The sequence below is a fragment of the Lathyrus oleraceus genome, chromosome 6, assembly GCF_024323335.1.
Source record: "Lathyrus oleraceus cultivar Zhongwan6 chromosome 6, CAAS_Psat_ZW6_1.0, whole genome shotgun sequence".
Taxonomy (NCBI): Eukaryota; Viridiplantae; Streptophyta; class Magnoliopsida; order Fabales; family Fabaceae; genus Lathyrus; species Lathyrus oleraceus.
In genome coordinates this window covers 252,276,003-252,348,091 of record NC_066584.1, presented here as the reverse complement: position 1 = coordinate 252,348,091, position 72,089 = coordinate 252,276,003, and the positions used below count along the sequence as shown (strand labels likewise).

Below are 72,089 nucleotides of genomic sequence, written 5' to 3'. Positions count from 1 at the left end.
TGAGCTTTCCTCCCTGCAGAGCTTTGCTAGTAAATCTCCTCCAGAAGGAGTCTTTTTTAAAAATATTTCTCCTAACAGGCGAACATTTGAGATACTGCTTCATTTATCTGAAGAGTCTCATTAATCCATTTGAGATACTGCTTCATTTATCTGAAGAATCTCATTAATCTATTTGAGATACTGCTTCATTTATCTGAAGAATCTCATTAATCTGTTTGAGATACCGCTTCATTTATCTGAAGAATCTCATTTTGCAATTTGAGATGCTGCTTCATCTATATGAAGAGTCTCATTCATTTTTTAGAGACACTGTTCTGCTAATTATCAGAAAGTCTTAGATATAGTTGAGGTATCATTCCATTATTGGAATATTTCGATTATGACATCCAAGATACTGTTCTGACGGTTTCCAGAAAATCTTGATCATTTCATTTTACCTTCTAAAAACTTTTCTTACTGTATTTCTCACTGCATTTTCTTTCTGCATCCATTCCATTGCATTTCAAAGGACAAAATTTGGATCTTTTTGTATTTAATTACCTTCCACCACGAATGTATGAAGACTGTCGTCATTCTTACTTTCTAGTTCAAGATAATTAAATAGGGGCAACTGTCATACCCCAATTTTGTCCGGGCATATTTTTTTTTCATACAATCGATTTCATTTTATTTTTGCATCATATGCATAACATGACATACATTGCATCATGAATAATGCCTAGAACGTCAGTCGGAATGAATTTATTTGAGAATACGGACAAATCAGTTGAATCGTTAAAATTTAAGGAAACAGTGTATTTTTCAAATAATGTTTTTTGTCCTGACAATTTTAGTGTGACCGGTTTAATTTTCCAAATAAAATTTACATTCGATTTCTTTTTTAATTGGTCAATAATTTTTGGTTTAAGTTATGCAATTAAAACAATTAGAATTTAATATTCATTAGAATCTGTTTTATAATTCTTTTTTTAGATAAATAATAATCATAAAAAATGGTGCTTTGGATTCCTTCTTCAAATATAAAAAACAACAAGAAAAAAATAAAAAAAATAATGAGAATCCAACAGATTCACTCCACGTGGCCCTCCCTCTCACGTTTTCCCTAACGTCTCTCCCCACTCTGCCTACTTGATAACGAATCCACGCCTCACTCTCGTTGGACGCTCATTCACAGTTAACCCTCCTTCATCGTCTCTCTCAGTATCTCTCTCTCAACCCTAAATCAAAAAACCACAAAAACCACCCTCAAAAAACCTTCACACCTTCGCCCACGCACCCCAAACCACCATCCAGCTCCATCGCTCTCTTTCTCCCGCTCGAAATCGCACCACTATCCAACCCTCCATTTGCCGTCATCATCCTCAACCTTTCGTCTTCATCTCCAAATCTCCGCCACATAACCTCCGCGATCTACCCTTCAATCCAACACCTAAATCGCTCCACCGTCCACAATCCCCTTCGCCGCCACCATCTTCAACCCTCGTCTCCCTCACCGACGGATTCATCACCGTCAAACCCTTCACAACGCCCTAACCTTAACCTCAACACCACCAAGATCACAACCTCAAACGGCCGCCGTCCTTGCTTCTACCTCCAAACAACTCAAACCCCACCATCGACCAAACGATCTTCTACTCTCTCCGCCGCAGACCGATCCGTCACCATTGCTTCAGGATCCTTTCTATCATCGGTGGCCACATAATAGAATCCAACGACGCTTCAACATTTGGCTCAGATCTAGATTCTCAATAACCTAAGGACAACAACTCGTCATTGAGGATATTTGGGATTATCTGATTCGCAACAGTAGCTTGAGAAAGACGGCGTCACGGCTTATCTTCAAAAAAAGCTTAAGGTAAAGATTCGATTCGATATTGCTTCAATATTATTGAACTGGGATGTGATAAGGCTGGTGGATAATCACTTAAGAATTTTCTCATTATTAGTGAAAATCATCCTGTATATTTGAAGCATAAGAGCCGCATCCTATATGTTAATGTAGCAATTTTGTATGTTTGGAAGAACATTTTCTGGGATTTTGGTTTTGCATAGGGACCGTTTTCGGGTACTGTTGTGAAAAGTTCACATTTTGGTCATTGTTGCCGTCCAGATTTCTATTTGCTAGGTTTGTTCGTGTTTTGACCTGAATGTTATGATATTAAGGTTTTAATACTAATCGAAATTAGTTTATGTTGGAGCTGGCCATCATCTTATTTTATTGTGATATTGTGTGAGTCCAATTTTCATCAACGAATTCGATATTTTGTATGTCGCTATGTCGTTACGAGTTCTACACATTAATTCGGTATTTTTACCGCGTTTCGGTCTTTATGTGCGACGCTATGATTCTATGGTCGTTATATATAAACCGATTTCGAACACATTGTAATTTTTTGGGTTTAATCATTTTGTATTCATTTTGGGTCGTATATCCCAGTTTTATGTTCCAAATCAAGGTAATGGATTGATTAGCGGTTTTTAATAATATAAGCTTTAATCATTTTTTTTAATCAATTTAAACATTTGATTATATTAACTTTAATTAGATAATTATGATAATTATTAAGTTTGATTGAAATGATTAAATCAAAAGCTTAAATGATTTTGTTAAACAAATTTTGATTAAGTTTCTCTTCCACCATCTTTTCATAAATAAATTCAATTTCAATTCATCATCCAACACAAACCAATTTCAAAAAGCACAAATCATACAATTCTCGATTTAAATATCGAGCCCATTTTTAAAAACACTCTTGTAAGTCGATTGCTCTTTGCATCGCCATCAACCTCACATAGCTTACTCTTGGGCTTCCTTACAATGAAACCTACTTGGTTATTGATTAATCGAGTAGAGGAAATAATACACTAAACAAAATTCATTTCATTCATAAACACAAATTCAAATCATTTTTCAAAACCATTCAATTTCAAACATAAACTTGGGTTGAAAAGGAGATAGTAAGCGTACGCTTCACTATTTCTCAAGCACTCGAATAATTGGCGTACGCCATATTGCGCGAGTTCTTGTCACCCGATTAAATCTTAAATCACACAATTTCAAATCACTTTTCAAAATCAAATATAAATTCCAAATTCAAATTATCCAAACCATAACACTTAAAATCATAATATTTCAAATCATTTCTACAAATTCCAAATCCTTTTAATTCCATATTTCAGATGAAAAGAGGATAGGAGGCGTACGCCTCCCTATCTTTCGATTATTCGAATAATTGGCGTACGCCATATTGCTCGAATCTTCGTCATCAAATTAAAACACAATCGAATAAATTCAAATCACATTTTTTTAAAACAACTACAAATTCCAAATCCTTGTAATTCCATATTTCAGATGAAAAGAGGATAGGAGGCGTACGCCTCACTATCTTTCGATTATTCGAATAATTGGCGTACGCCATATTGCTCGAATCTTCGTCATCAATTCAAACCTACCAATTCAAATACGAACTATCTTCGTAAATCACATACAAACATCTAAACATATCTTTTACAATTTAAACCTCGGGTGATAAGAGATAGGAGGCGTACGCCTCACAATCCCTCGATTATTTGGATAATTGGCGTACGCCATATTGCACAAATTATCGACTTCCGATTAAAACACTTTAAATAAACTTGGATAAGGGAATAGGTGGCGTACGCCTCATTATTCCTTGAATAAGCAAGTAGGAGGCGTACGCCTCACTACCGTGCATATTCAACATCCACAAACAAAATTTCAAAATAATCTGAATGAAAAAGGAATAAAAGGCGGACGCCTTATTACTCCTCGAAGGAATTGAACGATTGGTGAACACCACATTGCTCAATCTTTCGTCGTTCTCCAGAAAATATCTCAAAACAAATCAAACTAACTTCTCGCCCCCCGAGCGATCGAAACCGAAACCAATCAAACCCAAACACATCAATTCAACTTGTCGCCCCCGCGTGACCAAAATCCTTTCAAAAAGAACACTGTCAATCCTTTCTAATGCGCATAACAAACCAGTGCTAGAGCCTCCCCCGAGAGTAGACATGCCAGCGTTTAGCCGTTAGAACGCCGACCTACACAGTCGTTCATCAAAACAAAACACACCAAATATTCGTAGTAGCCCGAACTACGAATGCTCTGATTTCCTTATTGCACCATAAGGATACGTAGGCACGAGATTGCGAGATCTTGGCGAGCACACTAATAAAAAACCTCCCATTTCCCCCTCCTGAGGTCTTCACCCATATCTATCATCAATTCTAATTACCCGAAGAAAAGCAAATAACATGTAATTAACATTCAAATAGCAAATTGGACTAAAAGGTTCCCGTTGAGTACAACGGACGTGAGGGGTGCTAATACCTTCCCCTTACGTAATCGACTCCCGAACCCGAATATGGTTGCGACGACCATTATTCTATTTTCTAAAAGGTTTTATCGATATTTTCCTATCCCTTTATTAGGATAAATAAAGTTCGGTGGCGACTCTGTTCGAACTAAATTTTTTCCGCGACCATCGCGAGGAATCACATTTTTCGAGATGCGACAGCAACAATCACACTCAAGGATCAAGCAAAGTACACCACACAACGGTCATGGATGGATCAAGTCATCCTTAATATCAATCATCCATTTTGGTGGATTATGGTTTTCACCTTATCAACACCCAAGTTCCATTGATATTAAGGATACACAAGAACAGATCAACCATGAATCAAGGGTTTGTTGCAAGTCACGAGCATGGAGTCTCGGTTAAGAACCACCCAAAGGAAGTGTACTAGGGTTTAAACCCGCCAAACATGTTCTACAAGAGGTTCCCATAGTCATCATCCCCTCTTTCGTATATTATCAGATAAACGACTACTCGTATTCCAAAAATATTCTCAAGAGAGACTCTTATGAGTGTAGTATCGCGTAACAATCGTATCAAATCTTACAGTTGAACGACCTTCGCACTACGTCCTAAAAAATAGGCCAAGATGGGTTTGGTAAACTAAGTTCCTTGGCTTCTAAGGTCTATATTAGAAAGAGTAATGCCTAACCATGACTACTCGTGTGACATTATTGATCCCAACATGACCTCCACCAAGTGAATGGGCTTGCAAGTCAACTTGCTAAGGAATAACTCCACACAAGTTGACAAGACTATGCTATTCTCCTATCCTAAGTGCACTCGAGTTCGGGTATAGAACTCATCTCACAAAGATCACCAAGCATACAAGGAATTAATATATCAAGCAATTCAATCATTACATACAATACAGTAATCCCAAATTGCACAAAAAATATGTCACAAAATAATATACAATACAATACAACAAATGTGAAAAGTAGGCAAAACCCACTAGGCAAATCTGTCCTCAGCAGAGTCGCCACTTTTCTGTAGCGGGGTATTCGTTACCTTTAGATTTATTGACTAAATCAAAAATAAATCATACAAATCGAGTCGCCGCCGCACTTCTATTTATCCAAAGGAAAGGTTAGAAAGAGAACAAAAACCGAGAAGTTTTATCGAATCAAAAACTAATAAAAATGTCAGAGATCTGGGTAAGGGGGTTGGTTATGCAATGGGAAGGTTTTAAGCACCCAAAACAACCTAGGTACTCCTAGGGAGCCCTTTTCACAATTTGTTGTAAGGTAGGTTGGTATTTTTGAAGATTATTTGCGCAAACATGATTGGGGGGATGAGAGAAGAATGTACAAATTATTTACAATTTTGGTGCTTGGATGGATAAACCCATTGCCTATGTACCATCTTAAAAAAGATTAGGATCAAAACCTCGTAGTTTAGGGTAAAAATCTCAAAATAAGTTGGTGAATTGATTGGTCCAAAAGCCTTAAGGTATTTTGTTATCCAAGGGAGAAAACTCAACCTAAAACCACAAATCCACCATGTGAGGATAGCTTCAACATGCTAGTGAGGGGTTAACCCTATAATAAGCATGGAAGACTCATTGTCCATCACTAAGGATATAGGTGAGTATTATATCAACCTCAAGGATAACTCAAACCTAAATGATAATGGTTATGAAAAGTTTTGATAATAAAGTGGCCATTGAAACCACAAGACATTTGAATGAGTTATATTTACCAATGAAAAGTATTTACAAAATATGGTCTAAGTTGACTTAAAGATTCAATTCAAAATAAGTGTTATGAAAAGAAAGTTTGAAAATCAAAAGCATTATGCTTAGGTTTCTAATGTTTTAAAACAAATGCTAATGTTTGCACAAAAGTTTTGGCTTGGGTTAGAGTGGAGGGAAGAAGAAGAATGGATAAGTCCTAAACATACAAAGGTGAAGGAAAAGAAGCAATACCACATATGGAGTTCCCTTTCTTGAGATCATAGTGATGATCCAAGTAGCTCCCCTCCTTTGGAATAAGCAAGCAAATAAGCCAATACTCAAGCAATCAATCAATAAAATAACCTCTTAGGAATCTTCTAATGGCTCTTGTATCTTTCACTTTAGATGCACAAGACAATGGTTCTTCAATTTGGCTCAAATAGGAATCCCTAGCGCAAAAGCAAACACATCAAAAAGTTCTATAATGCAAACCAAGAATAAACAAGAGTGAGTTTAGAGATTGAGTCCTTCCAATTCATCTTTAACATTGAGGCCTTTTTACTCCATTTTTGCATAGGGAAAGTCCTAAAGTCTAAGACCTTTTGTCCATTTGCATTTTGGTTCACAACAATCAAAACAAAACACAAGCACAATAGTATATACACAATTATATGCTCAAGTGAGCAAAAGGCAAATTGCATTAACATAAACATGTGCTCAAATGAGCAAAAGGCAAAAGCAAATGAATAATATGTACAAGAATATTAGATTGCATAAATGTAAAGTGCAAGAATTAAATGTTAATGGTCAATTGTTAGTGTTAGTGTGCCATAAGGCAATTTAGCGCTATGTTAAGCAATCGTAAGTGGACTAATGTAGTAGTCACACCTATTTGAGGCCGGTCAATAAAGATATAGGCAACAACGCAATTAGAGATCTTGATTAGTGAATCAAGCTCCGACAACTTGCCATGTCAAAAGAAGTTGAGAAATGATCTTGTATTGATTTAGGTTCTTTGCTTGATTAGGAAGTAACCTATCCTTAATGCAAAGCCATTCACTTGATCTATGATCAAGATGAATTAGATTTGAATCAAGGAAGGTTAAACCTCCCATACATCAAGGCTAACCACCAATATTTAACTCATTGATCAAAAAGAAAAAGATGAAGAAGGAGATGAATAAGAATGAACATTAATGGAAATTCAAATGAAGTAATCAACATACATTGACCAAAGATAGATGGAATCAAGGTCAAACAATAATAAACAGAAGCAAAATGAAGATTAGAAGTCAAGAAACAAATAAAATATTTTTGGTATTTTTCAAAATTAAAATAATACTTGAATTAAAATAATCAATTAAAGGTCAAACTTCAAATTCACTTCAAATCAACTTTGAAAAGTCCAAATGGATCATTCTAAGTTCAACAAGGTCAAACAAAGTTTGACAAAAAATTTCAGCATTTTTAGAAACCAGAAACTATTTTTAATCAATTAAAAATGCATAAAAATAACCTAATTGAATTAAAATCTCAAATAAATCTCAAATCAATTAATAAATTGATGAGAATATTTTTCATAGATCCATCATCATTCAAAGAGGTTGAGAAAATATTTTTGTATATTTTGAATATCAAAAACTATTTAAAATGAATTAAAAATAACCAGAAAAGAGAAAATTCATAAAAAATATCAAATGATAAAATAAAAAATATTAAAAATCATTTTTAGAAACTAGAAATTAAAAGAGAAATAATGCAATTGGTCTCACATTTTCTGGAATTAAAATGAATGAGATATGATTTTTTGAAATGAAATGGAATAAAAGAAATAAAATGGATATTCAAATCAGAAATAGAAAATGAGGAAAAACCACACACGTTGGATTCAATTCATTAATTGACTTGGCAGATCAAACGGTTGTGGCATGCGCGCGTATCATGGACCTAAGTCAACTGAGCAACATAAACAATTAAATAAAGTCATAAGATCCAAGAGCCCTGATTCAATCTGGGAATCATCATCAACGGCCTGGATCAAAACTTACAAACGGACGGTGGTGTACACCACCGTCTTCTCCTGCAAGACCAAAGATTCCGGCGAGAGTTGCAGAGATCAAAACCTAACCAAATGAGGCGATCTATATAGCAATGGAAAGCTGGGGTGATGTACATCACCCCTGTGCCATCTATTTTCACTCTAGACCTCCATGGAAAGAGAAATCAGAGATTGAAAATAATGGTGTTCATCTTGAACTTAATGGAATTTCAAAATTAAAGGTACAGTTCAGTTGCCTCTGATGAGAGGACTTCAGCCAAACCAAAAAATGCAAGAAACAGACAATAATCAAGGTGTTTCGAAGAAGAAAAGTTTGGATATCCACCTCTGAAATGTGGATCTAGAAATCACAAATCTCATTAGCTATTGGTTGCAGTGTGATCTAGAGATGAAGATGAAGCAAGGTCAAGGAATTATGAGTCTGAAAATCAACCAATGAAGTTGAAATTTAGATCTGAAAATTTGAGAAAAAAGTGAGAATTCCTTTAGGTATGGCTATGGAGGGAGTTGTGCAGCATAACGGACGCCTTCAGGTTATCCAATTATGAAGCCTAGCACACTTATTTATAGCAAATGGAAGCTGCAAGCATGAGCAAAGTGTGTGCAGGAATGAAGAGGGCCTTCATGCATGGGCTTGTACAAGCGCATGGAGAGCCCAAATCCTATTGCAAATGAATGATGATATCATCTTGAATTGAAATGGACGTGCAGAACTAATGCAATTGGCTTGTGCAATGAGTTTTCAACTAATTTCCAAAAATGCATCAAAATATCATCCTCTTCGAAAATGCCACCTCCAAAAATATAACATGGCCTTATGGTTAATGGTTGGAAAGCTCTTGAAATGAGGATCAATTGTTATGTTGAACAAAACTTCATTTGGAATTGGGAAATTGATGAAAATTGATCATAAAGTGCAAGGTGCAAAACACGTGTATGTGAAAATTTCCAAAATGGGGCAACTTCAAGCCCTTATGTTTCACTGATGCAAGCTCCAAATGACAAAACCTTCAACTTCAAAGTTGTACATATTTTCAAGACAATAAATTTGGACTTGAATTTTGCATCATTTGGATTTTTTATGAGAAAGTTATGGGCACTTGAAGTTGGACTTTTTCACATTTCAATGTCTTTGGTCCAAAGTGACCTATAATGTTTTGCATTATCACATGTGTTTATTTTAGGATTATGAAAATTTGTCCAACATAACAAATGAAGTAGACATCTTAAACTTTCCAATGCACTTGATCCCACCTCAAAATCTTGAAAAATGAATGAGTTATGTTCTTGGGAAGTTGACCTAAAATTAGGGTTTCAGTCAAAATGACCTATAATGTTTTGAAATGGATGATGACCTTCCAAGCTTCAAATAAATTTTTGATGAACATGAAAGGTGTTCATATGGTTCTTAAGAAAAATTTTAATCTTGTAGTCATCTCCATTTATCAAATATATTAAAAGTTAGGTCTCAGTGTACTTCAAAATAGTTAGATGAATTGACTGATCAACTTCTCAAGTCCATGCCTCAAATCTTGATGAATTGATGTTTTAGGATACTCAAATTAGCTCAAATATGCATGAAATTATGAATGGAATAACTTCCCTTGATTGTATTTGATCATGGGTTGAGGTTGCTTCATGGGCAAGGCACGGTTGATGAACAGATGAATTAGGGTTTCCTTGGGAAACAAGCCTCAAGCCCTTTGGTTTGCTTTGATCAAAATGATGAATTGAGATACTTGGGAGGCATATATGATGTATGAAGGCCTTGTGAACCATTGTCATGCTTGCTTTCCTCTTCACCTGGCCATATCAATGAGCATAGGGTCTCCTAGGGGCCTTGGATTTTATGATTGCTCAGGCTACAAAACAAGCAAAGTTAGTGACATATTTTTGTGCTTTTGGTTAGTAAACAAAATAAGAAAAGAAATAATATACAATTCAAGCATGCTTGGTGATCTCAAACCAACTCACAAATGTTCCCACCCAAAGGTTATGAGCCAAGATTCTATGATCCTTGAGGTAAGATGCAAATGCAATGTTATGATGCCATGAGGGATCTTAGGGTCAAAATTGGGGTCTTACAATTTGCAAATACATAATAATTGAAATGGAAATTGCAATAATTTGATATGACCAAAAATCTCTTTTTTATTTATATAAATTGGAAGGATTACACTGAGTACAATTTCAGAAACCAAATGAAAAATACAAGAGAAAAGGAGACTAGTCATCCTAAGGATCCCTAACAACAGTGTCAGAAGATCTGGATGAAGGCGCGTACTTCCTTCGAATGCGATGAATCTCGGTCTCAAAAGAAGCCTTCATCTGAGTCTTCTCGAGGACAAGCTGGTCAACAATCTTCTTCCAAGCAACGGAAGGTTGAGGCATGCTAGAAGATGAAACCTATGGCTCTCTCTGTCTCTTTGTCACTCGGTCTTCAAGTAGCTCAATCAGTGCATCTTTGTCCTTAGACTCCAACTGGAACTCTTCATGCTTCTTGCTCAAAGCATGGAAACACTCTTCCCACATGTCCCTCTCTTGCTTCATCTGGATGAGCGCGTCTTCCAACTCCTCTACATCTTGGTTAGGGAGAGTTAATGGCTCAACCACAACCATAGACATAGGTCTTCCAAAAGGATAAGGCATCTTCAACTCCAAAGCTCTCTTCTTCACCCAAAGAGTGTAAGCTTCCAAAGCTACACAATTGCGCGGAGCAAGCTCGAATCTTCCTTTCCTATGCACATTATGCCAGATGTGAATAATCTTCTGCTTCAAATGTTGGGGATCTTTACCCTCTTGATAGAAAATACCTTCTAACAACATGTTATTAGGTTTGTCTCTCAAGGGGAACCCAAGTTGTCGACGAGCCAAAGCAGGGTTGTAGTTAATTCCTCCTTGTGTACCAATGATAGGTGTAACACCCCGATAAAATATTATAATTATTTAAATTAAGTTTAATAGTATATTATGAAGATAATATGAATGAGAGGGTATTATTTTTCAAAATAAAAGATAAACCATTCATATATATTATTATTAGTATATTTATTAATTTAATTAAATAATTGGAATATTATTGGATTATTATTATTGGAATAATAAAGTTGGAAATTTTATGAATAATCGAGGGTAGAAGAGAGAAATCCAATTTAAGAATTTTGTTATTATAAGAGGAAGTGGAAAGGCTAGAGAGAGTTTTCTATCGGTACGTGAAAAAAGAGAAGAAACTGAGAAAGGGAGAAGAAGAGGCTAGGGCTCAGAGGAGAGTTCACGATTTTGAAGGTCAAAGAAGGATTCGCCGGATTAACTCAGGTAAGGGGGGTTTATCGTCGTTTAATGGGTATTATAGGTTAACATGTGATGGGTAGTAATAAGCCATTGAATCGACTCTAATTAGGTTTTGATAGATACCCTTGAAATTGTGATGAATGAATTACGTTAAAACTGTGAATGAACCTATAATTGGATGAGTCGTAATTTTCTAGACGTGTAGCCGTTTACGGAATCGAAATCGGAGGTCCGTAAGTCCTCCAACGGCGAAAAATGCGGGTAATTCTGCATTCTGTTCGTGTTAGCGCAGGAACAGCTTTCTGTCTTGCGTTAACCGGTTAACCCAGGGTGTTAACCGGTTAACACTGTTATGATATTAAAAAAATTAAAGTCTGTCTTGCGTTAACCGGTTAACCCAGGGTGTTAACCGATTAACACTGTTAAAAATTGCCAAGAAGCGCATTCTGTTTTGCGTTAACCGATTAACCCAGGGCGTTAACCGGTTAACACTGTTTGAAAAGGGAAAAATTGATATTTGGAAATGTGTGATATAATAGGGATCATTTCCCGTTGTTTTGAGCAGTATAGGTATTAGTAGAGTGTGCTAATACTGTGATTTATTATTTGGCATGACATGATATGATTCTGTGATAAATATGCTGATGGTGTATGATGGTATGCATAATGCTGTGAATATATCTATTATGTATGCAATTGTGGATGGACTGTTTATGGCCTTTATGGTGGTAGCTAATTCCCATGGTGAGGAATTAGTGAGTTGTTTATGGCTTAGAGTGTGAGCATATGTCCATTGTGGATTGTTGTTGATGTTTGCATGCTAGGTGATTTAGCGTGCATAGCATGGCCTTTATGGTGGTAGCTAATTCCCATGGTGAGGAATTAGTGAGTGAGTCACTAGGTCTCAAATGAGTGGGACTAGTGAGCTTGGTAGCCGTATCTGGGTTTGATCGGTGAGGTTGAACTATGTGTTCACGAATAGTCGGTACCGCATGCATGGAGTCTCATTACATAATGTATGTATGGCGTATAATATGAATGGATGTATTCCAATATTATACGTGCGTTTTGGTGTTTGTGTGGAGTATGATTATGAGTTGATGTTGCCGTTGCTGAATGTGTGATATGATTAGGGTGATGAAATGTGTTAATTTACTTAGCATTACATGATATTTTATAATGCTTATTATATCGATTGAGGAACTCACCCTTACAACTATGTTTCAGGTAACGAGCAGTGATTGAGTAGAAGCTAGTGCTCGGAGTCTAGTGTAGTTCCTTAGTGGGTCATGCTCTAGTATATGTAACATCGGGACGGGATGTTTTACTTTGTTTTCATTTTGGTTGTTGAACAACTTTACATGTAATGTGTTACATGGTTTGCATGTTGTTAGATTTCTATCCGCTGCGAATTGTGCAATGTTTTATTTTGATAAATAAATGAGCATGACAAGTTATTTTGGTGAATGGTGTGAAGTGTCAAGTGTGACACCCTGAAATTGCATATCTACTCTGATTAATATTTTGTTGTTTTAATTAATTATTGGGGTATTTTAGAAGGGTGTTACATTAGTGGTATCAGAGCATAGTCGGTCGAGTCGAGTCGTAATTATTCTGTTTCCCTGTACGTGATAGGTGTTGTGTAACCCTATCAGTACTTATTGTTTTAGCTTGTTGGGTTTTCAGAATAGAGATGGCTGGAAGGGGTAGAGACGATGCTGCGATTGCTGAGGCTCTGGGTATGCTAGCTGGAGTACTTTGAGGGAATCCGAATGTTGTGGGATTGGGAGCTGCTCGTCAACTGAGTGAGTTCCAGAAGAACAATCCTCCAATGTTCAAGGGGGCATACGATCCAGATGGTGCTCAGAAGTGGTTGAAGGAGATCGAGAGGATCTTCCGAGTGACTGAGTGTGCCGATAACCAGAAGGTCAGGTTCGGTACGCATATGCTGTCAGAGGAAGCAGATGATTGGTGGGTTGCTGCCCGCACTGAGTTGGAAGCTGCTGGGAGTGCTGAGATCACTTGGGCGGTGTTCAGAGAGAGATTCCTGAGGAAGTACTTTCCAGAGGATGTCAGAGGAAAGAAAGAGATAGAGTTCTTAGAATTGAAGCAGGGCAACCGGTCTGTTACTGAGTATGCTGCTAAGTTCACAGAGCTGTCGAAGTATTACACTCCCTATGATGAGGCTACTGGGGAATTTTCAAAATGTGTGAAGTTTGAGAACGGGTTACGTCCCGAGATCAAGCAGGCTATTGGGTATCAGCGGATTAGAGTGTTTTCTGACTTGGTTGACTGTTGCAGGATTTTTGAACAGGATACCAAGGCCAGAGCGGAGAGTTATCAGCAGAGGGTTGATAGGAAAGGCAAGAATCAGAATGATCGTGGGAAACCGTATGCAGCTGGCAAAGGTTTCCAGAGACAGAGTGGGATGAAGAGACCTAGTGGGGGAGACTCCAGTGCCCCTATTAAGTGTTACAGATGTGGTCAGGCTGGACATCGTATCCATGAGTGTACCAGTACTGAGAAGAAGTGTTTCAAGTGTGGCAAAGGTGGTCACTTGGCTGCAGAGTGCCGGTTGAAGACTATGACTTGTTTCAACTGTGGAGAGGTGGGTCATATCAGTCCACAGTGTCCTAAGCCGAAGAAAGAGAACCAGTCGGGAGGCAAGGTCTTTGCTTTATCGGGTTCTGAGACTTCTGCAGATGATCGTTTGATCCGAGGTACGTGTTATATTAATGGCTTTCCTCTTGTAGCTATTATTGACACAGGTGCGACTCATTCCTTTATATCTTTGGATTGTGCTGTGAAACTTAAATTAGAGATATCTGAGATGCATGGGAGTATGGTGATTGATACTCCTGCGAAGGGTTCAGTGACTACTACTTCAGTTTGTTTAAATTGCCCTTTGAGTATTTTTGGTAGAGACTTTGGAATGGACCTCGTGTGTCTTCCACTAGTGCAGATTGATGTTATCTTGGGTATGAACTGGTTGGTGTTTAACCGAGTTTATATCAACTGTTTTGATAAGACTGTGATCTTTCCTGAGATTGAGGAAGGAAAGAGTTTGTTTCTATCAGCAAGGCAGGTGAATGAGGCAGTAGCAGATGGGGCAGAGTTGTTTATGCTGTTAGCGACTTTGGAGGCTAAAGATAAACTGGTGATTTGCGATCTAGCCGTGGTGTGTGATTTTCCTGATGTGTTTCCTGAAGAAGTGAATGAATTACCGCCAGAGCGTGAAGTTGAGTTCTCGATTGATTTGGTACCTGGTACTAGGCCGATATCGATGGCTCCGTACCGTATGTCTGCCGTTGAGTTAACTGAATTGAAGAGTCAACTGGAAGATCTGTTGGATAAGAAATTTATTCGTCCGAGTGTGTCACCGTGGGGCGCACCAGTGTTATTGGTTAAGAAGAAAGAGGGTACTATGAGGTTGTGTGTGGACTACAGGCAACTGAATAAAGTGACGATTAAGAATCGGTATCCTTTGCCGAGGATTGATGATTTGATGGATCAGTTGGTTGGTGCGAGTGTGTTCAGCAAAATAGATTTGAGATCGGGGTATCATCAGATACGTGTGAAAACTGAGGATATTCAGAAGACTGCTTTCAGAACAGGGTATGGACATTATGAGTATTCTGTAATGCCTTTTGGTGTGACTAATGCGCCTGGGGTATTTATGGAGTATATGAATAGGATTTTCCATCCGTACCTAGACAAGTTTGTTGTGGTGTTTATTGACGATATTTTGGTGTATTCGAAATCTGAAGAAGAGCATGCTGAACATTTGAGAGTGGTTTTAGGAGTTCTACGAGAAAAGAAGTTATTTGCTAAACTGTCCAAGTGTGAATTTTGGTTAGAAGAGGTTAGTTTTCTTGGTCATGTGGTTTCAAGAGGTGGTGTTGTTGTTGATCCTTCTAAGATAGAAGCGGTATCTAAGTGGGAAGCTCCGAAGTCAGTTTCCGAGATAAGGAGTTTTCTTGGACTTGCAGGTTATTATAGGAAATTCATTGAGGGATTTTCTAAGTTGGCGTTACCGTTGACGATGTTGACTAGAAAGGGGCAAGCGTTTGTTTGGGACTCAAAATGTGAAGAAGGTTTCCAAGAGTTAAAGAGAAGGTTAACTACTGCTCCTATTCTGATATTACCAAGTCCGTCGGAACCATTTGAGGTTTACTGTGATGCTTCATTGTTGGGTTTGGGTGGTGTTTTGATGCAGAATAAGCAGGTTGTAGCTTATGCTTCGAGACAACTGAAGGTTCATGAGAGGAACTATCCGACACACGATTTAGAGTTGGCAGCTGTGGTATTTGTTCTGAAGTTATGGAGGCATTACTTGTACGGGTCAAGATTTGAGGTTTTCAGTGACCATAAAAGTTTAAAGTATTTGTTTGATCAGAAAGAGCTGAATATGAGACAGAGGAGATGGTTAGAGTTTCTGAAGGATTATGACTTTGGTTTGAATTACCATCCGGGTAAAGCAAACGTAGTGGCTGATGCATTGAGTCGGAAATCATTGCATATGTCTATGTTAATGGTTAAGGAATTGGATTTATTTGAGCAGTTTAGAGACTTGAGTTTGGTGTGTGAGAGTACTCACAATAGTGTTAAATTGGGAATGTTGAAGTTAACGAGTGGTATTCTGGAAGAGATTAGAGAGGGTCAGAAATCCGATGTGCTTTTGGTTGATAAGTTGACTCTAGTGAATCAAGGTCAAGGTGGTGAATTCAGAGTTGATGAGAATGGTGTTTTGAAATTTGGTAATCGGGTGTGTATTCCGGATGTTACCAAACTTAAGAAGAGTATTCTTGAGGAAGGACATCGTAGTGGCCTGAGTATTCATCCTGGGGCTACGAAGATGTATCATGATTTGAAAAAGTTATTTTGGTGGCCGGGAATGAAAAGAGAAATTGCGAGTTTTGTTTATTCTTGTTTGACTTGTCAGAAGTCAAAGATTGAGCATCAGAAGCCGTCTGGGCTAATGCAACCGTTGGCTATTCCAGAGTGGAAGTGGGATAGTATCAGTATGGATTTTGTTTCTGGTTTACCGAGGACAATTTAGAATTTTGAAGCTATTTGGGTGATTGTTGACAGATTGACAAAATCGGCTCATTTCATTCCGATCAGAATGGATTATCCGTTAGAGAGATTAGCTGAGTTGTATATTGAGAAAATTGTAAGTTTGCATGGTATTCCATCGAGTATTGTTTCGGACAGAGATCCTAGATTTACATCGAAGTTCTGGGAAGGTTTGCAGAGGGCTTTGGGAACTAAGCTGAGATTGAGTTCTGCATATCATCCGCAGACTGATGGTCAGACTGAGAGGACGATTCAGTCACTGGAGGATCTTTTGAGGGCTTGTGTTTTGGAAAAGGGAGGTGCTTGGGATTGTTATTTACCTTTGATTGAGTTTACCTACAATAATAGTTTTCATTCGAGCATTGGTATGGCACCGTTTGAAGCTTTGTATGGTAGGAGATGTCGGACACCTTTATGTTGGTATGAGTCCGGTGAGAGTGTTGTGGTTGGACCGGATATTGTTCAACAAACTACGGAAAAGATTAAGATGATTCAGGAGAAGATGAGGATTGCTCAGAGTCGTCAGAAGAGTTATCACGACAAGAGGAGGAAGTCACTTGAGTTTCAAGAGGGAGATCATGTGTTTCTTCGTGTTACTCCGATAACTGGGGTTGGTCGAGCTTTGAAGTCGAAGAAGTTGACACCTCGATTTATTGGTCCTTATCAGATTTTGGAGAGGATAGGGGAGGTAGCCTATCGTATCGCTTTACCGCCGTCACTTGCGAATTTGCATGAGGTTTTTCATGTGTCTCAGTTGAGGAGGTACATTCCTGATCCGTCGCATGTGGTCCAAGTAGATGATGTACAGGTGAGAGATAACCTGACTGTTGAAACATCACCTATGAGGATCGAGGATCGAGCGTTGAAGCAGTTGCGGGGTAAAGAGATTGCTTTGGTAAAGGTAGCTTGGGGAGGACCAGCAGGTGGCAATGTGACTTGGGAACTTGAGAGTCAGATGAAGGAGTCTTATCCGGAGTTATTCGCTTGAGGTATGTTTTCGAGGACGAAAACTCTTTTAGTGGGGGAGAGTTGTAACACCCCGATAAAATATGATAATTATTTAAATTAAGTTTAATAGTATATTATGATGATAATATGAATGAGAGGGTATTATTTTTCAAAATAAAAGATAAACCATTCATATATATTATTATTAGTATATTTATTAATTTAATTAAATAATTGGAATATTATTGGATTATTATTATTGGAATAATAAAGTTGGAAATTTTATGAATAATCGAGGGTAGAAGAGAGAAATCCAATTTAAGAATTTTGTTATTATAAGAAGGAAGTGGAAAGGCTAGAGAGAGTTTTCTATCGGTACGTGAAAAAAGAGAAGAAACTGAGAAAGGGAGAAGAAGAGGCTAGGGCTTAGAGGAGAGTTCACGATTTTGAAGGTCAAAGAAGGATTCGCCGGATTAACTCAGGTAAGGGGGGTTTATCGTCGTTTAATGGGTATTATGGGTTAACATGTGATGGGTAGTAATAAGCCATTGAATCGACTCTAATTAGGTTTTGATAGATACCCTTGAAATTGTGATGAATGAATTACGTTAAAACTGTGAATGAACCTATAATTGGATGAGTCGTAATTTTCTGGACGTGTAGCCGTTTACGGAATCGAAATCGGAGGTCCGGAAGTCCTCCAACAGCGAAAAATGTGGGTAATTCTGCATTCTGTTCGTGTTAGCGCAGGAACAGCTTTCTGTCTTGCGTTAACCGGTTAACCCAGGGTGTTAACCGGTTAACACTGTTATGATATTAAAAAAATTAAAGTCTATCTTACTTTAACCGGTTAACCCAGGGTGTTAACCGGTTAACACTGTTAAAAATTACCAAGAAGCGCATTCTGTTTTGCGTTAACCGATTAACCCAGGGCGTTAACCGGTTAACACTGTTTGAAAAGGGAAAAATTGATATTTGAAAATGTGTGATATAATAGGGATCATTTCCCGTTGTTTTGAGCAGTATAGGTATTAGTAGAGTGTGTTAATACTGTGATTTATTATTTGGCATGACATGATATGATTCTGTGATAAATATGCTGATGGTGTATGATGGTATGCATAATGCTGTGAATATATCTATTATGTATGCAATTGTGGATGGACTGTTTATGGCCTTTATGGTGGTAGCTAATTCCCATGGTGAGGAATTAGTGAGTTGTTTATGGCTTAGAGTGTGAGCATATGTCCATTGTGGATTGTTGTTGATGTTTGCATGCTAGGTGATTTAGCGTGCATAGCATGGCCTTTATGGTGGTAGCTAATTCCCATGGTGAGGAATTAGTGAGTGAGTCACTAGGTCTCAAATGAGTGGGACTAGTGAGCTTGGTAGCCGTATCTGGGTTTGATCGGTGAGGTTGAACTATGTGTTCACGAATAGTTGGTACCGCATGCATGGAGTCTCATTACATAATATATGTATGGCGTATAATATGAATGGATGTATTCCAATATTATACGTGTGTTTTGGTGTTTGTGTGGAGTATGATTATGAGTTGATGTTGCCGTTGCTGAATGTGTGATATTATTAGGCTGATGAAATGTGTTAATTTACTTAGCATTACATGATATTTTATAATGCTTATTATATCGATTGAGGAACTCACCCTTACAACTATGTTTCAGGTAACGAGCAGTGATTGAGTAGAAGCTAGTGCTCGGAGTCTAGTGTAGTTCCTTAGTGGGTCATGCTCTGGTATATGTAACATCGGGACGGGATGTTTTACTTTGTTTTCATTTTGGTTGTTGAACAACTTTACATGTAATGTGTTACATGGTTTGCATGTTGTTAGATTTCTATCCGCTGCGAATTGTGCAATGTTTTATTTTGATAAATAAATGAGCATGACAAGTTATTTTGGTGAATGGTGTGAAGTGTCAAGTGTGACACCCTGAAATTGCATATCTACTCTGATTAATATTTTGTTGTTTTAATTAATTATTGGGGTATTTTAGAAGGGTGTTACAATAGGCACATTAGAGAATTCACCACAACTATCAATAATCTCCACACTACTTAAGGACGGATCATACCAAACTATATCATCATTAGTGAGAGACATAAGTCTCTGAGACCACCTTAGACATTGTTTGTTCTCCACAAAAGCAGGCGTCTGAGGCAAGCGCGAAATAAAGCACTTGTACATAAGAGGAGTGCAACAGAAAATCGTTCCACCACCTTCAGAATTCCTTAGATGCAAAGAGAAATACATATCACCCAATAGAGTAGGCACAGGATTCCCAATCAAGAAAAGTCTAATGGAGTTAATGATCGTGTTGATTCCCAAGTGCACGAATTACGTCAAAGTAATATAAAAGAATATCGATCCCACAGAGACCAATCGTCAATCTATCGATTACTATCGTTACGGTGTTTATCTAAGGCGGTATAAAAGAGATATTGGGTTTGCAAAATAATGGTAAATAATAAATGCAGGTAAAGACAGGTTGAATGTAATTCATGTCAGTTAAGTGATGTTTCGATTGTCTAAATAGAACTACTTATGAGGCAATATTTTCTACTCTTGAAAAGAATCCATTTAACAGGAATTGTCGCTTTTGCGTATTCAGAACCGAGTTTACCCTTAAATTAAGGCCTTTTATTGTCACTTATAAAAGGTGCACAAAACGCTAAAGTAGTAAACTTATTTTTAAGAAATGAGACTCGTAAACTTAGTTGAAAAGTGATTTTGATTTGGAAAGTTTACCCACGGAGTTTCCTGATTTTAAATCCATCAATGCGTCCGAAAACGGTTTCAAAAATGGTTTTTCATTAAAGTGATAAAAATTCCTAGTTACTAAGCCAGGGTGCTTTCGCACTCCTCGAATAATTAAAACTAACCAAGTTTTGTTTTAGAAAAACTCAAGTTAAAAATCAAAACAACCTTTAAAGTATTTCTACAGATTCAATATGTGAAACATTACTTAACCGCGATCCTCACATTCTAACCTTTAAAAGATTTAGCCAGACATGGTAACACAAACAAACACAACGATATTAATCATGATGAAAAGTTTGTTTTAGAATGTGAGGCGTTAAAAGCGAGTAAAATGCATAAGATAAATAAAGTAAAGCGAGTGCGGAAAATAAATAAAGTAAAGCGAGTGTGGAAAATAAATAAAGTAAAGCGATACGGGAAATAAATAAAATAAAAGCGATGCGGGAAATAAATAAAATAAAACCGATGCGGGAAATAAATAAAATAAAAGCGATGCGGGAAATAAATAAATAAAAGCGATGCGGGAAATAAATAAAATAAAAGCGATGCGGGAAATAAATAAAATAAAAGTGATGGGGGAAATAAATAAATAAAGCGATAAATAAGAACCTGCTTCAAACGGAGGCTTCGATTCTGGTACAAAAATAAACCTCCGACTCCTGAAGCTAAAGACGACAACAACTCGAAGTGACCCAACTCAATCTCGCAAAGGTGCGATAACCCCCCGATGTGACGGATTATCGCTATTACAAATGATAAATATATGCTTAGTGTTGTAAAACTAAGTTGGATGATTAGAAAAAAAAAATGGAACAAGCTATTTATAGAGGTTTTCAGCAGCTTGTAAAGACCATGGTGCCGTCCAACTTCCCCTTAGTGGGAACGTGACTTCCAAAGGTGGCGCCCGCCATCCCTTCATGGCGCCCGCCATGTGTATAAATGGGGAGGATCATGGGAATGTGGCGGTTACCTCCTAGTTGAGGGCTGATGACTCATGGCTTCCCCTATAGCGGCCGCCATGTGCAACGCCGTGTGTGTAATTTCGCCAAAAAACCCTAATTTTAGGTATTTTTGCTTCGTTTCTTCCAAAAGAGTCTGAAAGTGCTAAATATCTGAAAACAAGAGAAAAGAGAGCATAATACAAAAAAAAATGATAATAAAGTCCTAATAAACATGTGAAATCCGAGTAAAAACACGGTGTAATTCAGTGTGACCAGTTAACATCAACAAACCCGTCAATGTTAGGGAACAAGGCTAATCCATAGATGAGCAACACAAAGATAGCTTCAAAAGCATCCACACTACCATCTTGAGCAAAAGTGGTAGCTTCCTTGATGAGGAAAACAGATGGCAACCCAAATAATCCTCTTTTCTTCACCCAATGAGCCTCTATCTCAGACTTCTTCAAGTGAAGTGCTTCAACAATAATACTAGATCGGGGAATCTCCTCCAATCCACTAAAAGGTACTCTACTAGAAACAGGTATCCCCAAAAGATGAGAATACTCCTCCAATGTAGGCACAAGCTGAAAATCTGGGAAAGTGACACAATGGTAGAGAGGATCATAGAACTGCACCAACACACTCAAGAGTCCTTCAACCACATCAGCAGACAAAATGGACAGAAGCTTCCCATGACGTTGTTTGAAGTCCGAGGGATCTAATACAAAAGATGTTAGCTTCCTTAACTCTTTCAAATATGGACATCTGAAACTGTACTTCTTAGTGTTCCTTCGTCCATAATCCATGGTCTGAAAATATTTGCAAATGATACCTTAGTTCCTTAAAATTTTGTGTGATGAATGTTATGATGCGCATGAATGCATGAATGCAACAATCACAAATAAGGGATCACACACTAGGCAAACAAAAGTCAAAGGATGAATCAAGTCATTGTCAAGATCAATCATCCATTTTGGTGGATTATGGTTTACACCTTATCAACACCCAAGTTCCATTGATATTGACAAGACTTGATTGGATCAACCAAGAATCAAGGGTTTGTTGTGAGTCACGAGCATGGAGTCTGGGTAAGAACCATCCCACAGGAATGAACTAAGGATAAAAACCTGTAGATCATTTTCTAAAAAATTCCCAGAGTCTTAATTCCATTTATTGGATATTACAGGTTAAGATGACTGACTCATCGACCCATAATATTCTCAAGAGAAACTCGTCTGAGTGTAGTATCGCGTAACAACTGTTATCAAGTCTACACTTGAAGAGTTTCCGCACTACATCCTAAATAGGCCAAGACGGGGTTGGGTATTCTAAGGTCCTCAACTTCTCAGACCCAATTAGAAATAGTAATGCCTAACCACAAATACTTGTGTGACAATCCCAAATCCAAAGGAGTCTCCACTGAGCAGATGGATCTCAAGCCAACTTGTTAAGGACTACTCCACACAAGTCGAACATGACTATACCATCCTCCTATCTTAATTGCACTCAAGTTCGGGTTAGAACTTATCTCACCACTCAGATATCACCAAGCACAACAAGCAGATTATATCACACATACATATATACATACATCACATATATACAAATATATTCACACAAAAAATAGGCTAAACCCACTAGAGACTACTCCCCAGCAGAATCGCCACTTAATTTCTATAGCGGGAAATTCATGATCATCAAGCTATTGACAAGCTAAAGATTAATTAACAAGAGTCGCCACCGCGCTTTTATTATTTCCAAGGGAAAAGGGAAAAAGTACGAACAAAACCCAAATAGTAAGAAGTTTTCAAATAAAAACTAATAAAAATCAGAGATCGCAGGTAAGGGGGTTGGTTATACAGAGGGAAGGTGTTAGCACCCAAAGTGTCCTAGGTACTCCTAGGGAGCCCTTTTTGTATGCATATGTACTTGGTATAAAGTGATGTTTACAAACAAATAGAATGGGGGGATGAGAAAAGAATTCATTAATTATATTTTTGTGTTTGACAAGACCTTCAGTCTTATGCCTACGCACCAACATATAAATGAGGGATCAAAACCTCGTAGTTCGTGCTATAAATTTCAAAAATGAGTGTATTGGTTTTAACAAAATTTAATTTGAAAGGCACAAAGGCCTGAAAATGATTTGAATGGGTTAGTTCTCTTTGGCTTTTTGAAGGATTAAGTCAAGTCTAGTTAAGTTCATTTACAAGTTTGATTTAAGAAAATAAGTTTGAAAATGCAATGGCATAAGGCCAAAGTTTCTACCTTTTTGTAAAAGTGGTCAAAGTTTAGAACAAAAGATTTCACACAAAGAAGTTTTTGAAAATGGAGGGAGAGATTTTGAAATTAAAGAAATGGTGAGAAGATGAAGAGACTATCCTATACACAAAAATTAAAAGTTTAAAGTTGAAAAGATCTGACCAAATGAGAGCAATCCAATAGACAAGTATGTCAATAGAAACCCAGAATTCCCTTGGACTTTTTAGTCAAGCAACACACAAATGCACAATTATATCAATCTTGAAGAGAAAAGGCATCAAATAAAGATGGCCTTATCCAAGCTTATCCACTTCATGATCTTCTTCACAAATAGCCTATGTAGCATATGAATTCTACAAGTCACAGGTTCAACATAACAGCTTAACAATGATCAATGTTATAGATGAACTGGAGAGATCTTGAATGATGTATCAGATGAATTCAAATTGCAAGCACTTGGTTCTTCAACAAATTGACATTGGCCAAGTCCATTAGCAAAGGAATTTTGCCTAAATTCTATTTCCAATTGGGGGGAGATCAAACCAACAGTCCACTCAAAAGTCTTTTAGATGTTTTTGTTTTTATTAAGTGTATTCATGGCCAAAGACCAAACAATCAAACAAAATAACACAAGCAAAATAATATCACACAATATGGTCCAAATGGACAAAGGGAAAATTCCATTAACATAAACAATTAGAATGATATGTATAATGGCAAATGATGTAAAGTGCTAAAAGTAAATTGCATTAAAGTAAAGACTTGAAATTAAAAGTTAATGGTTAGTAAGTTAGTAGTTAGTTTTGTTTTGCTTTTTGATGTCAAGATACTCTTTGGAGAACACTCAACCCACTTGCCACAAGCATGGATCCTTGAACCAAAACATCTTTCAAAGGAAGGAAAGAAGGCCAAGTTTCCACACAATACCATGGAAGGGGGGAGACTTACAATCTCACTAACTAGAATGCTTATGCCTTTTGTGTCACAAATTTAGCGTTATGTTAAGCAATCGTAATTGGACTTATGTAGAAGTCACAACTATTTGAGACCGAACAATGGACTTTTGGTGTTAATGCATGTTAGAGACATAGTATTATGAACTATGCTCAATAAACATACCACACACACAAAAATGCAAAAAGGAGTGGCCCAATCTCATCCATACTCATGTTAATCTTTCAATCAACTAGCATTAGGATTTTGAGATGTCATTGGCCAATTGAAATGAATGGATGCAGAAGGGGAATTAGATGAAGAGGGGAGGGGATGAATGAGATCACAAATTGGTCAAAGGAAGACTTTTACCAAATTAATATTATTCATTCATTTTGGGAGATGGAATGTACATTCCATCAATCCCCTAAATCCAAAATATTATCTTGACAAAGTCAAATCAACCTTGACCAAGATCCAACAACAAATGAGAAACTCAATTAAGTCAATCCAAATGGTTAACACAATTAAAATGGCATTTATTCAATTAAAAATAGTAAAATAATGTATTAAATTTAAATATGTTTTGTCCAAATCCTAAAATCTCATCAAAACACCAAATAAATGGCCATGAGATTTATCATAGGTCAAACAAGGTCAAAGGACCTTAGAGAAAAAATTTCATAATTTTTGGACACTTAAAAAGATTTTTAAACAATTAAAAACAAATTAAAAAACAATTAATTCATGAAAAATATTAATAATGATCCAAAAGATAATTTTAATTCAGAATATGAAAGAGAAAAATATTTGAAATTTTTTGGTGAAAGTCTCATATTTTTTGGATCAATGTTAAATTTAATATGAATTATTGAAGAAAATGGAATTAAATGGAAATTCATAAAATGCTAAAATACGTGGACCATCAGATCTCCCTCATTAATTGTGGTGGCAGATCTGATGATCCGCAGCGCGCGTTCCACCAATGCCTTAGTCAAGTGCGCTGCAAACATGGTAATCACAAAGCACGGCTAAGATTAAAACGTGGAGATTGGATCCCATGGCTCAGACCTAAGACACCTCATCACCGGAGCCAGAGCTCCGGTTGTCTTCTCTGGTGAGCTTCACCGGACTGATCAACATGAACCATCACCAAAATTCCAAACAGAGACATGATTTTAAAGAGAAAACATCACTGGGCACGAATATCACCTCCATTTTCTCCAATTCCAAATATATTAAGAGATATGTGGAATTGAAAAATGAGGTTCATGATCTGAGTTGCTTCGATTTGGCCTCAAAGCAACTCAATCTTCTTGCCTACACTGGTAGGACTTCAGATAACTCAAGAATCAATAGAATTGAGCAAGAATCAAGGAGAATCGAAGAGTTTAAAATTTCTGCAAATTACCTTCAATGGAGGTCTGAGCTTGCTAGATCTTGATCTGAATCGTGCTTGGTGTCACTTCAATTGCTTGCAGGAGAGGAATGGAAAGGCTTAGAAGCAATGGATTCCTGGAGAATTGAATTCCAAAACAGTGGAGATTCAAGCTCAACTTCAGATGAATTTATCAGGGTTATCCTTTCAAAGTGCAGGGTTTTCAATGGGGATTCAAAGCTGGCACAAGGTGTCTGTGATTTCTGAGCATAAGGGCTTCAATTTATAGAGAATTCAAATGATATTTGCACACTCTTTCAACTTTCCAAATTTGGCAAAATGATGCAAGCATGATGTATGGGCGCGCATAGGCCCATGAAATGATAGTTTGAAAGTCCAAATTAATGATCAAATGCTTTGGAGGTGGATTAGATTGCAAGGTACTTGTGCATTGTCATTTGAAGATTGATCCATGCCAAATGATATCAGCTTGTTTAAGCCATGCGCAGCCTATGCATTTCTCATCCAAAATGCATGAATTTTAGCTCTTTGGAAAGGTGATATCAAGAGGAACAAGTTTTATGTTGAACACTTTTTCATTTGGAGCTAGGAACTTGGAGAAATTTGAGGTGGAAGTTTGGAAATATTTGAGATATCAAAAGTTTTCTAAGTCTCAATATTCCACCTTGCTTAACTTTTTATGGGAACTTCAAATGAGAAAAGTGTCTTCATCAAAGTTATATCTCTCTAAAAGACCTTAAAAATAGTAACCAATTTCATGTCATTTGGATTTGAAATGATAGAGTTATGCATTTTTGAATTTTGGAAAAATCACTTGATCAATGGTATAGGTCAAAAGTGACCTATAATGTAGCCTCATATCACATGCTCAAAAAAGTTGAATTAGCTCCCACTCCAAAAATCAAAGTTGAAGTAGACACATTTAATTTTATTTTGAAACTTATAAATATTTCATCTCATAAAAATTGAGCAAGTTATGGCCTTGGGAAGTTGACTTTCAAATTAGGGTTTAGACAAAATGACCTATAATGTTTCAACATAGAAAATAATTTTCCAAGAAAAACTAGCTCTAGGTCTCTACATGAAAGTTGTTTATAATGTCATTTAGAGTAAGTGTTCTCTTGTAATCATTTTCATATGGTGAAAAGTGTAGGAGATAGGGTCTAGGGAGACCCAGTTTTGATCAGATGAGTTCATCTGGCCAACCACCACCAACCAACTTGCTAATTTCCAATTCTCTTGACTTTCTTGGATCATGGTAGATCATATATGAATAAGATGATTAAATTTGAAGTGTCCCTTGAGAAATTTGATTAATTGGTGAGATAGCTTGTTGGAGAAGTTACTCAAGATACCCAGTCAAACTAGGGGTTCCAAGGCAAATCACCCTCAAACTCTAGAAGCAAACTTGATCAATATAATATTTAGAGAACATTGGGACTCATATATGATGCTCATAACCATTATTGAATTTATTCTTGATTGTGCTCTTTGTTCATTAGGGTCTCAAACCATAGATGTGATCAATGAATCAAGGAGATCATGCCCCTACCTACAAATGAGTTAGATAGATACAAAGACATATTTTTGGTATTTTGGTTAGTAAAATGATAATGTAAAAGTGTAATATAATTACAAAATGCTTGGTGATCTCTCCCAAAACAAACCCAATGAAAGAGGGGTAAGGAGGATGCCAAGGTGTGATCCCAATGCTAATGCTTATGATGAAGTTGCATGAGGGATCTTAGGGTCAAAATTGGGGTCTTACAGTAGGAGACAAGTGTGTGAACACTTTTGGTGCAATATTTCTTCTAATAGTTGTTTGCTGGTGTGCAATGATATGACTGGGGGGAAGAAACAACCAAGCTATTCTTTATCTTTTATAGGCGATGGCTCATGCAATGTAGGGTCGGTAGAATCAGGATGACGATGAATTTTGTGGATTGGGGAAGTTTAAGAGAAATAACCTGCCGACCTTCAAGGGAATATTTGATCCAAAAGATGCACAAACATGGCTGAGAGAGATTGAGAAGATTTTTCGAGTGATGGCTTGTACGGATGAACAGAAGGTGTTGTTTGGCACACATATGTTATCGGAGGAGATCGAAGACTGGTGGGACAACGTGCGTCAAAGAATGGAAGATGACGACACTAACATACTTGACCCAATTGCAGCGTTCTTATCATCACGATATAACATATGCGGGCAAATCCAGTTTGACAACCATGATTCAAACACCAAGAAGCAACAATGATGAAAAGTACTGATTTTTCGTTGAAAGTGGAATATGTTACAATCGATTTTATGGATATAAAAAACTCACCTTGATTAGCAAATTTTTTTTTATCCTCAAATGATTATGCAATGGCGATAGTGGGTGATTTTTAGAAGAATATAAGGATAAGAGTGAGGGAGTTTGAGGAGAAGAGAGAGCTTGAGAACAAAGCTGAAGAGTATTTGCAGAGTGGAGTTAATGATGGAGATGAAGTGTATCTGCAAACTAAATAAACATTCAGGGAGAAAAATATCAATTCTAAGTTGTAGCTCAGTTGGCAAAATTATATAATGACTAATAATTTTTTTTATTTACTTAATTTTACAATTTCACTTACACGGTTCACTTTATGTCTTCGATTACTTGCTCTGTGTTAATCTATACCATGTCTGGTTTTTCAAACAATAAGACATAACCAAGTGAAGGATCGAAAGGTGATGTCAGGTTATGTCTTATAAAATTAATTTTTTACAAATGTGTAATTGTATAATAATGGATGAACTCGTGAAGAACTGAAAGATAAAATCTGGTTATATGAACATTAAGGCTAAAAACCATGGTTAGAAAATGAAAAATAGTAATAATTATCCTTATAACTTTTTGATAATGATCCTTCATTCTGCCACTTTGTTAAAAGTGAACCCTCGCATGTAACGTACTTTGTAAGATACTCATTATGAAAGAGGGAGACATGTATCAAAAATACACTTTTAAAGATTGAAAAAGAATAAAAATTATTGTACATCAATGTTACAGATTAATTATTATAGTTATTCTCATTATACATAGAATCTCTCAAATCTTAATCATTAAATTAATCACTATAACAACCTCTTCCTCCGTCTCTAACCTAAATTAAATTTTTCTCTCTCATCCATTTCATTATTCTTTTCTTTACTTTTATAATTGCACCCATGAACTTGTCACCATTTTTGTTTCTATAACTTTTTTTAGGTATCCCACGCTCCCTCAGTCAGAAGATACAAGTTATTTAACTGCCTATTTTGCTTTCATTATAGTAGGAATGCACAAATATCAACGCATTTTTAAGAAATCAATGATCTTGGACACATCTACACCTCATTTTTAAGTATCAACGCATTTCTTATTCGAATGCACAAATATTTAAGAAGAATAAGAAGAATGAATGATTTTTTTGTCCGTTGTCTCCAACTCAAAGGTGTTGTGTTCAAGGAATTTTTGTTATATAAAACTTCCAAATGCTCAAGAGTTAAAGCTTCTCAAGTAAAGAAGTAATCAATGTCTCAATGTGGTTTTTTATGAGAATTTTAGTAATGTAGGTGATTTAATTCTAAATATAGTTTCTATTCATGTAACTGGCATTAGAAAGCCCTAGGACAAACCTCAAAAGGTATTTTAACCAATTATCTCTTTCAACCTTTTTTTAATAACGGTTTCAGGTATAATATTCGTGAGACAAGTCTTTTTGGAATTCGGTGTATTATGTAAAATAATATGGAGCTTGTGCAAGTTGGTTCTGGCGCAAAAGGGGCACATGTTGCATAGTATGTTTTAACATGTGTGTTGCAATTAGCATTGACAAAATTGGCTAGTTCATATGAATCGACTCGACAGACTTGAAAATTCATAGAGATTGGACCTTAAAATTAGAGTTCATATTTTTCAAGCTTTTTTAATCCGATCCTAAAAAGTCCGCTACCCATTAGAACTAGCATGTATGTGTCGTGGATAGTCCATTAGACCCGCATAACTATAAAATTTTAAAAAATTATATTAATACTTATATTGTCTTACTCCAAAATAACACATTAATTTTTCTCATTTCGCTAAATTTTATCTCTATTTTATTCAATATTTCTCTTTTAAATCTTATACATTAATATAATCAACATTGTTTCGTCATATTCTATTAATTTTTTTATGTAAATTATAAGAGTATTATTTTATATAACTTAAATATGTGTTGTATTTAAAAACATATTATAATATTTATAAAAGATAATATAGTACTTAAAATGTATTATGTTTAGATTAATATATTTTTTGAATTTCATTTATAATAAATATTATGAGGTTTTTATTTTAACTTTTTATTAAAAACAACATGTTTAGAGTTGGGTGGCCCAAACCCCATATATGGCCGAACTCAAGTAGTAATTTTCAAGCCCATATTACAACATGGATTTTTGGCCCAGTCTAAAAATCCTGAGGCCTGCCAGGGTCGGACCATTTAGGGTTGGGTAGACCACTTTGGCAGTTGTAGCTGCAACATATGGTCTCTGGTAACATACTTATGATATTGCAGTTTTGGTTTAAAATTATGCTATCCAAGATTCACTCTAAAAAAAGATCTACATTTCATAGAGAAGAGTTAATTTGTATGCATTGGTGCAACATCTGGAACACGATCTTCTAACATGTGTGCAGTGCAACATCTGGCCCTAGCCAGCAGGCCATGAGGGATATTTCTTGGTGCCAAAATTTTGATTGAGATTCAATCAGATTTATTGCAGATTGTTTAGAAATGTTTGTGTGATTTATTTGACAACTGTTAAAGATCAAATTAGATTTAAATGGAGATTTAAATTTGAAATATAACAAATCATATCTTTTGTTGGAGAGATTTATGGAACAAATCAAATCAAACTAACTTAACTATTATTCTAGACAAATTAATTGCAGAGATCCAAGAGGAAAAATCCCAGAAGACATTGCTATATAAGGAGACTCAATTCTCATGTTTTATTTGAGGATTTGTGCATAAGATTAAGTTCTTTGTGTCTAGGGTTTGCGAGTCTTTTATTTCTTGTATGTCATGCCAATATTATATTAGTGTTGAATCTTTTTGTAGTACACCACTATGTATTAGTGATTGAAGAAAGTGAGATGGGTTCTCATATTTAGGGGAGGTGCTAAATAGAAAGTCACTAGGATTAGAAATAGACATTTAACATCATGGGGTTGATGTTCATAGAAGAAGAATTGTACTAATTTGATGTAGTGAATTTCATTTCTTGGGTAGAGTGCCCCTGATACATAGGTGTGGTTTCATCGAATCGGGTTATCAATCTCTTGTGTTATTTTATTGCTTTCTGCATTGTGTTTTTATTGTTGTTATATTGATGTCTTATTGGTTTAACAAGTTGAGCCATTTATTCCAACATCATGTCCAACATATGTCCCATCAGGAACAAAATTTCAGTTGGCATCAGAGCTAACACCCTGTTCTGTTTAGGTGAGCTTCAGGGATATATTTTATGTTCTTATGGACAAAACAAAGGATGAAGGGTCTATCAATGTGCCACATGTTTTGGATGGTCCCAATTATGACTATCCCAATTATTACTATTGTAATTATAAAATGGTTGCCTTTTTCAAGCCCATATACAATAAAAGTTAGAAGGTTGTGATTAAAGGATGGAAACATCATGTGATTACTTCTCAAGATGGTACAACAAGTTTGAAGTCTGAAGTTGAATGTACTAATGTATAAGTTAATTAAGGACTTGGAAATTCTAAGGCTTTGAATTTTATTTTCAATGGTGTTGACAAAAACATGTTTAGATTGATCAACACATGTAATGAAGCAAAATATGCTAGGGAAATTATAAAAGCTTCCCATGAAGGCACATCCAAGCTTATGATGTAAATGTTACATCTCCTCACTACAAAGTTTGAGAATCTGAGAATGGATGAAGATGAATCGATATATGATTTCAACATCAGACTTAGAGATAATAACAACAATTCTTTTTCCATGCGAGAGAAGATGTCAGAAGAGAAGTTGGTCAGAAAAATCCTCAGATCTTTGCTTATGAAGTTTCACATAAAGGTGGAAGCTATTGAAGAAGCTCAATATTTAAGCACCTTGAAGGTTGATGAACTCATTGGATCTCTTAAAACATTTGAAGTGTTTATAAATGGAAGATCAGAAAAGAAGACCAAATGTATAGTTTTTGTGTCCAACACTGAAGAAGATATAGATCAAGGTGGATAAAGTTTTTCAGAGGCTATAGCTCTTGTTGGGAGAAAGATGAACAACTCTTTGAAGAAACTTGATATAAGATGGATGACAAATGTCCTAGACAAGGTGTCATATATAAGTCCCTTGTACATAGGCAAAGGAGTTCAATATCATGAACTTTAAGGGTTTGGTCACATTAAAGTTGAATGCCATAATTTTCTAAAGAAATAGAAAAATGGATTGTCAATCACTTGGAATGATTATGATTGTGAAATTGAAGGAGAAACAGTTAATAAAGTGATGACTTTTACTAGGAAATATGACTCTTGCAAGGAGTCTAGTGATGAAGAGATATTAACAGAAGAACTTGCTGAGACATATAGAGAGTTGCTCACTAAATGGAGGAATATGGCTTGATATAAAATAAACAAAAGAAGACCGTAAGTGTTCCACTCCTTGAAAAAGAGACGCTTGGTTCAACCGTTGTAGGTATGGAAGAGGAAGCCACATTGTTAAAGGCTAAACTTGACAATATAACAAAATGTGTTTGTATGTTAAACTGTGGTTCTGATATGTTATATGAGATCTTTGAGATTGTGGATATGAAGGATATAAGGTTTGCCTATATTTACATGAACAAAAAGGTCCAATTCCCCACTAATAAGTTTGTTGCTCCTAAAAAAAAAGAGTTTCTGAGAAAGGACCACATGTCCCAGCATCCCGTTTAACATGTGTCCCCTCACAACAAAGGCAATAAGAAATAATCTTGGAGGTGTTACCATTGTGGAAGATATGGCTATATAATACCCTTTTTCTATAAACTGTATGGATATTCTCAATCTCATATTCATCCAAGAAACAATAGAAGGAAAGGGGCGAAAACTCAAGCAAAGAAAGTGTGGAAACTCAAGAAAACTATCACTTATCTTATAGCTCATACAGTTCCCATAAGAGAAGATTGGTATTTTATAATGGATGTTCAAGGCACATAACTGGTGAAAAGAGATATCTTAAAAAGTTGAGATCCTACTCTGATAGCTATGTAACTTTTGGTGAAGGATCTTGAAGAAGAATAAAGGGAATAGGAAAAATGATTAATCCTGATTTCGTTTGCTTGAAGATTTTCTGTTGGTAGAAGGTTTGAATGATAACCTGATTAGCATAATCCAATTGTGTGATCAATTTTTAACTGTGAACTTCAATAAGCCTAAAAGTATTGTCACCAACAAAGATCGTGAAATTTTGACGAAGGGTTCTAAATCCAAAGATAACTGCTATTTGTGGATCCCTAAACAATCAACAGGTGTGATAAGGAAGAAGAACATGTTTGAATAAGTAGTTAAGATTGTGCCAAAGATGAATAATGAAGAGGTAAAAATATATGGAGAAAAGACCATGATGTCTTACAAGATGCTCCAACATATTGCCATCTTTAAAGTGCTAGAGCCAATGGAAAGCATATGTTGAATAAGTGAAACTTATGGTATGAAGAATGGTCAAGAAAAATGTGTTTGTGACTCTGTGTTGGGTAGTATGCTAGACAAAATGTTGAACTATCCTATCCAACAACTGATGTTTGAAGGTGATACAAGTATCAATTAATTTCTTGGACATCAAGTAAAGTTACTTATATTCATGTTTCCTAAAGCCTTAGATACTAATAAGGTTAAAAGGCTATGATGGTGTTAGTAGATTCATGAGTGAATTTGGTTTATCCTTAACCATTAAAAGGCTTAAAGAATATATTGAAAAGCTTGCAAAATGAAAAAGTTATGGACTTTGGACCAAATCATGGGTCATTCTTGCCAAAATGTGACCAACCAACTTGACCTAAATATGTGACTTTGTGATTTCTTGATTTTCAAGGCATAATGATGGATGTTTGAAGCTCATATGATGATATCATGATGTAAAATGAGGCTTGGAGATTTGTGGGATGATTTTAGGTCAAGCTCATGGGCAAAATCAAGGCATTCAAAGTCCAAAGTTCACGACCAAACCAAGTAGTTGTAACATGAACTGAATGAGTGTTTGAATGGTGAATTATGGCTGAAAATGACTTTGATTGATGTTGAATGAGTAATGGTGTGATAAGATTATCAAATGAAGTAAGGCCAATGATCAAAGGATGCCCAAATTAGGGTTTCTTGAATCACAAGTTTCGTCAAGAACCATGGTTAGACAAATTAAGGTTTGATGATGCAAGGGATGTATTGAAATGTTTCAAAGGATTGTGGTATGAACAAACTTTGGAATTTAGGGGTAATCAATGGTGTGGTCAAGATTCAAGGTGAACCATGACTTGTACAAGACAAAGAGGGTCAAGAGCTAGGGTTAGGGTCCTTGGATGATCAGATGAATCTTGATGTATACTCAAAAGGGACTCACCATCCAAATTGAGTTTGGAGAGTGAGTGAGATATCTTGAATGATCCTCCAAGCTTATTGGATGTTTGAGGATAGATATTAGGGTTAAGGTGGCTTGGGCACACCTCAACATGATCAGAGGGTATTAAGCTTCACACATGAACCATACGCCTTTGGTTTGTGGGACATTATGGATCATTAAGTACAAATGCATATGAGATAACATGTGTGGGATGGAGGATCATTAATTAGGGTTAATGAGGGTGATGTGGAGATAGGGTAAAATTGAGGGTATGACAATGAATACGCAAGATAAATTCCAAGAAAGTGAGGGATTTTGATCAGTGGAGTAAGGTAAAGAGTGTGGTAACTTGTTTTCTCAAGAATTTAACTCGTAACAACCTTCTCAGTTAGATATTCGAAGGTCCAGAATTGTGGATTTGGAGATCTGGTTCCAAGGAGTTCCAAGCCAAAGTAATGCTTCAGGTAGCTTCATAAGGTGTCGATAAAGGACTCTAGGTGGAGATTTGAAGTTAAAAGAGCTTGAATCGAAGAAATGGTCGACTGGTTATTTGAGGTATCAGGCTTAAATGATTTCAGAGTTTCTTTGGCTTTCAAAGCTTGAAATGAAGGAAAAAACTTCCTCTATTTATAGGGAAAGTGTTGAGCAGCTCACACGTGTGCAATGGATCTGAATTCGTGTGATTGGAGTGGGAAAATCGTGATTTGCAATCCGTGTGAAAACAAAGGTGAAAAGTGTGACTTGGGCATGAAACCTGGTCGTTTTACACTCCATCCTATGTGTTTTGTCAACACAAGCAAGTTTGCACATGCGTGGTGGTCCCATATTGAAGCATGAGTGATTACAAGTTTCAGGTCAATGCGTGAAATGCAGAGTCCATGGCACCATGTTTGAGCTTAGGACAAATGAGATTCCCTCGTGCATTTCCTGATTTTCTTCGTGCCAAATGTTCATCTCATTGCAATGAATTGAATGCAAAACGAACCAACTCAAAAGAAGGCTTGAGAAGAAAATTTAAAGTGTTGAAAGTTGAGGTCGTGACATACATTCTAGGTCAAGCAGTCTTGGCACACTTTGGGCATCTTGAGGTCCCAAGTTCATGACACCATAACTTTTGATTCCCTCTTGAATTTTGAGAAAAAATTGGGATAAATGATATTTGACATAAGGTTAACAATATGCAAAAAGAATGGGATCAAAAGGGTACTTGAGCTGAAAATGGCATGGCTGCCAAGTGGGGGTCATGACAAGGTTTTGACCTAGTTTGGCCACTTAGCCATTTCCAAAATTGAGGTCTTTAGAGTTTGAATTGATGATTGAGCCTTGAAGAAAATTTGTAGACGAACTCATTAGGGAAATTTGGCTCAAAGAATCTTGTCAATTTGTTGAAAATTGAAGAAATTATGGGTTTTGGACCAAAAGTGAGCCATACTTGCAAATTAGATCAACCAAACTTGTGCCAACTTTGTGCAAACTTGAAATATTCTTGCATCCCAAGCCAAAATGATTATGGAAATATCCTCCCTTGAAGAAAACTTGATTAGGGCTTGAATGAGCTTGAGGATGGCTTGAAGAATTAGTGAAATGGCATGAAAATAAACACATGAACCACTCTTGAATCAATAAACCACAACTTGCATCTTCCTTCACCAAAACGACCATTTTTTTGTGTTGCTTTGAGGCATGATAACCTACATGAACATAGGAATAAACAAGTACCACTCTTCGATGATGCTTGGTTAGTTAACAAGTAAACAAAAGTAAAAACCCTAATGTTAAGATTAATCCAAAGAGTGTGGCCATGCTTGTGAGCCAATGACCAAATGAAATGGTCATGATGATGCATGATATGATGCTATGTACGAAAATTAAACTTAAGAAAAAATATAAGAAATGGAGGATAAATTTTGGGGTATTACATCATGATAGGAAGCATGTGTGTTATATCAACAGACTTAAATGTCAAAAGAGGTTGAATAAATTTACGAATCCCTAGTAGCAGTTGAGACTTAAGGTATTTAAGAGGAATGATTTTGTGTTGAGATGGAAGATTTAGATATGGATAAAAAGTTGTACTGAAAATGACAAGTAAGACGTCCATCATGTGCACAAGTGAATTATTGTAGTAATTAAGCACAAAGGATTATGCCTTATTCTTTGATCTAACCCGTAATTCATGAATGGGGCTAGCCTAATTACCAAGGGATGAGTTGTATAAGGAAAAATAAACCTTATATAAAAAGAGCATAAGAATTAGGAAGAATTTGTTACGCTTTTCCATCCATCTTAGCCCATTTTCATTGGTGTTGCAAAGTTGAAGCTAAGAGACATTACACCAAAGGTCACCTAAATTTTGAAGACTGCTTGTGATTTTATATTGATTTCCTAGGTTTATATTTTCATTAATATTATAGAAAAGTATAATCGGAATTCTTAATCTATATTTATTGCTAAGCTCACCGTGAGCTAAAACTCTTGTGTTGAAACATGAGAGGTTCAATGCTCATGTAGTCTTTTGAATGTGATTGTTTTTTTTTTTTTGCATGTTCAGTTATTATGTTATTATGCTATATGTTTAATTTTGAGCCTTATAAACTTATGGTTAAATACCAGTTTATTAAGTTGTGGTAATGCTTAGTAAATGGATATCAAGAACTAATATGGTTAAATAACTAGTTGACATATGCTTACTTAATCAACTTAAACATAAGTGATTAGGGACATGGAGCTAAATATAAATAGTTTTATTTGAAGTGTAATGGTGCTAAAAAGTGTTTATGTCATTCAAGCAACAAACCACTAGCTTGATAATCTCATTTTGACCCACAAGTTAACCTTGAAACAACCATGAAAGTCAATAATCAAAACATGGTTCAACAACTAGGTCAGCTGAATAACAATATTGATGAGCGTATGGATGTCAAATTTTCCATATTCATATCGATAATGACTCAACAGTTTTTTGTCATGGCATCGCCCTCATCTTAAATAGAGTTCATGTGGTTATATCTTCCTCACCCTTGAACCCTACTAGCTCTGAAAATTTTATCACTTCCTTGACCCACACAAAAGCAACCCCACTATTCACTTAGCCACCTCATCTCCACCACCACCGATCTTTCCTTAACACCATCATTACACTATGCACACTTAACTTTTTCAATGGTCCCAAGCAACCATTTTCACCAACACCCCATAGACAAACCCACATACTTCCCTCATTTCTACAAAATCATAACACATCACACTCCTAATTTAAATCCCCAAAATTGAGCTAGGGATTTTTGAGGAAATTGGTATGTTATAGTGGTTATTTCAAGCAAATAATTATTTGCTTATTATATTACAGTGATACGACATCTTGAAGTGCCTGGTAGGTTGATCAGACATTGCTTTGGAGGCTATCATGGCGAGGGTTGTAAAAGCTAATGATGACCAGATCGGTTAAAAGAAATGGTTGTGGAAATGCAGTTGAAGAGATCAGAGAAATCTAGTGTGGAGTTTTGTGAGAATAAAGAGACGATTTCAACAAAACGCCATTATTCTAGAACGGAACAAAAAAAATAGGTAATAGATGAGTGAAGTCCACAATGAAAGGCATTCGGCAAGACAGTGGAAGTCTTTGATGACCAAAGAAGTGGACGTACCTGTAAGATTAACACTTCAATACTTAAATCAGCAAGGGTAGAGAAATGAAACTTACAAATGTGCAGTCAAATCATGCCTTGGTGTGACGTAGAATCATACTTATATAAAATGATGGTTAGAATCGTCTTTGATGAATGTGGCGTCTCGTGTGGGAGGTCGTTGGAATGGAGTGGCGCCTACTGAGAATACATGTGTTCATCAACTTAAATAGGCATAGAATTTAAATTGAGCCTCTAAGTTAAATTGGTCTTATTGGGCTGCTTAATATAACATTTTTCTATGATATGAACACTTGAGTTTCTACCTAACTTCATGTACTTTTAGTTAATTAATGCCACAACAAATCACAATATGAGTTTGTTAGAATTTTCTATAGTCGAATTCCACTTTGCACGAATCTATTTCTATTTCGAAATTTTTGAATTTTAAGTTCACTAGAAATTTCTTACTCACTTTTGCTCCGACAGATTTGTAAAAACAAAGTTACTTTCAAATTTTACTTTTCTTTTGTAATGGTGATAGGAGAAGGGGTTAGTATTTCACAAATATGATCGAGCAAGAATAAACTAGCCCCTATTTTTTGGGAAAGAAAAAGGGTAAAACGACACTGCAAAGCAAAACGGTAGCTATGTGTTTTCAATATCATAAATTAGAGCGAAAACATCTTTCAAACTTTGTTCCTGTCTCATTCGAAAACAAGTACACATTTTCATGATGTTCTTTCTTCATCTTTTTCTCTTGTTGCTTCCTTCTCATAAATCCACCACATTTTTGCTCCATTCTCTCACATTTCCCTCTTCAGATTCTCACATTTTTCTATTAGGCTAAATGGGGAGGTTCAAGCCTCAAGCTTTGTTGCAACAAAGCAAAAGAAAGAAGGGACCTTATCACATGAATCCAATGCCTTTGATGTTTTACTTTTTGATTCTTGTCATATTTGTGTTTTTCCTCTTTGCTACATTCAGATACTGGTCCATTCGACTCGAGAAGAACCAGGCATCAGTCTTTGAGGTATAGATATTCATTAATTGTACTAATGATTTATAGATTTCTTACCGAGACTACTTTTCTGTAGGATGAAAATCTTTCTGTGGAATCCAAGAAATCTGATCTACCTGGATATGCTGTATGTTCAATTGATTTTTTGGCGATGTTTAGAATGCTCAACAATTGAAATTAGTTTTTTAGAATTCTATCTCATAAAATGGCTACTCAATGTTACAGGTTTTTAGAACATCTAAAGGTTCTATAATAATGGAACTTTACAAGGAAAGTGTTCCTGAAGTTGTTGATGAATTCATTGATTTATGGTGAGTACTTCTATGTCTTCAGGGTTTTTGAAGACTCTCCGTAGATAAATCTCGGTTTAACAATGACAAAACAATTAAATGTCATATTTAACTACGGTTTAAACAGACAATTTTTTTATGATATTTTATTTAACTGCGATTTAATAAGATATGTGTGGTAATTTGTCTTTCATTCCCTAAAAAACCGGCTGTGTAAAAGTAAACTTTCATCCTTAACTATAATTCTTTTTTCAGTCAAAAGGGACACTTCAAGGGGATGCTTTTCCACCAAGTAATTAAGCACTATGTTATTCAAGCAAGTCATAACAAAGGGACAGGATCTACAGATGATTGGAACATGAGAGGGAAGAAATATACAAGGTTTTTCTTATTCTTTGTTTTCACAATTCAATATTTATGATATCCTTAGACCATTATACCGATGATCTACCTAAGAATCGCGTAGTTTTTTCTAATCGTACTAAATATCGTGACGATTAACTATAGTATGAAACACGAAGCGTTCATGCTTGGAACTTCCAAGGGCAAATACATCAACAAAGGATTTGATATTTTCATCACGACGGCACCAATACCCGATCTAAACGAGAAACTTATTATTTTCGGTCGGGTCGTAAAGGGAGAGGATGTAGTTCAGGTAACTGAATTTTCTTGTGCTTGCAAACTTTTTGTTGAAAATTAATATTGTGTTATATGATTACATGATATTGATAGTTTTCATTTCACAATCAATCCTATGCAGGAAATTGAAGAAGTGGATACTGATGAACATTATCAACCAAAACTTTCTATTGGCATAATTGATGTAGATCTTAGACAAATGATGTGAAAGATCTCTATCTGAATCAATAGCTCAACAACTCATAATTCTTTTAATCATGTACCTTGTGTTTTTTCAATTTATAGCCATTTTAGGTATATGCCGAAAATGATTGGCTTTGTAATCTATTTTTGTAATTCTTTAATGAGGCTGAATTCACATTTTTCATTTAAAATAAAATAAAAATGTATTTCCTCTTTTTCTAGTTATAAGAGTCACTTTTTTTCTATATACAGTATATTGTATCTTTTTAACATTTTTTTTAAATTTTACATACACTATTGACTACTTTTCGATCTTACCTCTATTAAATTTATACTATTTGACAAATACATAACTTTATACATTATTATTATTGTATAAAAAATATATAAAAAAAGTCTAACACTCTCTTTTATAAATTGAATATTCGGTGCATGTAACTTCTTATACTATTCAAATTAAGAAAAATTACAATGGAAAAAAATTTCTTAAAAAAGTTTAAAATTGTTAGTGTATTTAATATTGAATTCCAACATATAACTTCTAATTAAATTGAAATTGAAAGAGATCCTTACGATGACATCCAATGTTATCATTTAGATTAACATCCTTCTTAAATTTTAATTATATAAATATTTTAGTCATCGGAGGGGTAATAGTTAATATAAAGCGCAAGATATTTTCAATTGATAGATAAAAAGATTAGTTTAAATATGTGGTGATATGGGTAGGGTGACTTCATGGAAGGTTATTTGAAGTGTGCTTGAATTATTTGTTAGGCTTAGACCAAATTAGTTAGAGCCAATGCGAAGAACTTCTTTTTGGGAAATAGTCTTCCCATTCTATTTTATGGGATGTGTAATATCCCAATTTTTAATAACAGGAGTATTTTTTATTTCTTTTTAAACAAATGTCTTTTAAAAATTATTAAAATCAATGTAAAAGCTTTTATGTCTAAACTTTTTTCCATAACTAGGATAAGAGAAATACCTAAGATTATAAAATAATTTGACCATCTGAATATATCTTCATACAAAGTATTTGACATCAAGTAAAGGTTAATACCAATTACACAGGTTAGGATTATACTTTAACAACATAATTAAAATACCATTCGTAGACAACACTATCAAACATAATTTTAAGTAGATTTTGAACTCTAAGTTAAAGATGACTTAATACCAATGACTCGCTATGACATTATGCCTCGATGATTTCGATCGTCAAAGACATTCACGTCTTCTAAATCTTTAGAACATAATGATACCCTAAAAATCACAACTACTAACAATCTTGGGCATTCAGCCCATTCCACAATAATAGTATAAGGTTACGATCTAAAAATAGTATATATGAAACACTACACACATGCAAGTACAATATATATATATATATATATATATATATATATATATATATATATATATATATATATATATATATATATATATATATATATTCACGTCATCTATTTCAACACATTTGGCAATCCACAAACAGCCTAATGTAGACTTTACAGGTGTGATACACCCACTTAGCAATATCACATGCATATGATTCTAGAATTAAGCGCTCCGCAAAGTGTCGTATGCACCTCTTACTAATTTTTGTGGTCAATATGACACACAATGAGGCACCTCCGCTTGATGACTAATCCACCTGACTAGCATCGAATCAATAAATCCCGTAGGATTAAGGTGGATTCATTTCCGATAATCACACCACGTGAAGTCCCATCTGACTAACACGTACTATGAGATGCATGAACATATATATGTATCACAACATAAGTATTTAATGGTGCAACCGACATATCTTGTGTAACCCACCTGGCATACACATACCACATATATGCAAATGCATCATAATCATTTCTCACTAGTCAATTCATATATTTATTCAAAATCATATGAAAGCACATTCACAAATTTAGCATCATAGCGTAAACACGCATCCCCGCCTGGGCACATCAGCATTGCATGTCCCCAACTAGGCATACAAGCATTACAAAACCTCAACTGAGTACACAAGTGTGGTTTATCTTCAACTAGACACACAATAATTACAAATCCCTAATTGGGAACACAAGCATCAAACATCCTTAACTGGGCAAACAAGCATCAAACATCCCCAAACTGGGAACACATACACCATGCATCCTCAAATGGGCAAACAAGCATCAAAGATCCCTAATTGGGCACACAATCATCACACATCCTTAACTAGGAAAATAAGCATCAAACATCCCCAATTGGGCACACAATCATCATACATCTTCATCTGGGCACACAAGCATCACACAACTTCCCTATGAGGCGCACAAACATTGCAAAATCCCAATAAAATATTTCCCTTACCTTTGCAAGCTTCCAACACATTCATCTTATGTTACGCATCTCACACCCCAATTTTGATCCTGAATCATCGAATCGATACGTTTATCATAACATTCGCATCATTTACATAGCATAACATTCATTTCATCTTGCATAATGCCTAAAATATCGACCACAACAAACTTTTGGTTTTACTAACAGATCGGTTGAATCATTTCTCAAATGTATGTTAAATTAGCGGGCGAAAAACTTTGAGATCAAGCTTACAAGCGTCAGTTTTATTAATCTATGGCTCACTTAGTTTAACTTGGCGTGCTCATTTTGTTTTTTTTATTCTTTTTGCGGTCACATTTTGATCAGCTTGAGCCTTTTCAACTGGGCATTTTTTACTTCAAAATCTAATCAAAACCTGTCTGTTTTCCAGAGGTTTATTTCGCGTTGATCATTTTAGTGCATTAATTTTAATTTTTCGAGAATTTTTGTGCCCAACTTTCATTCTTTTTTACTCCTTTTACTTTTATTTTCTTTGTCAAAATGTTTGTAATAGTTAAATAAGTTTTCTATGTTTTTGTTTTGATTCATTTTCAATTATTTAGAATAATTTAATTTTATTTCGATTTTGTTTTTGATATTCATTTTGTCACTAAACAATAGTCTAATAGGGTATTTTTGGTTCTTTTTTTAAAATTAAGTAACCCTAGTATTCTCGTATATATATTATTTATGTTTCTGAAGATGGAGGACTAACCGAAACCATGCAACACTTTTCCTCTAGGGGATTGTTGAATTTCAAAAAAAAAATTGAGAGAAGGGGCGGATATCTGAAAAAAGAGGGAGCGATTTTTTCAAATTTTTCTTCTTTTTCTTCCATCAGCAAAGGACGCATCGGCTCCCTCTATTATTCCTCAACTTATTTTTTTCACATCCGCTACAATTTATCCTTCGTCGCCAACCATCCAACATCAACACCTCTAAACACCACGACTCTCCTCCCTACAAATCCATTTCTGCATTGTAAACACCATTACAAAGACCGGACCACCTTGTTCCTCACCCACCACCATACACGGTCGTGAGCCACCTCTCTCACTCATTTCATCTTTTCCCTCCATCAGTCAGTACACTTCCTTGATCTCCATCATTGTTCTTCATTTGTCCGCCTCACACCATTGCCATGAAAACCACCCACGAAAAGCTCTCACGTTCTTTCTCATTCACTCTGTGTAAACTCCGCCCTCACTGTATTGTTCGACAAACCAACCGTCAAACGAAACTCACTTAAAATCGTCTGAAGAACTCCACCTAACCGTTGTCATGTATGCTCATTCCAACAAGCTCAAACTCATCTTCAATAACTCAATGTTTGACAGTTATAAATTATCCATTGTTTCAACGTTTTCGACTCAATAACACCTTTCTCGCGTCACATAACAACTCGGATAACAGCAATGTTTTCAACAACAGCAGCAACCGATAACTTTGAGCTTTGTTTCTGACAAGACAACAACAACAGTAACTTGTATTTTTTTTTCGTATGTTTTTTTCTTGTATTATTCATTCCGATTTTTGTTTGGTTTTGTTTGTTTCTATTTCGTGTTTCCGGTATCGGTTCATTGCGTTTGGTTGGCTTTTTCGATTTCATTTATGTTTGAGATGTTGTAATATTGATGTAACACTGTTGAAAATAGTCAAAATATATATTGTTTGGGTGTTGTTGTTGTTGTTTTGTTGTGTTTAAATATGGTAAATCTGTGGAATCGACATCATTGATATGTCATTATGTCGTTGGTTTTTCATTTGATATATTAATAACATATCTCTTTTCGCTTGTGTTTGCGTTGCAGCATTGCATTTTGCCTGTGTTAGAACAATATTTTGATTCTCCAATGTATCTCTTAATTTTGATGATAACAAAGAATGAAACAATTTGTTACCCTAATAGTTTTCTTAAGTGTGCAGGATTCTAAGTTGAAATGACTATGATAAGTTACCTTCGAATTCTTAAGAAACTAATATTTGGCATCTGAAGTAGTCCAGAAGCGTTGACCCAACACAAAGAGAAATAACATATGACTCTGAACAGAATGCATCTAAGGAACAATCACCTAAAGAATCTGACTCTGAAGTTCAGGCTATGATGATATGATTTTGAGAACTTTATTTAAAGACTCTTCAAAGAGATATTTGAAGACTCTATCTTAAGATTCTTGAAAGATATATCTGAAGACTCTGATCATGCTCACCTCACTCTGACACATGCTCAGAAACACGCCATCATATGTCCCCTGGTCAGAAACTTAAGCCGGAAGCATTCAAAATGTAGTACAATCCTTTTAAGGAAACATTTGATTATACTCCTAGTCTACTATGGAAAGGACAAGGAATTTATTACATTTGACTCCCACAGCTGGCACGAAATCTTTATTGATTCCTCCCAACGGTATTATCTCAAGTGCTATATAAGGGTCTCTTTACAACTTGCCAATATTAGAGTTGTTGCTCAATATTGTGTGATTATCTTTCACTGTTCTTAAATTATGTGATTATCTTTCACTGTTCTTAAATTGTTGCTCAAGAAAAAGTTTCCATACAAGAGTTGTTGCTCAATATTGTGTGATTATCTTTCACTGTTCTTAAATTGTTGCTCAAGAAAAAGTTTCCATACAAGAGTTGTTGCTCAATATTGTGTGATTATCTTTCACTGTTCTTAAATTATGTCTATCCTTCTTATCTAGAAGCATCTAGCGAAACACTTTGTAATTCTTGTAATTGTTTTTGATTCCTTAAGTGACTTGTTTAGGTTTGTAGACTTGAGAGGACTAATAAGTTGTTGAACCCTTAGACGAACATTGCAATCTATTGAGATTAGTGGATTAAGTCCTTATGGAAGGTGAAATCACCTTGGTCGGTTGGAATGGAGTAACTTTGATTTTCAAGCGAACCATGATAAATCGTTTGTGTTGTTATTATTTCTTCTTTGCGTGTGTTGTTGCGAAAATATTTTAATTTCTGTGAAAACAATTCAAACCCCCCTTTCTTGTTTTTCCCTGCCTTTAATTGGTATCAGAGCTTCGACTATGTTATTAATTTTTGAATCAAACACTTAACCGTGTAGATAGACCTAGGGTGAGAAAAATTTCATGGCTAACACAAATGAAAGAGATAGCTACAACGTAAAACCTCTTGTTTTTATGGAGAAAAATTTGAATACTGGAAGGACAAAATTGAGAGTTTCTTCCTAGGCTACGATGTTGATCTCTGGAATATGGTTACAAATGATTATGAGCTACCCATCTCTGCAATTGGTATTCCTATTCCAAGATGCAGAATCAGAAGCGTGATTTCAATAATCACCATAAAGCTAGAACCATTATGTTAAACGTTATTTCCTACAACGAGTACGAGTATATAACCAACAGGGAAACAACCAAAGATATTTTTGACTCCTTGAAAATGATGCACGAAGGCAACAACAAAGTTAAAGAGACTAAGGTTTTGGCCTTAATCCAAAAGTATGAAGCCTTCAGAATGGAAGATGATGAAGTTGTTGAATTGATGTTATCAAGGTTCCAAACCTTGGTTGAAGGACTCAATGTTATGGACAAAGGATATACTACAATGGATCACGTCAAGAAGATAATCAGAAGTCTTCCCAAGAAGTGGAGACATGTGGTTACGGCTTTGAAGTTGTCCAAGAATCTGAACAACATAAGTGTTAAAGAGCTTATCAGCTCTCTCAGAAGTCATGAAATAGAGCTAGAAGAAGATGAACCTCAGGAGAAGAGAAAATTTGTTTCTCTAAAGTCAAGATGAGAAAGAAGAAGGCCATAAAGGAACAAAGCCTATCAAGCTGAAGAGGAAGAAGCTGATGACTCTGGAGAAAGAGACAGAATAACTTCAAAAGGCCCAAAAAGAAGGGAGACCGTCCATATTCAACCACCAGAGGCAGACCCAACAAGGAAGTAACGTGTTATGAGTGTAAAGAGCCTGGACACTACATAAATGATTGTCCAAAGCTAAAGAAGGATAGTGTAACACCTCAAAATTTGCCCTCCTCTCTTGGGACTAGCTTAACATATTGCATTGCATTTATTAGGTCATTAGGAATTGCATATTTGCATATCATGTGGCAACATAAGCAAGTCATCCTCCTAAGTCTTGGTCAGAAGATAAGAGAGGTTAAGATGCAAGCTGAGGGTTTCATTGAATTGATCATTAATCATCTGAGGGTTGGTGATTCCAATTAGGGTTTTTTGATTCTCAAGGAGATTGAGCTTCATCTTGGTGGAAAGGGTACATCATCATCATCATGGTTTTGTCATCATCAAGAGATTGATCAGATACCTTGGGATTAGGGTTTTGACCACTGGTCAACCCTAATCAGTTGAATCATCTACATTGGGCCAGTCAGGGATTGGCAAGGAGATGGGGTTTTCAATGGATATGGGGATCATTTCATGGTTGTATGGAGCTTATGGAAGCTAGGGTTTCATTTTGGAGCCATTTCATCAGGAGTTTGAGGCTCAACTTGATCAGTGCATAGCCAAATTCATCTATCAATTAGAAAAGTCAACTGTGGTCAACTGTGCCTGATTTTATGGATTTGGAGGTGGGAGAGAGTTAGAGACACTTCTTTCATGTCTAAACAAGTTTCATTTGGCATTTCAAACATCAAGAATGAAGAAAATAAAGTCAGATGGAAACTTTCCAAAAATAGAAAGTGACTTGTAATTCAAAATTGCCAAAAATGGAAAGTTTTTCACCTCAAAATTACGTATCCAAAAATGCTTCAAATGAAATTTTGTGCAACATGAAAGTTGTAGATCTTGCTCTCACCTTTCCAAAAAGTCCAAGAACACTCATTTCTCATGTGTGGTTGGCAAGTTATGATCAAATTATTTTCAGAAAATGTTGAAATTCAAGGTGGCATAACTTTTGAATGGAAAGGCCAAATTGGGTGATTTTTCTTTGAGCAAACCACATTTGACATGTACTTTCATGATGCATCATCACATTTCATCAAAAATCATCACAGCAAAAGTCCATTTTTCAAGTGAACCATTTAAAAATTGGTGGGAAAAAAGGTCAATTTCCAAAATACAAGGCATTTGCATACAAGACCAATTGCAACACATCATAAACATCAAATATGACTTGTTCCAACTGGTTTTGTACTGTTACATTGGCTGAATTGGAAAAGGACATTTTGGCCATTTGACATGAAAAACTCACTTTGCTAATTTCACTTGGATTTTGTTAATTGTGATTAGCACTTGGATTAGCATGTGGTATAAAACATTAATCATAACAGAAAATGCATAATCACAATTCACTTTTCAGATCTAACAAACTTTTCATCACAATTCTCTCAATTTTCTCAAAACTTTTTCACACTTTTTCATCATTTTTCATTGCAAATTCATCATCCATAGTGTGTATTCTTGCTTGATCCATCTTCTATAATCACTTGTGAAGAACTGTTTGCAACAAGATCAAAGCGGGGCTTGCTGAATCGTGACTGTTATCACATTCATCATCCATGGCATCTTGAAGGATTTTGGAACTGGAGCATGCTGGAGCTACAAAGCCTCTTCCATTCACCTTCCTAAGCTTCAAACTGTATCTGTTTTCAACTTTTGGACTTGGAAACACACGAATTCATCACTGCCATCATCATAAGGTTAGAATTCGACCTCGATAATTGCTCAAGCTATGATATGGCTTTGATAGATCTCTCAACGTAGAGTAGCATGAACTTTGAATCGTTGAATTTGGTTGAGTATTAAGGAAGAGATCTGGAATTAAAGTTTGATGTTCAAATGTTGTTTTGATCGATTCATGTTGTGTAGTTAGAGTTAAGTCAAATTAAGTTCATATCCATGATGTACATTGAATGATGATTCCATTGATATATCATTTGCTCATTTTGGTTGAAATTTGTTCATGATGATTTCTGGAAGTGATGATGTTGATGAACACTCCAAGAATGCGTTTCCAGTTGTGTTTGATCTTGTTTGCTTGGCCTGTGTTCAAATTTGGTGTTTACCGCGCCTTACAACCAATCGCGTGCTGCCAACGATTAAATTGAAACGCCGCGTTTTAGCTTCGTTGCCTCATATTTACGCATTTGCCATTGTGACATTAATTCATTTCATATTTCATTTCTTTTTTTCTTTTTTTATTTCATTTTGATCTTGCATCTTAGAAAATTCATAAGTCATTCATTTTTAATCCAAATTTGATGAGACTTTTCTCACCATTCTCCTTGTGATGTTTAGTCTTTTTTGGTGATTTTTAATATTTTTGTGCACGTGTGGAAAAATTAAATGCCTAGGGATTGTTTGAATGTGTCTTTTGTGCACCATGCTCACTCTTTCATTCATAAAATAGTGATGCCTTATCCAAAATGCTTGAAATTTTATATGCACATTCTTGACTCTTTCCTGGTGATTTTGATGTATAGTTTGCTAATTTTGAGCTTCTGGATTGATAGATATGATGTGATCAAGTTGAGTGTGACAATGTGTGTCACACTATGTTATGCCATGTTCTTGAATTTTGTTTCCATGCTTCTGCTTTGCCATTTGCTCTCAATTTTTGCATGTGATTACTTGTGTATGTCTAGTTTCACCATGATTTTTTGTAGGATTTTTTGATCCATTTCCTATTTGATTGGTATTTTTGTTTGCTGTTTAGTCATTTTAGGGTTTTTCTTGAGTGATCGACTTACATGCCTTGTAAAATTTTCATTCCTTATCATATGAAGATGAAACTTGGTGGAGTGGTTCGTAACATGTTTAACTTCATTTTGGCTTTGGTCCCATTCATTTTTCTTTTGTTTCCACTGTTTTACACTTGCTTGAAGTTGGTACATGAGTTGTGACCTTGTTTAAGGTTGTTTTTGCTTACCATGACTTCCTGATTTTAATTTCCCTACTTCCACTTGTCCAAATAACATGAAATTTGATATGCTACTCATTTAATGTGTTCTGTTCAGACTTGAATTTTTGTGGAATTTATTGAGCTGTTTTGATATTGATTTGGTTGTGATCATTCTGTTTGCTCTAATGTGTTTCCAAAGTGCATAGTTTGGCATGTTTTGTATATGAAATGGATTTGGTACATAGTTTTGATGTGAGACCAATTGGATTCTCTTTTTGCTTGATAAATCTTGGTTTTGATTAATTTTCACTTGCTGTTTTGAATTTTTCATCTCCTTTGGACCCTAGGCTTGTCCTAGTGGTCTTGTTTCTCACGTTTGAATGTGATTTTCAGGTTAAGAAGCAAATGCTTTAAGGAGATTAATGCAAGTTGATTGAGTTTGGTTTATATGCTTGTTATGAACTAACTTGGTTTATTTTGTAGGATGCTTGGCTCACTTGAGTTGATTGTGCTTTGCATAGCGCATTGTCTGATTATACACTGTCTGTTGGTTCTTATGCTGTTTGTTTTGACTTTGTGATTGGTATACTGACTGTATTTGATTGATTTCAGGTACATTAGTTGCTAATAGTTCTTTGAGAACTTGCTGTGCTGCTGCTTGGTTGTATAAACCAATTGAGGTAGACTCTCTTGTCTCCATGTAGTCTGGAAGACCTGGCTTGTTATTTAGCCAGGCAACTGTCTGAAGTCCTCCTTAAGAGGCGATGTTTGTGATTGTTTAACTTTGTCCCTAAGCAGGAAAAGACCTTGATTAAGGCAATTGGCAGACACAAGAGGTGTGTAGTCCACCTCCTGCTATTCTTGTTGAGTCGTCCCTCTGCTCACACCACTGTGTTGATGCATTGGGACATTAACCCAAGATCAGTTGAGTCAGAGTCTTGAGTGTAGAAGGGTTCCCACTTTCTGAACCCACGCTCCTTTGTCTGAAGCTCTCCCTGGCCAGGGATAAGAGCTGTGAAGTCTCATCTTCACTCACCTTTCATCTGCTTCACCCTGACTCTCAATGTCAGGGTTAAGAGCGAACACTACCCTATACAGTTGGCTTGCTCTTGCAGCCTCACCCTTGTTTGAGCCTCACTTGACTGGATATAGTGTGTGCTATTTGAAATGTTTGCTTTGTTTTGATTATGTTTGCTTTGATTGCTTTGCCTGTTTAGGATTAGCTTGCAGCCTGTGCAAGTTAGGATAGAAACCATAACATAGGGCAATGATGCATGATAATATCTAGGCTCGAGTACAGCTCCCTAGTAGTGTGTCTCCCTTTGTATCTGGTTAGGTGAGAATTTCTTCCCTGTTAAGGGGAACTACGTCGCCCTGATCCTCATACCAGATGAGGTACGTAGGCAGGAGACCGTGCGAGGTCTCTCCGGGCACTTCTTTCTTTTTGTGTGTGTTTGCTTGTTCCCTTTTGTGTGTCAGGATATGGACGTAAGCCCAGCGATTGGCTGTCCGTATCCTGAGTGTGTTTGTTTGGTTCGGAAGCTGATGTAAGTCCAACGATTGGCGTTCGGGTTCCAAGTTTGCCTGTGTTTGTGTGTGTCTTGTTTCGGCGTGCGTGAGCCGAACTACGGCAGCTCTGATTCTCGTTCCAGACGAGATACGTAGGCATAGGATGCGATATCCTAGCGAGCCCTCTCCTCTTTTCCCCCACCTGTGTTGTCTTCGGTGTGTGTGTGTGTGATGTTTGTTTTAGCAACCTTTTCTTTCTTTTAGAGCGTGGATCCCGTCGAGTACGACGGATGCGTAGGGGTGCTAATACCTTCCCTTCGCATAACCGACTCCCGATCCCATTCTCTTTGGTCGCGAGACCATGCTTTTCCAGGTTTACTCTGAGCGTTTCCTTTCCCTCTTTTGGGATAAATAACGCACGGTGGCGGCTCTGTGTTGTTTTGTTTTAGCCCGCCGGTTGTTTTTCGCAGATGCGACAGCTGGCGACTCTGCTGGGGATAACAAGATGTTGACCTGTGTTGGTCCATCTTCCCTAAGCGAGTCTCTCCTAGCGTTCTAGGATAGTTTAGGTTGCTTGTGCTTTATTTATTGCATTTATTATTCTGACTGTGTATATATTTGCATAAATATTTGCATGCATCATATTATCATTTTGCCGTCCTCTGTGCAGGTGGTTCCTCTGTTTTGGGGTGGGTGTTCTGAGTGGGGCTAAAACCCAGGCCCGAGTATACACCTAAGACTAGTGTGGTCTCATGTCCCTCACATGCCGGTTGGGCATGCTGTTGCGACGTGACATATCACAAGCCGGACGAGGTTCATCTGAGAGTGCTCTTCCTCAGTGGGGTTTTCCACTTTGGTTGAGTGACCTCTTTTGAACTATTGACTCTGGTGACCGATCATTTCCCGGATCTTTGGTTTAGACGATCTTAAGGGAGCTACAATGGCACAGCCGAAAGGGCAAACCCATTGAGTATCTCTGCCCGATTGTCGAGACTATTGTCCGCCTTAGGATGACCTGATTAGAATTTACCTGTGAGGGGAGGGTGATTCTTACAGATGCATGTTCAGATGGTAACTTTGATGTTGACTGATGGTTCTGTTGATCAGAGTTATATTTATAAGTCGGATTTATGGCCATTTATTTCTGAGACGCCGGAGTTCTGTCCGTGCTATTTATCAGTGGGGATCCGTTTATTTCAAGATTCCCCGGGCCGATTCAGAGATGGTTATGGGTATCTGCTAAGAGATTGTTTGGTGATGATGATGATGTATCTGTCTTCCGTTTATTTCGGAACCTTGAGTTGGATTTGTGGTTACATTTTCCTTCAGATGGTTGTGATTGGTTCAGAGATCAAGGTTTCAGTGCAACAAATGTTCAGATGACTTGGAGGATGGCAATGCATTGCATTCATTCATCAGCATCATTACATTTTTGCATTTACCTGCATCTAACTCATGTTTATCCATATATAGGGACATTTTCGATCGAGATCCTGGTTGAGAGACTTCTTGTTCAGATATGAGGCCCGGTTTGAAGGATGATGTTGCCTATAGCTTCTTTGACCTAGAGATCAGTGTGCTGAAGGATATGATAGCTTTGATTACACCCGACCATGTGGGGATGTTTCGTGAGGCATATGGTGGTATTCTGAGGATGGTTTTCAGACTCACTGACAGAGATAGGAGCGCCATTCATACTCTCCTCCAGTTCTATGATCCTGGTTTGAGGTGCTTCGTCTTCCCAGATTACTTATTGGGGCCTCTGATGGAGGATTATGCTGATATTTTGGGCATTCAGATCAGAAATCAGGTTCCTTTCTATGCTACTAAGGAAGAGCCTGATATTGGAGGAATTTCCCGTGCTCTTTATTTGAGTCCGGAGATGGTTAAGGGGAGTCTGAAAGAGAAGGGGAAGTTTCCTGGTTTTCATCTGAGTTTCTTAGAGACTAAGGCTAAGGAGCAGGTGGAGTTGGGTAATTGGAAAGCTGTTTGTGCTTTGATTGCTGCGGGCATTTACGGGATCATTCTGTTTCCTAATCAGAAGGGCTTCGTGGACATTAATGTCATCCGCTTGTTTGTTCAGAGGAACCCTATTCCTACTTTGATCGGAGATGTCTATTACTCGGTCCACAATCGGAACGAGAAGAGGCGTGGGGGATTGATTCGATGTTGCACTCAGCTGCTATACAAGTGGTTTATGGGATATCTGCCTACCCGGGGTGCTTTTGCTCTTCTTGGCCAAAATGTCAATTGGGCGACCGAGCTGATGGGTTTGAGGGCCAAAGACATAGCTTGGACTCACAGTAGTGGGGTTGGACAAGACTTCATTTACAGTTGTGGGAGTTTTCCCAATGTGCCACTTATAGGAGTTCAGGGTTGCATTAATTATAACCCGACACTTCTTAAGAGACAAATGGGATTCGCTATGGAGCTTCCTCCGTTCAAGAGTGAGATTTAGGAAACTTTGTACTTCCCGGTTGAGGACAATCAGGCCAGGTTGAAGCAAGTATCTGATGCATGGCGCAGTATTCAAAGGAAAGGCAAGTTTTCTTGGGGCAGAGCCAATAACAGGTCTTTTCCTCCGTTTGATGACTGGCTCAGTAAGAGAGTGGAGCTTACTTGTCTACCGTTTCCTATGGTTGATCCTTGGTATTCGTTGATTGAGGAGTCTCCTTCTTCTGTTAGTATGGAAGAGTTCCTGGAGATGAAGCGGGAGAGAGATCAGTTGCTTGCGGAGAAAACGGAATTGGAGATGAGTGTCGCTCGGGTTCAGATGGCTAACCAGGAGATTAGAGTGAAGATGGAAGATCAGGATAAGCGACATGCCTTGGAAGCGAAGCGCTTTGAGATGGATACTGCCTACTATGGGAAGGTCAGTCAGGCTTTGGCATCTTCAACAAAGGAGCACGACATCACCAAAGAGAGATTGTCTAGGGCTTCAAAGGTCATTGAAGATCAGAAGAGGAGGCAAATCCTCGTGAGGGATCAGAGGGATGACAGAGTCAGAGTTCTCATTGCTGAGTGGGAGGCAAAGCTGAAGATCAAGGAAGCAGAGAATGTGAAGATCATCGCCAAGAGAGATCATTACATTGCTGAGAGAGATCATTACTTCAGGCAGATGAAGATTCACCAGAAGGAGGTGGGGAGATTATAGCAGGAGAATACCGAGCTCAGGTTCGCCGTAGAGTTTGCGAAGATGGTTGATGAGATAGGGCCTTCGGTGGGACCTTCATCAGGCTAGATTTGTCTCATTTGTGTGGATTACCGTCAGGCTTGTTGACGGAATTCATTTGCTTGTATTTCCTTCTTGATTCTAGAGAATTGTATCTGATTTGTATTAATTGTGATGTATGACTACGACACTTATTGTGCAATTTTGATATGCATGGTTTGTTTTCATTCAGTGATTGATCTTCAAGCTTTATTTGCTTTCCCGTATGCGCTCACACAGCACACACATGGTTGGGGGTATTTTGCTAAATCATATATCTTTGATCTGTATGATGAAATCAAATGCTGAATATCAGAATATTGTTGCCGGGTTATTATTTGTCTCAATGAAGCCAGGATCGAGAGATAAAGTGTTCCTCCTGTGGATAAACACTGCATTCATGCATGATCATAATAACTTGTGTTTTATTTTGCAGGTATCAATTCTAACGTGCTTGATTGTTTCAGGAATCATTGCTCGCGCTCGTAGAGTTGTACCTTTGCACTCAACACGCCCGCACAGATATTTCACGCGCCGCAATACTCCCAGACTGATGGATCTCCCGAACACAGATATTCTTGAGCTGAAGGATAAGATGAACGAGCTGATCAACATCATGCAAGGTTTTGTAGTTGGTCAGAAAGCTCTAGCTGACAAGGTTGAGAAGCTTGAGCGGGCTTCAGCGGCAAATAGTGGTGTCAACCTGGATGGTGTCTCCAACCAGGGGCTGGGTGGCTCGAGAGACGGTGGAAAAAGAACGACAGTGGGTATAGTGAATAACGCTGCTGGTTTTGGTGCTGCGGGTGGTCAACCGGGTCAGAACATGAAAGACAGTTTATTCCCTCCTTTCTTCGGGGTCGATGACGACAGAGAGGAAGACCGAGAGGCTGATCAATTCTCCATGCATAATGAACCGTTCGGTCAATACGGTGCCCCACCACAGAACAAAGAGATTCAGCGGCTGGCTGAGAAGATCCGAGCTTTGGAGAGCTATGCCACTCCTGGGGTGGTCAACATGTCAAATATGGGGCTAGTGGAGGGGATTGTGATCCCGCAGAAATTTAAGGCGCCCACATTTGATAGGTACAATGGGAGTTCCTGCCCCGAGACTCATCTGCAAGCGTTTGTCCAAAAGATCTCTGCGTACACCATGGACCAAAAACTGTGGATGTATTTCTTCCAGGACAGCCTGTCCGGAGGCTCCCTGGAGTGGTACACCAAGCTCAAGTCCTCAGATATCAAGAATTGGCAAGATCTTGGGGACGCGTTCTTTAAACAGTATCAGTTCAATGCTGATATGGCTCCGAGTCGTACCCAACTGCAGGGTATGTCTCAGAAGAGTAATGAAGGGTTTAAAGAATACGCTCAGAGATGGAGGGAATTGGCTGCCAGAGTGCAACCTCCACTTGTGGACAGAGAGATGTCTGATCTCTTTATGGGTACTTTGCAAGGGGCGTTTGCTGAAAGAATGGTTGGTTGTCCGGTGACCAACTTTTCAGACATAATGGTGGCCGGTGAAAGGATAGAGAGCTGGATGAAGCTCGGAAAGATACAGGGTAATGCTTCATCTTCCGGATCGAAGAAGCCCTTCGGTAACGGCCAGAGAAAGAAAGAGGGTGATACCAGTGCGATGTATGCACAGAGAGGACCCAGTAGGGATCGTTACTTCCAGCACACTACTGCAGTAACTATTCCTGCTGACAATCAGCCTACACAACAACAGCAACAGCAGCAACCTCGACAACAAAGTCAACCGTTTCAGCAGAGGCCTCAGAGGGCTGGTTACCAGGTCAGGGGAAGAATGAATGACCGTCAGTTCGACAGGCCACCTGTGACTTACTCTTTCTTGTTGAAGAAGTTGACAGATCTGGGGTTGGTACAGTTGAGAACTCTGGCACCTTTGAGACCTGATCAAAGGCCAGCCAATTATGATGAGAATGCAAAATGCGAATTCCATTCGGGTGCTCCCGGGCATAACATAGAGAACTGCAAAGCTTTTAAGCACGTAGTTCAAGACCTGGTGGACTCAAAAGCTATCAACTTCGCATCATCTCCCAACGTCAATGCTAATCCCATGCATGCGCATGGTCAAAGGGGGGTGAATGCTATCTCTGAGGAGGGCCGAATTGGGTTGTTGTCTGTTGATCAACTGAAGACTCCTTTGGCTGAGGTCAAGAGGCAGTTGTTGTTGAATGGGGTCTACCCGGGCTGTAATGATGATTGTGTTGAGTGCACTGTTGATCAGAATGGGTGTGAGTTGTTGAGAGAGACTGTCCAGGGTTTGATGGACGATGGGAGTATTCTGATTGAGAAGAAGGCTGATTTGGGGAAAGATGAAGTCTCCACCATAACAATTTATTTTGATCCGGTGGATTTGTCAAACCTAGCTGAGGCGGCTCCAGTTACCATCACGGTACCTGGACCAATTCCGTATGACAAAGATGATGTCGTGCCATGGCATTATGGTGGGGAAGTATACTGTAACGGAGAGAGAGTGGAAGAGCAGACTGCGGATGGAACCACCGTTTCAAAGGTGGATAATTCCGGTACCAGTGGTTTCACTCGCAGTGGCAGATTGTTTGCGCCGGACGCGTTGAGGAGAGAAGAAGGAGAAAAAGAGAAAAAAGAAAAGGCTGAGGCTTTAGCCAGGGCGAAAGGGAAAGCAGTGGTGAATAATGGTACTCCTGATGTGACACCGGCGCCGGTGGGGTCGGAAGAGAAAATTGATGATGATGCAGAAGAGTTCTTGAGAATCATCAAGAAGTCTGAGTACAAGTTGGTGGACCATCTGCAACAAACTCCCTCCAAAATCTCGATTCTGTCGTTGCTGTTAAGCTCTGAGGGGCATAGAGAGGCTTTGATGAAGATCCTGAAGAAAGCCTATGTTCCCCAAGAGATAACCATTAACCAGTTGGAGACGGTCGTGTCTAATGTTCATGCCAGCCATGGGTTGGGTTTTACAGACATGGATCTGACTGTAGATGGGAGAAATCACAACCGGGCGTTACACATTGCAATGGAGTGTAAAGGAGCCGTGCTTTCGCATGTGCTGGTTGATACCGGCTCCTCATTGAATGTGTTGCCGAAGAAGGCTCTGGCAAAGCTGAATTGTGACGGGCTGATTCTGACTCCCACTGATCTGATAGTGCGGGCATTTGATGGGTCAAAACGGGCCGTATTTGGAGAAGTTGAGCTTCCGGTGAAGATCGGCCCGAAGGTGTTTAAGTCGACTTTCTATGTCATGGATATCCAGCCCGCATACAGTTGCTTGTTGGGTAGGCCGTGGATCCATGCTGCTGGGGCAGTGACCTCGACTTTGCACCAGAAGTTGAAATATATCTGGGAAGGACAGGTTGTCACCGTGTGCGGAGAAGAGGACATTTTGGTCAGCCACCTGTCCTCATTCAAGTACGTTGAGATGGACGGCGAAATCTGGGAGACGCCGAGTCAAGCGTTCGAAACCGTTAAGGTGGAGAATGCTCTTTTTGCAAAAGAAGAGGAGAAACCGTCCATTGCTTCGTACAAGCAGGCCGCCGAGGTGGTGAAGAATGGAGAGGCTCCTGGTTGGGGCAGGATGATGGATATCTCTGCAAAGAAGGACCGCTTTGGAGTGGGGTACCAGCCTGGCAGAGGCTCATCTGGACAAGGAAGAGGACGTCGTACGTCGGTCACATTCACTAGTGCCGGAATGCTGGATCCGGATCACATCTGCATGATGAGTGATGAAGCTGATAGTGACTGTGAAATGGACCGATGGATAAAGCCGTGCGCACCAGGGATGGGAATCCAGAACTGGAAGGCTGAAAAGATCATCCGGGTCACTCTGCTGGAAGAGTAATATTTTTCCTGTTTTGATTTTATTTGCATGAAAGCCATACGTTTTGCCCGAAACGTATTGGTCCATTGTAAGGGCCACCTCATGTTTAAAATTTGCAATTTTGCATCATGAATAAAAGGATGTTTTTCAATTAAAAGCGGTGTTCCCTGTTTTTCATTTATTTTTGCAGTTTAAAAATAAAAACAAAATAAAAATGGCAATGCTTTCATTTTTCTTTTTCAATTTGTCTCGTTCCGGTTCTAAAGCAATGCATGAATCCACATTCATGCAGATGCGATCATTCTCTGGATCTCATTGATAACAATCCTGTTACACCTCTGTATGACTTCGACAATCCAATATATCATGCTGAAGAAGAAGACGAAGAAGATTGTGAACTACCAGGGGAGTTAGCCAGGTTGTTAAAACAAGAGGAGAAGGTGATTCAGCCGCACGAAGAGCAGATTGAGGTTGTGAATCTGGGTACCGACGAGGTCAAGAAAGAAGTGAAAATCGGGGCTGCTTTGGAGGAAAGTGTCAAGAGCAGAATGGTGGCATTGTTGAAAGGGTATGTCGACATCTTTGCCTGGTCTTATCAAGATATGCCAGGGTTGGATACCGATATCGTTGTGCACAAGCTACCGTTGAGAGCAGATTGTCCTCCAGTGAAGCAGAAGTTGCGCAGAACTCGACCTGACATGGTGATGAAGATTAAAGAGGAAGTGCAGAAGCAGTGGGATGCTGGATTCCTTGCTGTTACTAATTATCCGCCTTGGGTCGCGAATATTGTGCCAGTCCCGAAGAAAGATGGTAAAGTGAGAATGTGTGTGGACTACCGAGATCTGAACAGAGCTAGTCCGAAGGATGACTTTCCATTACCTCACATTGATGTGTTGGTAGATAATACATCTCAATTCTCGGTGTTTTCCTTCATGGATGGCTTTTCTGACTATAATCAAATCAAAATGTCGCCATATGATATGGAGAAAACAACGTTCATTACACCATGGGGCACCTTTTGTTACAAGGTGATGCCATTCGGTCTCAAGAACGCCGGTGCTACTTATCAGAGGGCCATGGTGACTTTGTTTCATGATATGATTCATCATGAAATTGAATGCTATGTTGATGACATGATAGCGAAGTCCCAAACAGAAGAGGGGCATTTGGTAGATCTGACCAAGTTGTTTGACCGGTTGAGACAGTTCAGACTGAGGTTGAATCCCTTTTGGAGTGTGGTCCGGTAAATTGCTGGGGTTTATTGTAAGTGAGAAAGGAATCGAGGTTGATCCTGCAAAAGTAAAAGCAATAAGAGAAATGCCTGAACCGAGAACAGAGAAGGAGGTTCGTGGTTTCTTAGGTAGATTGAACTATATCTCACGGTTCATATCTCACCTAACAGCCACGTGTGAACCTATATTCAAGTTGTTGAGAAAAGATCAAACGGTCAGGTGGAATAATGATTGCCAAGCGGCATTTGAAAAGATAAAAGAGTATTTGCAGGAGCCTCCGATTCTGATGCCTCCTGTGGAGGGAAGACCGTTAATTCTGTACCTGACAGTCCTCGAGGGGTCTATGGGGTGTGTATTGGGGCAGCATGACGAGTCTGGTCGAAAAGAGCATGCCATATACTACCTTAGCAAAAAGTTTACCGACTGTGAAACAAGATATTCACTACTCGAGAAAACTTGTTGTACTTTGGTCTGGGCTGCTCGCCGACTGAGGCAGTATATGCTGGTTCATACCACTTTGTTGATTTCCAAGATGGATCCAATCAAGTACATTTTTGAGAAGCCAGCATTGACCGGACGGGTTGCAAGGTGGCAAATGATTTTGACTGAATATGATATACAGTATACCTCTCAAAAGGCAATCAAGGGGAGTGTATTGTCTGATTACCTCGCCCAACAACCCATTGATGATTATCAACCGATGAAGTTTGAATTCCCTGATGAGGACATCATGTTTCTCAAATCGAAAGATTGCGAGGAACCAATCCCGGAGGAGGGGCCTGACCCTGAATCCGAATGGATTCTGATGTTTGATGGGGCCGTTAACGTGAATGGTAGCGGGTGTTGGTGCTGTTTTAGTTACGCCGAAAGGATCCCATATTCCTTTTGCTGCCCGGCTAACATTTGAGTGCACCAACAACGTGGCTGAATATGAAGCTTGCATATTGGGGATTGAAGAGGCGATTGATTTGAGAATCAAGAACCTTGTCATATATGGAGATTCAGCTCTGGTTGTAAATCAAGTTAACGGAAAATGGTATACGCATCAGTCTCATTTAGTTCCATACCGGGATTATACGAGGAGATTGTTGACGTTTTTCACCAAGGTGAAGTTGCATCATGTGCCCAGAGAAGAGAATCCTTTGGCAGATGCTTTGGCTACTTTGGCTGCCTTGATTAAAGTGCAGTGGTGGAATCAGTTCCCCAGTGTGGAAGTAGGTCGTCTGGATAGACCGGCTTATGTGTTTGCTGTTGATACAGCGCCTGATGATGAGAAGCCGTGGTATTACAATATCAAGCGCTATCTGGAGACTCAAGAATATCCTGAGGGAGCATCTAAGAAGGACCGAAAGACTCTGTGGAGGTTGGCCATGGTGTTCTACCTGAATAAGGATGGGGTATTGTATAAGAGGAATTTTGATTGGGTCTTGCTCAGATATGTTGATGATAGAGAATCAAGCCAATTGATGAAAGAGGTTCACGAAGGATCGTTCGGTACCCATGCCAGTGGGAATGCAATGGTAAAGAAGCTGCTGAGGGCAGGCTATTATTGGATGACAATGGAGGCCCAATGTTTCAATTTCGTGCGGAAGTGTCATAAATGCCAGATTTATGCTGACAAGGTGCACGTACCTCCTAACCCGTTGAGTTTGATGTCGTCTCCATGGCCGTTTGCTATGTGGGGCATTGATATGATCGGAAAGATTGAGCCTACAGCTTCGAATGGGCACAGATTCATATTAGTGGCTATTGATTACTTCACCAAGTGGGTAGAAGCAGCCTCTTATACGAACATGACGAAGCAGGTCGTTGCCAGATTTCTCAAGAGAGACATCATTTGCAGATATGGGGTTCCTGAGAGAATCATTACTGATAATGATTCTAATTTGAACAACAAAATGATGGCAGAACTGTGCCGGGAATTCAAGATTGAGCATCACAATTCTTCTCCCTATCTTCCGAAGATGAATGGGGCGGTTGAGGCAGCCAACAAGAATATCAAGAAGATTGTGCAGAAAATGGTGGTAACTTACAAAGACTGGCATGAGATGTTGCCGTTTGCATTGCATGGGTATCCAACGTCGGTGCGCACATCTACTGGGGCAACTCCTTTCTCATTGGTATATGGGATGGAAGCCGTGTTACCTGTTGAGGTTCAGATTCCCTCTTTGAGAGTCCTGATGGACGTGAAATTGCAAGAGGCTGAATGGGTAAGGACCCGGTATGAGGAGTTGAGCCTGATTACGGAAAAGAGGCTGGCAGCCATCTGTCATGGGCAGTTGTACCAGCAACGGATGAAGCGTGCTTTTGACAGAAAGGTACGACCTCGAGTATATCACGTGGGTGATATGGTGCTGAAAAGGATCCTTCCTCCTCAAAACGATCGAAGGGGCAAATGGACACCTAATTACGAAGGTCCATTCGTGGTCAAGAAGGTTTTCTCTGGCGGAGCCTTGTTGCTGACGACCATGGATGGCGAGGATTTTCCATCCCCTATGAATGCGGACGCAGTTAAAAAATACTTCGTATAAGAGACCCGCTGGACGAAAAGAATAAAATAGTCCAGGCAAAAATGGGCATCCCGGCGAACCAAAAAACAGAAAGGAAAGGTTCGGGCAAAAATTAGGGATAAAAATGAGAAATGTACACCCGGCAAGTCGAAAACCTGGAAAGGCGACTTGTGCAAAAAAGGGTATCCCGGTGGACTGAAAACCCGAAAGGGCGGTCCAGGCAAAAGAGGGATTGAAACGAAAAACTGCGTCCGGTATGATCGTTTGCGCTTTGGTTAAAGCATCATGGATAAAACCCGGTAGGGATCAATCGGAATCGTCTTGTTCAGAAGGAAGAAAGCACGGAGAGTCTGAGGACATATGGGGTGTAACTGAGTTGGAACTCGATGAGATCACGGGTTTCACATTGCCATTAGGATAGATTTTTCCTTTTGTGCGCAATTACCTCTTTTCAGGAATTGCTTCCTTTGTATTGCTCAGTTTGAGCCACACTTTTTCAATCAATAAAATGCATATTCAGTCAAATAATTTTGTTTTTGTTTTTCATTACCGCTTTGATTGCGAAAACATCCAATTGTTTGTGATAAAGAATTTTGCATTTTAAGACATACAGGTCCCTTCCAATGCATGCTTATAAGATTGAAAGTTTGAAATCTTATTCGGAAGGTTGAGTGACCCAAGTGTTGAAATCTTGACACGCCTGGGGCACGGTTTTATCTAACGATCTCTTTTGCAGGAACTGTTAGATATTTTCACTCACTTGCAGGTTGTGATGTGGAAGCTATTGACAAAACAAATCCCCACGGAGTCCGATCAGGGACGAATGGATAGAGGAATGGTGAAAGGACGACGGAAAGAAGTACGAAGATCCTTGGAATTAATCAAGAAGACTCTTCAAAGTCTGAAAATTGAAAAGTCTGTATAAGTCCCAGGAGTTCGCTTTCCTTCGAGTACGGAGCGGTTTGGAATACAAGATGATGGAGCAGAAAAGCCCAGACGAGTCTGGGAGTTCTCAAAATTAGAAAGCTGACATGGGAGTTGGATATGAATACCAAGGGGTCGACGAGTCGACGGGTGTTCGGTATCAGATTTTCCTCATCTCTCCAAGCAGAGTCGTGAGGACTAATTCCCCAGCAGATCCAAGGTCTGTGGCTTCCCTAGCAGGGTCAGGATGGTTATCCCCAGTAGGTTTCAGATCGATGCTTCCCCGGTCGCCAGGCCTGAAGGTTGCAGTTTTCCCAGCGGAAGTATCTGTGTGTGGTGGTTTCTCAAGCAGAGTCGGGATTGATATCCCCAGCAAGTCAAAGACTGTTGTTTCCCCACAGAGTGCGTTGGTGGATCTCTCCCCAGCAATTCCCCAAGCGGATCGGGTGCAAAGGAGATATTATTCAGCAAGGGTTGCCTATTTCCCGGCAGCAGTGCCATTCCCCAGCAGGGCGGAAATTGGAGTGGTGGCGAGTTCCTCAGCAGAGTGTCTCGAGCTCCCCCAGAAGAGTCCCTTGAGGGGGATATCTTTTATGCATGCATCATTTAGGATAAGCATAGCATATTGCATAATAAATCGCGTAGCATTTCCATAATTATGGAGCATTGCGCTGGAAAAAATCAATCATGCATCATATTGCAAGCATGAGCTAGTCTCAGACTGTGGTTACCGTTTGAGAAGTGGTTGCCTGAGGGTGAAGGTGTTGCTCCGAGGAGTTTGGCACTGTTTTTTTATCAGCAGTACTTCCCCAGTAGTGCGATACTGGAGGAAACTTTTCCGTCGGACAGAGATGAGAATGTTACGTGATCAGTGCGACTCAAGTCGTGGTTACCGTTTGAGATTTAGTTTCGCCGGATGGTGAAGGTGTTACTCTAAGGAGTTTAGCATCATGATGTCAGATCAGCAATGTTCCCCAGTAGTGCGATACTGGAGGAAATTTTTCCGTCGGGTGGAGATGGAAATAAAATCCAAGGATGTTACGCGATCAGCGCGACAATCGGGGATCACATGGAGAAAGGGAAATGTTGAGGCATTTTCTGGAGATCGGGGTTCAAATGGAGAAAAGGAAATGTTGAGGCATTTTCTGGAGAACGGGGTTCAAACGGGGATTGGAGTTGAAGATTTTATCCGGGATGAGATCCTCAGGATTATCTTCTGTTCATGTGCCACCTTGGACTTTGGCTGAGGTCAATGGAGGTCGTTATAGGTGTCTTCTGAGGAAGAGTTGCACATGTTACCTTCCTTTTGTGAAGGTGTACCCTCTGATATGTCGCCCTTAGAGTGGTGTTTGGTGTTATTTCCGACGTTGCCAGCGGAATTATCACGAGAAAGCGGAGAACGGGGTTCAAACGGAGAAAGGGAAATGTTGAGGCATTTTTTGGAGAGCGGGGTTCAAATGGAGAAAGGGAGATGTTGAGGCATTTTCTGGAGAATGGGGTTCACAACGGCGATCACAAGTTATCGTCAGGCGACTGGGGTTCAAATGGAGAATGGGGTTCATTATTGGCAAACAAGATGTCGGGGTTCAAATGCAGTGATCCAGGATCATTTGCGCGAAAGAAAATTTCGGGGTTCGAGAAAATGAAAAAAAGATTATTAAAATTTTCGGGGTTCAAGAAAAGCATTAAAAAGAGATGATAATCCCCAGCGGATGTGTGGTGTTCAGGCCATGGTTATCCCTGTGTTACCATTTATGTTGGTATACAGGTCGACGTTTCTGTTTCGGTATTCCGGCCGACTTTTTCCGTACCAGACGGGTTCTTCTTTCAAGATTGTGTTCTTTGCCGATTCTGACAGGCACTGTTAATTATTTTCCCATCAGAATGCAAATTGTTCGTCTGTTCTTGGTATTCAATCACTCTTCATCCTGATCATCTGAAAGCCGAGGCTATTCATATCGACAGGTTCACAGTGGATTGAATAGGGGCAGCTGTAACACCTCAAAATTTGCCCTCCTCTCTTGGGACTAGCTTAACATATTGCATTGCATTTATTAGGTCATTAGGCATTGCATATTTGCATATCATGTGGCAACATAAGCAAGTCATCCTCCTAAGTCTTGGTCAGAAGATAAGAGAGGTTAAGATGCAAGCTGAGGGTTTCATTGAATTGATCATTAATCATCTGAGGGTTGGTGATTCCAATTAGGGTTTTTTGATTCTCAAGGAGATTGAGCTTCATCTTGGTGGAAAGGGTACATCATCATCATCATGGTTTTGTCATCATCAAGAGATTGATCAGATACCTTGGGATTAGGGTTTTGACCACTGGTCAACCCTAATCAGTTGAATCATCTGCATTGGGCCAGTCAGGGCTTGGCAAGGAGATGGGGTTTTCAATGGATATGGGGATCATTTCATGGTTGTATGGAGCTTATGGAAGCTAGGGTTTCATTTTGGAGCCATTTCATCAGGAGTTTGAGGCTCAACTTGATCAGTGCATAGCCAAATTCATCTATCAATCAGAAAAGTCAATTGTGGTCAACTGTGCCTGATTTTATGGATTTGGAGGTGGGAGAGAGTTAGAGACACTTCTTTCATGTCTAAACAAGTTCCATTTGGCATTTCAAACATCAAGAATGAAGAAAATAAAGTCAGATGGAAACTTTCCAAAAATAGAAAGTGACTTGTAATTCAAAATTGCCAAAAATGGAAAGTTTTTCACCTCAAAATTACGTGTCCAAAAATGCTTCAAATGAAATTTTGTCCAACATGAAAGTTGTAGATCTTGCTCTCACCTTTCCAAAAAGTCCAAGAACACTCATTTCTCATGTGTGGTTGGCAAGTTATGATCAAATTATTTTCAAAAAATGTTGAAATTCAAGGTGGCATAACTTTTGAATGGAAAGGCCAAATTGGGTGATTTTTCTTTGAGCAAACCACATTTGACATGTACTTTCATGATGCATCATCACATTTCATCAAAAATCATCATAGCAAAAGTCCATTTTTCAAGTGAACCATTTAAAAATTGGTGGGAAAAAAGGTCAATTTCCAAAATACAAGGCATTTGCATACAAGACCAATTGCAACACATCATAAACATCAAATATGACTTGTTCCAACTGGTTTTGTACTGTTACATTGGCTGAATTGGAAAAGGACATTTTGGCCATTTGACATGAAAAACTCACTTTGCTAATTTCACTTGGATTTTGTTAATTGTGATTAGCACTTGGGTTAGCATGTGGTATAAAACATTAATCAAAACAGAAAATGCATAATCACAATTCACTTTTCAGATCTAACAAACTTTTCATCACAATTCTCTCAATTTTCTCAAAACTTTTTCACACTTTTTCATCATTTTTCATTGCAAATTCATCATCCATGGTGTGTATTCTTGCTTGATCCATCTTCTATAATCACTTGTGAAGAACTGTTTGCAACAAGATCAAAGCGGGGCTTGCAGAATCGTGACTGTTATCACATTCATCATCCATGGCATCTTGAAGGATTTTGGAACTGGAGCATGCTGGAGCTACAAAGCCTCTTCCATTCACCTTCCTAAGCTTCAAACTGTATCTGTTTTCAACTTTTGGACTTGGAAACACACGAATTCATCACTGCCATCATCATAAGGTTAGAATTCGACCTTGATAATTGCTCAAACTATGATATGGCTTTGATAGATCTCTCAATATAGAGTAGCATGAACTTTGAATCGTTGAATTTGGTTGAGTATTAAGGAAGAGATCTGGAATTAAAGTTTGATGTTCAAATGTTGTTTTGATCGATTCATGCTGTGTAGTTAGAGTTAAGTCAAATTAAGTTCATATCCATGATGTACATTGAATGATGATTCCATTGATATATCGTTTGCTCATTTTGGTTGAAATTTGTTCATGATGATTTCTGGAAGTGATGATGTTGATGAACACTCCAAGAATGCGTTTCCAGTTGTGTTTGATCTTGTTTGCTTGGCTTGTGTTCAAATTTGGTGTTTACCGCGCCTTACAACCAATCGCGTGCTGCCAGCGATTAAATTGAAACGCCGCGTTTTAGCTTCGTTGCCTCATATTTACGCATTTGCCATTGTGACATTAATTCATTTCATATTTCATTTCTTTTTTTCATTTTTTATTTCATTTTGATCTTGCATCTTAGAAAATTCATAAGTCATTCATTTTTAATCCAAATTTGATGAGACTTTTTTCACCATTCTCCTTGTGATGTGTAGTCTTTTTTGGTGATTTTTAATATTTTTGTGCACGTGTGGAAAAATTAAATGCCTAGGGATTGTTTGAATGTGTCTTTTGTGCACCATGCTCACTCTTTCATTCATAAAATAATGATGCCTTATCCAAAATGCTTGAAATTTTATATGCACATTCTTGACTCTTTCCTGGTGATTTTGATGTATAGTTTGCTAATTTTGAGTTTCTGGATTGATGGATATGATGTGATCAAGTTGAGTGTGACAATGTGTGTCACACTATGTTATGCCATGTTCTTGAATTTTGTTTCCATGCTTCTGCTTTGCCATTTGCTCTCAATTTTTGCATGTGATTACTTGTGTATGTCTAGTTTCACCATGATTTTTTGTAGGATTTTTTTATCCATTTCCTATTTGATTGGTATTTTTGTTTGCTGTTTAGTCATTTTAGGGTTTTTCTTGAGTGATCGACTTACATGCCTTGTAAAATTTTCATTCCTTATCATATGAAGATGAAACTTGGTGGAGTGGTTCGTAACATGCTTAACTTCATTTTGGCTTTGGTCCCATTCATTTTTCTTTTGTTTCCACTGTTTTACACTTGCTTGAAGTTGGTACATGAGTTGTGACCTTGTTTAAGGTTGTTTTTGCTTACCATGACTTCCTGATTTTAATTTCCCTACTTCCACTTGTCCAAATAACATGAAATTTGATATGCTACTCATTCAATTTGTTCTGTTCATACTTGAATTTTTGTGGAATTTATTGAGCTGTTTTGATATTGATTTGGTTGTGATCATTCTGTTTGCTCTAATGTGTTTCCAAAGTGCATAGTTTGGCATGTTTTGTATATGAAATGGATTTGGTACATAGTTTTGATGTGAGACCAATTGGATTCTCTTTTTGCTTGATAAATCTTGGTTTTCATTAATTTTCACTTGCTGTTTTGAATTTTTCATCTCCTTTGGACCCTAGGCTTGTCCTAGTGGTCTTGTTTCTCACGTTTGAATGTGATTTTCAGGTTAAGAAGCAAATGCTTTAAGGAGATTAATGCAAGTTGATTGAGTTTGGTTTATATGCTTGTTATGAACTAACTTGGTTTATTTTGTAGGATGCTTGGCTCACTTGAGTTGATTGTGCTTTGCATAGCGCATTGTCTGATTATACACTGTCTGTTGGTTCTTATGCTGTTTGTTTTGACTTTGTGATTGGTATACTGACTGTATTTGATTGATTTCAGGTATATTAGTTGCTAATAGTTCTTTGAGAACTTGCTGTGCTGCTGCTTGGTTGTATAAACCAATTGAGGTAGACTCTCTTGTCTCCATGTAGTCTGGAAGACCTGGCTTGTTATTTAGCCAGGCAACTGTTTGAAGTCCTCCTTAAGAGGCGATGTTTGTGATTGTTTAACTTTGTCCCCAAGCAGGAAAAGACCTTGATTAAGGCAATTGGCAGACACAAGAGGTGTGTAGTCCACCTCCTACTATTCTTGTTGAGTCGTCCCTCTGCTCACACCACTGTGTTGATGCATTGGGACATTAACCCAAGATCAGTTGAGTCAGAGTCTTGAGTGTAGAAGGGTTCCCACTTTCTGAACCCACGCTCCTTTGTCTGAAGCTCTCCCTGGCCAGGGATAAGAGCTGTGAAGTCTCATCTTCACTCACCTTTCATCTGCTTCACCCTGACTCTCAATGTCAGGGTTAAGAGCGAACACTACCCTGTACAATTGGCTTGCTCTTGCAGCCTCACCCTTGTTTGAGCCTCACTTGACTGGATATAGTGTGTGCTATTTGAAATGTTTGCTTTGTTTTGATTATGTTTGCTTTGATTGCTTTGCCTGTTTAGGATTAGCTTGCAGCCTGTGCAAGTTAGGATAGAAACCATAACATAGGGCAATGATGCATGATAACATCTAGGCTCGAGTACAGCTCCCTAGTAGTGTGTCTCCCTTTGTATCTGGTTAGGTGAGAATTTCTTCCCTGTTAAGGGGAACTACGTCGCCCTGATCCTCATACCAGATGAGGTACGTAGGCAGGAGACCGTGCGAGGTCTCTCCGGGCACTTTTTTCTTTTTGTGTGTGTTTGCTTGTTCCCTTTTGTGTGTCAGGATATGAACGTAAGCCCAGCGATTGGCTGTCCGTATCCTGAGTGTGTTTGTTTGGTTCGGAAGCCGATGTAAGTCCAGCGATTGGCGTTCAGGTTCCAAATTTGCCTGTGTTTGTGTGTGTCTTGTTTCGGCGTGCGTGAGCCGAACTACGGCAGCTCTGATTCTCGTTTCAGACGAGATACGTAGGCATAGGATGCGATATCCTAGCGAGCCCTCTCCTCTTTTCCCCCACCTGTGTTGTCTTCGGTGTGTGTGTGTGATGTTTGTTTTAGCAACCTTTTCTTTCTTTTAGAGCGTGGATCCCGTCGAGTACGACGGATGCGTAGGGGTGCTAATACCTTCCCTTCGCATAACCGACTCCCGATCCCATTCTCTTTGGTCGCGAGACCATGCTTTTCCAGGTTTACTCTGAGCGTTTCCTTTCCCTCTTTTGGGATAAATAACGCACGGTGGCGGCTCTGTGTTGTTTTGTTTTAGCCTGCCGGTTGTTTTTCGCGGATGCGACAGATAGCTCCAAAAAATAAAGCTTCAAGAAGAACTCATTCAAAGCAAAGAAGAAAGGACTCATGGCAACATGGGACGACTCTGAATCTGAAGCTCTAGAATCTGATTCTAAAGAAGAGCAAGCAAACGTAACATTCATGGCCACTACCTCTGGAAGTTCATCTGAAACAGAGTCTGACTCTGAAGAGGTATTATCTTACTTTTCTCGTTCTGATCTTGAATCCTGTTTGTCAGAATCTCTAAGCTTGTATCAAAAGCTTCGACAAAAATTCAAGAACCTGAAAAAGGTTCATGAAGAGACTGTTGAAGAGTGTGACAAGCTTGAGAAATAAGTGTCTGAACTCAAAGAAAATAATTTTATTCTTGAAAGAGAAAAATATTTTTCAACTAAGAAATGTTCAAAACTGAGGAAACTCTTTCTAAAGCTCCACCAACTTCTAACACTATCATATACAAATATGATAAATCCTTTCAAAAAAATTTGAACAATAGCCTAGATAGAAGTAGAATGGCTTCTATGATCTATGATGTATGTCATAATAGAAAAAGAGGAATTGGTTATGACTCTGATGATGATGATCAGAAACCTTCTATAGAAAACAAACCAAAATCTCCTTTTTCTTACCATTATACACCGGTACAGGCACAAAAGTTCAATAACGCTAGAAAACTCAAAGTGTTCAGAAACTCTGGGAAAACTAATCCTAAAGGACCCAAATGATTTTGGGTACCTAAAGATAAAATAGTGTATGTTGCAGATATCCTATGCAGCAGAATTAAAACACCAGTCATGGTACCTGAACTATGGATGCTCGTGACACATGACGGGAAAAAAGCATATGTTCCAAGACCTGGAACTTAAAGATGTTGGTTTCGTAGCCTTTGGAGGAAATCACAAAGGAAGAATCAGAGGATCTAGAACATTTGGTAACAAATATCTTCCCTCTATTTCTGATGTTCTTTATTATGAGGGATTAATGCATAATTTGTTATCCATAATTCAACTAAGTGATAACGGTTATGATATTATCTTTAACCAAAAAACGTGCAAGGTTGTCAATCAGAAAAATGGTACAGTCCTTTTCACTGGAAAGAGGAAGAACAACATTTACAAAATAAAACTTTTAGATTTGAAAAAACAAAACGTGAAATGCTTGATGTCTATTAATGAAGAGCAATGGGTGTGGCATGGACGCTTAGGTCACATTAACTTAAGAAGGATTTCTCAGCTAAATAAACTTGAGTTAGTCAGAGACCTACCTAAACTGAAGTTTTCTTCAGATGCTCTTTGTGACGCATGTCAAAAAGGGAAATTTTCTAAAACTACTTTCAAAACAAAAAATGTTGTTTCCACCTCCAGACCTCTGGAACTTCTACAAATTGATCTTTAGGGACCTGTTAAGACAGTATCAGTCAATGGTAAGAAGTATGGACTTGTCATTACTGATGACTACATTCGTTGGACATGGTTGAAATTCTTAAGGCACGAGAATGAGTCACATTTTGTATTCACCAATATCTGTTCAAAAGTGCAAAATGAATATGACTCGAAGATTATCAAAGTCAGAAGTGATAATGGTGGCGAATATGAAAACAAAATTTTTGAAGAACTTTTTGACTCTAATGGAATATCCCATGATTTCTCCTGTCCTAGAACTCCACAACAAAATGGAGTTGTAGAAAGGAAGAATAGGACTCTCCAAGAAATGGCCAAAACCATGATCAATGAGACTAATGTTGCTACGCATTTATAGGGAGAAGATGTGAATACAACATGTTACATTCAGAATAGAATCTCTACCAGACCTATTCTGGAGAAGACTCCTTATGAACTGCGCAAGCGAAGAAAACCCAACATTGCTTATTTTCATCCTTTTGGATGCTCTTGTTTTATTCTGAACACTAAAGACAATCTGAACAAGTTTGACTCTAACGCACAAAAGTATATTATGTTGGGATACTTAAAACGTTCTAAAGGATATCAAGTATACAATACATAAACACAAATTATGGAGGAATCAATTCATGTTAGATTTGATGAAAATCTTGATTCTGAAAAGTCAAAGCTAGTTGAGAAATTTACTGATCACACTTGCAGGCTCTAGCGAAAAGACCAAAGGTTCGGAAGAAGCAGAAAGAGGAAGCACCTGAAGGCATAATCAATCAGAAAAGACAAAGAAATAGGCAGAATGTTTCTAAAGAACTGATTCTAGGAAACATGGATGAACGTGTCAGTACAAGATCAACATTCAAATATTCTGAAGAAACACTTATGGGACTAGTATCTCTGATAGAGCCAACATCCTGTGAAGAAGCTCTTAAAGATAAAGAATGGATTCTGGTAATGAAAGAAGAACTTGATCAGTTTTCCAGAAATGATGTTTGGGATCTTGTACCAAGACCCAAGGGAACCCATGTGATTGGAACTAAATGGGTTTACAGAAACAAGCTAAATGAAAAAGGTGAAGTTGTCAGGAACAAAGTACGGATGGTGGCACAAGGTTATAGTCAACAAGAAGGAATTGACTACAATGAAACCTTTAATCCAGCCGCAAGGTTAGAATCTATTCGTCTCCTTATATCTTTTGTTGTTAATAATTCTATTAAATTATACCAAATGGACATCAAAAGTGCTTTTCTAAATGGTTACATTTCTGAAGAAGTGTATGTCCATCAACCTCTTGGCTTTGAAAATTCAAAACTTCCAGAACATGTTTTCAAACTTA

General features: G+C 37.9%; 1 protein-coding gene across 1 annotated transcript; it reads left to right on the top strand.

The window, feature by feature from the left end:
• The first annotated feature begins 38,741 nt into the window (after positions 1–38,741).
• On the top strand, positions 38,742–40,338 carry LOC127092314 (peptidyl-prolyl cis-trans isomerase CYP21-4). The gene is made up of 6 exons (XM_051031155.1): positions 38,742–39,014; positions 39,079–39,129; positions 39,228–39,313; positions 39,548–39,673; positions 39,800–39,950; positions 40,056–40,338. Exons 1-6 carry the CDS (start codon positions 38,832–38,834, stop codon positions 40,140–40,142), a joined length of 684 nt encoding a protein of 227 aa, XP_050887112.1. The 5' UTR covers positions 38,742–38,831; the 3' UTR covers positions 40,143–40,338.
• Positions 40,339–72,089: the final 31,751 nt, after the last annotated feature.

Bases quoted from the DNA above. Each gene is read 5' to 3' on its own strand.
- LOC127092314 (XM_051031155.1), top strand. From the start codon at position 38,832: ATGGGGAGGTTCAAGCCTCAAGCTTTGTTGCAACAAAGCAAAAGAAAG. The intron at 39,015-39,078 runs GTATAGATATTC...ACTTTTCTGTAG, and splicing joins ACCAGGCATCAGTCTTTGAG to GATGAAAATCTTTCTGTGGA. The intron at 39,314-39,547 runs GTGAGTACTTCT...TTCTTTTTTCAG, and splicing joins GATGAATTCATTGATTTATG to TCAAAAGGGACACTTCAAGG.